This window comes from Somniosus microcephalus, chromosome 11 (genome assembly GCF_052327205.1).
Source record: "Somniosus microcephalus isolate GS21.2 chromosome 11, FLI_Smic_1.0, whole genome shotgun sequence".
Lineage (NCBI taxonomy): Eukaryota > Metazoa > Chordata > Chondrichthyes > Squaliformes > Somniosidae > Somniosus > Somniosus microcephalus.
In genome coordinates, this window is record NC_140997.1 from 21518933 (window position 1) to 21591021 (window position 72089).

The 72089-nt window shown below is 45.8% G+C and overlaps 1 protein-coding gene across 2 annotated transcripts; it reads right to left on the reverse strand.

Annotated features, from left to right (window-relative positions):
* Nucleotides 1-2268: 2268 nt before the first annotated feature.
* Nucleotides 2269-39098, reverse strand: LOC147110367 (actin-related protein 2/3 complex subunit 1A-B). Of its 2 annotated transcripts, none has more exons than XM_086000311.1 (10): nt 38887-39098; nt 31725-31826; nt 21711-21815; nt 20151-20373; nt 17621-17728; nt 12776-12988; nt 10899-10974; nt 9905-10098; nt 5854-5944; nt 2269-2679 (listed from the first exon to the last, which is right to left on the reverse strand). In XM_086000311.1, exons 2-10 carry the CDS (start codon nt 31786-31788, stop codon nt 2641-2643), a joined length of 1113 nt encoding a protein of 370 aa, XP_085856437.1. In that variant the 5' UTR covers nt 31789-31826; nt 38887-39098; the 3' UTR covers nt 2269-2640. The 2 variants fall into 2 exon arrangements, with proteins under 2 accessions (XP_085856437.1, XP_085856436.1); XM_086000310.1 differs by having other exon boundaries at nt 31725-31824; nt 38880-39098.
* Between the last annotated feature and the right edge of the window lie 32991 nt (nt 39099-72089).

Genomic DNA, 72089 nt, shown 5'->3' on the forward strand with positions numbered 1-72089 from the left:
TATGTTTTCTTTTGGGCCACAAGTGTCAGTGAAAAGTAATTCTTCATGCCCAAATTCACAAGATACTTGAGGATGAGGAAGTCCATTCGACCCATCTTAATTCATCCATCCATAACAATCCAACACTGCCCATCTTACTGTATCTAACTGTTTCTTATAGGATTTCAGGGTTTTCACCTCCATCACTCTGCTTTAAAGTCCATTCCAAGTGTTGATTATTCTCTATGAATAACTCCTGATATCCATCCTAAAGTTACCTTTTACGAGTGTGTGTGTCCCCTTGTCCTACTCCAACAAAGGGTCAAATATGATTTTTAAAGTCGTAGGTATACATTTCTGGAAAGAGGACTCTTAATTTGGGTATTAAGCACTTTTGCCTGTGTCATATTCATTAATCGCAACTATTTGATGAGGAGCCGTGAACATTGACCATTCATTAAGACTTTCACAATTTACTTTAGATCTCAATGTGTCAGTTCTCGGAGGTTTCTGACTGAATTCTATATTGTAGTTCCCCAATGAATCTCCAAGTGCACAGGCTACATATCCTTACAGAGTGAACAGTTTTGGGAGGGACACAATCATTTAAAAAGTGATCTCATTCTTACCAGTGTAAGAATATTTAACCATCATTCACCAGTAGTACAGAATGCAAATTGCGTTTTGAAAACTAGATTGTTTTGGGGTTCACTTATCCAATAGGATGGACAGCAAAGCCACTGCTCTCTGGTGACTGCTGCTGAAAAAAAAGCCTACACAGGCCAGATAGAAGAGTTATATAGCTTGCAAAATATGCTTAGAGAATGCTGCAGAGAGGCACAGTTTATATCAGTCTCCAATCACACCCAGACACTGATGCAATCTAGCCACAGAGCTCTATACCATTCATACCATTTCCTGAAGCTCTCTCATTACAAAAGAGAACACAACACATGGCCAAAAAGAGTGGAATACTTGAGAGGCACATCAGGAGGGGAGAACGACAGCCATGCTCATCAGTCAAGCGATTCAAATGGTTATCATTATATGGGTGTCTTGGACAAGAACTAATCTTGAGGTGTGAAGCTACAACTTTATAAAAGGTTAAATACAACCACTGGATTTATGGACCACAGCAGTCACAAGTTATCACCTCAAACATGCACTTCAATGTACCAAAGCATGTCCATTCATTCGATTTGCATGGTGTTACAAAGATGTAACACTTAGTCATTTTGAATGAGGCTCATCAAATCTGCTTCAAGTATTTAAAGGGGATGAGTCCTAGCGAGGGAACTTTCAATAAACTGGTAATGGGCTGGGGAATGAATGCTCCCCATCAGCATCTAGAAACAGAAAAACATTTTGATCCACAGTTTCGCTATTCAAGGGCAGGGGAAACAGCAGGGAAAATTGAATTAATGTAGGTAACTCCAATGCAATTTGGCCTGATCTAAAATACTGAATCTCTTTGGAAATATACCACAGTGCTACTGTTAATGAATTCTCCAAATAGGTTTTACTTTGCTTTGGCTAGCCCCATGTCTGACAAGAGTGGAAACCCATCACCATACGTCGAGTCTCCAAACCCAGCTACTGAAAGATCCACACGGGTATCATTTCTGTTTGCCTGATAATGGAATGCACACTCTTGCCCTGTAGAGAGACACCTCATTTGTGCAAGTTCAGTAAAGCTTAGGCACAGGTTGGCAACAGGCTTAGGGTATCCCAAGCTTGTTAACCATTTAATACCAAGCAGCTTACCAACATGGAGCACTGGAAAGCTTTCTGCTGTTTTTTTTAAGTCAGCATTGTGCTACCCATTAGGGCGCTAGCTTGAGAGTATATGAAGCATAGTGGAAGAAGACCAACTCCCAGCGACAGGTCTACCCCGAGGTCCCATTAATAAGCCAGACTGATAGACCAATCACCTACTGTGCCTTGGAGTACTGCAGACCTGCCTGTCTTAGATATTGGATTAGCAAATCTGTCACAGGAGATTGACTCAGTTCCCATCATTCATCACCAGGCATGTCATGTTTGAGAAGCTGTACCCCAAGGAGGATAGCAACTAGTTGGTCATAAGAGACTGTTAAAAACAAAAAGGTGGGCGGAGAGAGAAATATCTTGCATTGAAATACATTGCACTCTGCCCCTACAGTACTCATCTCCTTTAACATGCATCTGTACATCAGCTGGAAACAAGCACAACGCTTACTTAGATTGCTTTTTCTACAACTTATGCATTTGCAAAATCTAAAATGGACAATAAAGAGGCACATTAACAGCCAAGTTTTGTAGTGTTTATTTTCTAGCAGACACACTACATAAAAGTCCCCTTAAATTAGTGTACATTATTACCCTCTTTAGGGCATGTCCCTCAGAGTGCTGCAGAAACTGCTTTGAAGGCAGCTTTAGCTAAGAAAAAAAGGAAAAAAAAAAAAGAGAACCCACTTCAAACCAATTCCTTTAAAAACAAAACAAAAAAAAAATTCCCAGAATGATAAAGCAGTGGAGCGTTGATTTCAGTACTTTTCAGTGCCTTTCCTTGTTTTTCTTTTGAGGATTTGCTCGCCAGCCTCTGGTCAGCTGCGGCTAGTGGGGGCCGGGGCGCTTCTTTTCTCATGGCGTTTTGTCGTGCTAGATTGCAGGGATTCCTGTTCACATGATGCGCATGCCTTGGAGCGAGGATTCCAGAATCTGAAAACACACAGAAGTTCTAAATAAGTGCTTGGTGGCAGTGGTCAAGAATAAAGTTCCGGCAAACTGGATGAAAATGGTGGAAAGAAAACTTAGCACAAATTTTGCAGACTATGTTTCACACCCTGTGCTGAGGGAATCCTAATTGTGGTGGTGGGGGGGAAAGAAGTGAGTAAACAATACAGCGTGCATGTCAGAAATGTAACTGTTGAAGCAATGAAATGTAAAGCAAAAGCTTAATGATAATATATGCAACCTGAGATTTTTGCTGATTAGATGTTACTAGATTTCTGAATTGACACTTTAAAACCTAAATGAGTCCCTCCCTGTTACAGTCTCTTATCAATTGTATTTTTCTGTTTATCGAGTTGCATTGCTTACAGTCTGGCTAGGGGATCATTAGGTGATTTGCTCCACCAAGTCCAGTGACTTGTTTAAAAAGGGAGAAAAGGATAGACCGAGTAATTACAGGCCAGTCAGCCTAACCTCGGTGGTGGGAAAATTATTGGAAAGAATTCTGAAGGACAGGATAAATTTTCATTTAGAAAGACACGGATTAATCAAGGATAGTCAGCATGGATTTGTTAAGGGAAGGTCGTGTCGGACAAACTTGACTGAATTTTTTGAGGAGGTAACAAGGAGGGTAGTACATGTGATGTAGTGTTTATGGACTTTAGCAAGGCTTTTGATAAGGTTCCACATGGCAGACTGGTCACGAAGTTAAAAGCCCATGGGAGCCAAGGCAAAGTGTCAAGTTGAATGCAAAACTGGCTCAGAGGCAGGAAGCAGAGGGTAATAGTTTTTGGGTGTTTGTGTGACTGGAAGGCTGTTTCCAGTGGGGTTCCGCAGGGCTCGGTACTAGGTCCCTTGCTTTTTGTGGTATATATCAACGATCTTGACTTGAATATAGGGGGTATGATTAAGAAGTTTGCAGATGATACTAAAATCGGTTGTGTGGTTGATACTGAAGAAGGAAGCTGTAGACTGCAGGAAGATATCAATAAATTGGTCTGGTGGGCAGAACAGTGGCAAATGGAATTCAATCCGGAGAAGTGTGAGGTAATGCATTTGGGGAAGGCTAACAAGGAAAGGGAATACACATTAAATGGTAGGACACTGAGTAGTGTAAAGGAACAAAGGGACCTTGGAGTACATGTCCACAGATCCCTGAAGGTAGCAGGCCACGTAGATAAGGTGGTTAAGAAGGCATACGGAATGCTTGCCTTTATTAGCCGTGGCATAGAATACAAGAGCAGGGGGGTTATGCTTCAACTGTATAAAACACTAGTTAGGCCTCAGCTAGAATACTGCGTGCAGTTCTGGTCACATTACAGGAAAGATGTGATTGCACGAGAGAGGGTGCAGAGGAGATTTACAAGGATGTTGCCGGGAGTAGAGAATCATGGCTATGAGGAAAGACTGGATAGGCTGGGTTCGTTTTCCTTGGAACAGAGGAGGCTGAGGGGAAACCTTATTGAGGTGTATAAAATTATGAGGGGCATAAAGTGGATAGAAAGGACCTATTTCCCTTAGCAGAGGGGTCAAAAACCAGGGAGCACAGATTTAAAGTAATTGAGGGAAAGTTTAGAGGGGATTTGAGGGGAAATTTCTTCACTCAGGGTTGTGGGGGGTCTGGAACTCACTGCCTGAAAGGGTGGTAGAGGCAGGAACCCTAACCACATTTAAACAGTACTTGGATGTGCACTTGGGATGCTCTAACCTGCAGGGCTACGGACCAAGAGCTGGGAAGTGGGATTAGGCTGGATAGCTCTTTGTTGGCCGGCGCGGACACGATGGGCCAAAATGGCCTCCTTCCGTGCTGTAACTTTCTATGATTCTATGACACCCTCTAATACGCTCTCCCTGTGTTGGGAGCTCATTGCTTTTGTCCACCCAGCCCCAAAAATAGCAAGTTAACCAGTGTAGAGAACACAAAAAATCAGTCCTGTGAAGGGTCCCACTTAAAACATTCTCTCTTGCTCTTTCAGAAGTTGCTTGTGGATTTAGATGCTGACCAATCTGTGCATTTTATAGTACTTTTAAATGTAGCATTCGCACCAGAGTTAGGTGGTCAAATCCCACTCCAAGACTTGCGCACATAAACCAAACTGACTTCATTACAGTCCTGAGGGAGCAATGCTGCACCGCAGAGGGGCCATGTTTTGGTTGAGACATAAAAGATTCCACAGCACTTTTTTTTGTTAAAGATCAGCAGGTGGTGAAGGGGGGGGGGGGGGGGGGGGGGCGATGTCTCCTGGTCAACATTCATTCCTCAACCAATGTTACTAAAACAGATTAACTGGTTGTTCCGGTTATGATCTGGAATGCACTGCCTGAAAGGGCGGTGGAGGCAGATTCAATCATGGCATTCAAAAGGGAATTGGATAAGTACCTGAAGGAAAAAAAATTGCAGGGCTACGGGTAAAGGGCAGGGGAGTGGGACTAGCTGAGGTGCTCTTGCAGAGAGCCGGCACGGGCTCGACGGGCTGAATAGCCTCCTTCTGTGCTGTAACCATTCTAGGATTACGGTTTGTGGTACCTCTCTGTGTGCAAATCGATTTCCACATACAAAATAACAATGACAGCACTCAAAAGGAATGAATTGTCTGAAGTGTTTTGGGATGTTCTGAGGATGTAAAAGGTGCTACATAAATGCAAGGTTTTTTTTTCCTGTTCTTGCTTCAAAACCATTATTTGCACCATTCTACTCTCAGCTGTCCCCCTTTGAGCACTGAATATCCTTTCTGAATTGCTAAGTAGTTCTTTTCTATCTTTTAATTTGTAAATTTTGATTGCAGATTATAAAATCAGAATTAGAACAGCTGTTTTAGGACTTTGGATGCGAGAGATGAACAGAGACTTAATTGAAGTAACAACAATGTAACCTACATAAAGGCCGGATGCTTAACATGGCAAGGATGTAAACATGAACAATCTTACAGCTAATATCCAACATTTCTCAAATCAGTCTAAGTACTTAAAGTTCCTTTTAATTCTTAAGAAACTGATAAGCAGAGCATTTGGATTGGTTAATGGCTTTAATACCAACTCCATCTGCATAGAGTTTAATACATTGCACACAATAAGCTAAAAGTCTTAATTATAAACCTTTATAAAGTTTCCTTGTGTAGTTGGAACCTGTCAAAAAGCTCCCTAAAATAAATGTGACTTCACCTTCAAATCCCAAATTGTCATTGCGCCGTCAATACCAGTAGTGCAAAACTTCCGACAATCTCTTGTATCGCCTTCATATACAGAGACTTGGCTGGGGAGAGAAAAACAGAATATTTTTTAAAAAGTAAATTATTTTTTCAGTCCATTTGTTAACAGCTGTTTGCAAAATCCAGCTTGTTTTTAACTTCAGATATGAGGGGTTTGATATTACATTGAGTTTACAGCACAGAAACAGGCCATTTGGCCCAACTGGCCTATGCCGGCGTCAATGATCTACACGAGTAGCGGCTCCGCCCACCTTACTTCATCTAACCCTAATCAGCATATTATATAGTTGGAAAAGCTACTGTGGACTATTCAACACAGAACACTTACTATCAGGGGCTGAAAATTCCATTGGCCCTATCAGAAGGGGTCCAGTTCATCAGAAAGAATCCCTATATCATTTAACAAACTGGCTTAAACACCAGATTGTTTTATATTGTAGTCAATGTCTGCAATTGAATTCTAAGTGGCATTAACAGTCAGGTTCTACAGCAGTGCATTTCCAGGGTCCTGGACCAGCATGCTCGACAATAGAGGGAGTAAATCCATCCCTCTAAAACCCTTCAAGTCACAGTCAAAGTTAAAGTCCAAAACCAAAACAAATTCAGCAGTACTTCATTGGCTGTAAAGCATTTTGGGATGTCCAGTGGTCATGAAGGGCGCTACAGGAAACTTTGTGCTATCCGGAAGTTGAATGTCCGGCAACTTTGATTTAACGGCAGAAATCAGCAGCCGTTTTGGTTAGGTTTTTTTTCTGCTTTTCACAGGCAGGCTCTGGAAAGCGTTTTTGTCACTTAGCAACAGCTTCAGAGACGCTTCCAAGCCACGGGCCGAGTGTTTACAAGCTGTTGCTGAGCAAGTGTGTTTGTGATCAGATACTGCGATGAAAAGCTCCTATCTGATAACATTGACGCTGGTCTATCCGGAGCTTTTAAAAAAACAGCAATAGCTCGGTCCCATGGGTGCCGGATAGCACAAAGTTTCCTGTATATAAATGCAAGTCTTTTTTCTAGTAGAGCGTAATATTAGACCGATGCGGAGCTCTGGGGCTGGTGCCAGCCTCGAGGATCCAGAGCTCCCAATTGATTGCTTCTGGAAGGCATTGCTTGCATCAAACACTCCACATATTTCAAAGAAACAAGCACATACATTAGATGCATGTACTATTAGATTAGATATATTCTAGTGGTTGATAAATGGGCTAATATAGCTTGCATAAATCTGTAAATACTTCCATTTAAACAAGTTAAAATTCCAAGAGCAACAAAACCCATAATCTAATTGCAGTTAGAAAAACATTCATTCTTTAATAGGAAAGGACTGCAGCTTCATCCAGCACATTCCTGCCTTTCCAGTTCGGTCTCCACGGACCCACTCCCACCCAGTTCCTCATGGAAAAATATGATTTGATTACAAAATCTGAAGTGTCATTAGCTAATTCTAAAGAGTAGGTTACGAGTTTGAATGCCGTCTTTATACTGTACAGAATTGCTTCGAGTACAAAGGATTGTTTGCCTTGCCTGCTGGCATTTTGGAATACACCCCATTTATAATGTTGGGTGTGTTCCAGAGTATTGGTCGCAACACTAAACTTATCCTGGAATAGACGGAGGTGGAAAACCATACAAGCTGAGTACACAACCTTCCTGTGGCTTGGATCTGGTTATCCCTTACCAAAGACGTTAATCTTGCAAATTTTCACGGGTTCTCCACTTCAGTATTTTTTTTTTAAATGCTAAAAATTCTAATAGGTTTGAAACCATGAACACATACGTTTATATGGTTCTACATTTACAGTATTGACAATCATAGTTTGAAAGATACAACAACTTGTACTTATATAGCACCTTTAAGGCAGTAAAACGTCCCAAGACACTTCACAGGAGTATTATACGACAAAAAATGACACCGAGCCACATAAGGAGAAGTTAGGGCAGGTGACCAAAAGCTTGGTCAAAGAGGTAGGTTTTAAAGGAGCGTATTAAAGGAGAAAAGGGAGGTAGAGGGGCGGAGAGATTTAGGCAGGGAATTCCAGAGCTTAGGGCCTAGGCAACAGAAGGCACGGCCACCAATGGTTGAGCAATTATAATCAGGGATGCTCAAGAGGGCAGAATTAGAGGAGCGCAGATATCTCGGGGGGGGGGGGGGGCGTTGTGGGGCTGGAGAAGATTACAGAGATAGGGAGGGGTGAGGTCATGGAGAGATTTGAAATCAAGGATGAGAATTTTGAAATCGAGGTGTTGCTTAACCAGGAGCCAATGTAGGTCAGCAAGCACAGGGGTGATGGGTGAACGGGACTTGGTGCGAGTTAGGATACGGGCAGCAGAGTTTTGGATGATCTCAAGTTTATGTAATGTAGAATGTGGGAGGCCAGCCAGGAGTGCGTTGGAATAGTAAAGTCTAGAGGTAACAAAGGCATGGATGAGGGTTTCAGTAGCAGATGAGCTGAAGTGGAGACGGGCAATGTTACGGAGGTGGAAATAGGTGGTCTTAGTTATGTCATGGATGTGTGGTTGGAAGCTCATTTCAGGGTCAAATTTGACACCAATGTTGCGAACAGTGTGGTTCAGCCTCAGACAGATGTTAGGGAGAGGGATGGAGTCAGTGGCTAGGGAACGGAGTTTGTGGCGGGTCCGAAAACAATGGCTTCGGTCTTCCCAATATTTAATTGGAGAAAATTTCTGCTCATCCAGAACTGTATGTCAGACAAGCCATCTGACAATTTAGAGACTGTGGAGGGGTCGAGAGAAGTGTAGTGAGGTAGAGCTGGGTGTCGTCAGCGTACATGTGGAAACTGACGCTGTGTTTTCGGATGATGGTGCCAAGGGGCAGTGTATAGATGAGAAATATGAGGGGGCCAAGGATAAATCCTTGGGGGACACACCAGAGGTTACGATCCGGGAGCGGGAAGAGAAGCCATTGCAGGTGATTCTCTGGCTATGATTAGACAGATAAGAATGGAACCAGGTGAGAGCAGTCCCACCCAGCTGGGTGACGGTGGAGAGGCGTTGGAGAAGGATGGAGTGGTCAACCATGTCAAATGCTGCAGACAAGTCAAGAAGGACGAGGAGGGATAGTTTAACTTTGTCACCTTTGATGAGAGCCGTTTCGGTACTGTGGCAGGGGCAGAAACCTGATTGGAGGGATTCAAACATGGAGTTCCGGGAAAGACGGGCACGGATTTGGGAGGCGACACCACGTTGAAGGACTTGAGAGGAAAGGGAGGTTGGAGATGGGGCGGTAATTTGCAAGGATGGAGGAGTCAAGATACCAGATAAATCCACAATTCAAAGGTTTAAGCATGAAATAATTACCAGCTTTGATGCTCTTAAAACAAGTTACCAAATAATTTTTTTGTAACATTACCTGACCCCAAGTTTCAGTCATTTCCCCATTTGTCTTCCCCTCAAAACACATCACCTCCAGCAGCTGACAGATAAAAAGGGGTTTAAGTAACATTTTAAAACGAGCAATGCCAATCAATGTTCCCCCTAATTTTGTGGGGGGGGGGGGGGTTTGCGGTCCCTTTAAATGGGCTGCGTGGTCCAGTCAAAATTTCACATGTGCGAAATCGCCGATTTGAAAAGCTGGTCCCGGGCTGTGCGGGACCTCCAGGCAGCAGCACAGCCACGCAGCTTAAAGGGAACATCGATACCAACAATGCTCATGATTGTCAGGTACCAGCTCGACTTGTAGATGAACGAGAACGATAATGTATTTTGCTTGCTGCCCTCTCACGGGCTCGTGAGCTGAAGCGGTACTGGGAACAGGTGAAACTCAACAGGACTGAAGTGGGGTGATCTGACTGACAAGCAGCTGAGGATAGGAACTCATCAACGGTCAGTGTGGAGATCAAGCATTCTTAATCCATAAAACACCTGAACACGCCAATTAGATGAATCTTGACAAGGGATATCAACACACAAACCTAATCAAACATCATACAGCAACAGGGCCCGAGCTAGTGTGGCTGAAAACCTGCTGGCCTCAACTGTCTTACACTTACGTGATGCTGTTCTGGTGGAGGGTCTCAAGTGTGGTATTTCGATCCTCCGTGGTTGCCCTTCTATCCAGATTGTGGAAGCGCTGCATGGCAGACATGTTGCGCTGAATGCTCTGCTTTGGAATGTCTAGCTTGGATATGTAGGTCAAAGAACCACGATCATCGTACATGAACAGCATCGGACAGCAGTCATGGCCCTGCAGATACAGAGAAAGCTGTAGAATGGACTATCCAATTTAATGCTTATTCACGGATAGATATTGATAAGCGTGCACAATTTTAGTATCCAAAACCAGATCCTCTGTACTTTCATACAAATCTACTTCCAATCAATGTTCAGCAAGTATTTATTTATTTTCTGGAATATTAAGAAATAGCATTACCAACCTATTACACACTTAAACACTAATGTAACAATCAGGTTTTAACACAGTTCTTTTAAACAGAGCATTAGGAAGCAATACTTCTAGTGGGATCAGAGCAATTCATCCTTCTCCCCTCCCCCAGTTTCCTTCACCTTCAGTCCTGAAGGCTTTCACCCCTACTGGGGTATGGTACCACAGGTGCCTGCAGCCCTCTAGTTGCCACTAGTCAATGTGGAAGCCTAGACACCAACTGTCAGCAGACTAATTGTTCGTGGGTGGCATCACAGCCAAGCCCAAACCGGTCCCATCTGATATACGCGTTTCCTAGCAGAGGCCATTGAACAGCACACAAGGCTGACTCTCCCCCCCCACTGCCCCACCCTTCCACCCCCCCCCCCCTCCTCCTCTCTAGTCCAGCCCAGTGACGAGTTGCATATCCCAAGAGATCCAATTTTTCTTTGATTTACCCGTGTCAGATTGGTTTTGGAATATCAAAGTAGGAGTGAGGATCCAGTGAGCGACATTCTGCCGCATAGTGGTAAATAATATATTCAAGCAAGTGTGGACTATACAATACAGAAGCTTGAGTCGATCTAATAGACTTTTGTAACATGAAACCAAGTTGTACTCACTGCTGCCACTATGCTATTCTCAGAGACAAAAATCACACTCAACAGAGGGAGAAATTCGGTCTTCGTTTGAGAAACCCTAGAAAGAAAGATGACACTTTAATTCTAACCACTTATCTTTTAAACATCGTTAGCCACTATTTAATCACCTATTTCCCTTTTAAAAAAGGTAGAACTCCTACAGCTAGAAGGGTAGAAATGACCACAGACCTATTCAGTCGTCATTGTTAGCCCAATTTTCTTCCCATTTCTCCCATAAGGTGCAGGCCCTTATTGCAATCCGTGGGCACCAGCAGCCCTCTGACACCTTAGCCAAGTGATTATTCTTCACGAGTGCAGCTAGACAGCAAGTACGAGTAGACTGTTCAACTGTGGAAGGCATCACAGGAACTCCATTCTGATTTTTACCAGACATTCACACATGCATAGCTTCCAGTAGAGATCACCGGAGAGTGATCAGGAGCAGAAGTCCCAGCTGATTTCCACCCCCCCTCTAGTCAAGACAATTGTAAAAAGACCCCAACCACTGCCTCAGTGGCGATTAGCTAACCCAGCACAGACCAAGCACTTTCTAGTCTATATAGCTGTACTACCCTGGGCAGATAGAATAAAAGACCTGTTCACTAGTCAAATTGCCATTTCTTACATCTCGGCGTTGAACTAAACTAGACTACCAGCCACGTACTGAGAAACTGCCAATGTCATTCCTTTTGGTGTTCATAACAAGCACTACCATAGCGAAGGTGTAGGAAGAGTATATTTTATTCAAAGTACTCCTTGCTTGTATTGAAGAAAGTTATTCTCCTGTCAAATACTTTGATTTAAAAACAAAGTTAATTTTATCGCCACCATTGTACCACGGAGACCCTAGAGTAGGATCTCACTCCGCGTCCAACCGCTCGAGTGATGTCAATTACTGGGAGTGTTTCAGAGTGGCTCCATTGCAAACAGTAGGGGAAATTAGACTTCACAGTAGCCTTACAGCCCCTGGAATAAATACTAAAAGACTGGGGATGCCAATTTTCTAGCCTGCAGGAAGATTTTCTGAAGCATCCCTCAGTCTGGCCTGAAGTTGCACTCACTGCTGTTTGCAATGGAACAACTCTTGGACTTATGGGTAAGTCCGACATCATAGGAGCAGCCTTGTAGGGAGGAAGAGCCTACTCACGAGTCTACATGACAAAGATAAAATTGCTTAAAAAAATTAATGTCTGGCAACAGTATAATGTTCTTCCTATAAAAACAGGGAGTGCTTTGAACAAAATTATCCCCCCCCCCTACACTTTGCTCCCACTTTACGGATGTGCAGGGTTACATGGTTTCACACTGACACCATGTGGTGTGAACATGCATTACAGGTGAAGCGTCGTGTAAATTCAAAACAAATCCAAACACTTTACATTTGTTTGCATTTAAAGTGAATGGTGCAACTGAAGTGAATTTACTTTGTACAAACACAAATGGTCTCTTCATATCTGCTTAACAGATTTGTGATGGACTAATGTAAATCACCAAATTTGAATGCATGTGAATACTACAGCCTCAATTAACACACTTAACCTAAATCACAATTTACCGGTGTAAATGGAGCATTCAGTGGCAATAAATGAAGTGTCACTACCAAGGATGCCAAAGATCTATATTTCATGATACAATGACTGCAGAAGATATTCCCAAGCATCAATATATTGCAAAATTGCTATGCAAGTTTGAAATAAAAAGCATCAGAAAAGCTCTGATTCACAAATATGCTTAGATTCAAAAACATTTTTAAAAACCTTTCCATAGGATTTCCTTTAATATATTTTTTAAATTACATTTTTTTGGAGGCTAGCATGATCCTCCTTTCACCTGAAAATGAGAGAAGGAACAGTACTTACGTCATATTTTTACCAGCGTCAACAACAGATACAGTGCTGTCGTGGCTGACCCATGCCAGGCGGTTTCCTGTGGCAGAGAAAGAAACACTGTGGACCCAACCACCACTGCCGGCACCCCCAAACTCTGCCATCACCTGTCCGAAAGGCATTTTGGAACCCCAGGGTGTGGCAGAAGGCTTTGTGTCTACTTCTTTGATGTAAGCAGAAAATACTCTAAAGAAAATAGAAATTGAACTGTCAGAAGCTTGTGCTGAGGCAGGGTTAATGACATTCTGCCTGGTTAAATAAAGGTAACATGGCACCTCAAAGCTATTGATGCATTACAAAGTATTTGGTGCAAGACAGAAGTGCTGGTGAGGTAATGTGCTAATACTGTACTATGCGAGCATCTTACGGTTATACAACTTAGCCTTTCTGCTATTCGGTCAACAGGCAGAATTGAGACGGAAGTGAAGTGGATGTCTTCATGGTGCTTGTGTAAGGGTTTTTGATTTTAGTAGTTTTTTTTATTGCTAGCTTTACCTGCTAAAAATTCTTCCACTGAAAAGGCCTCAGAACCCACATAGGGGCAACTGAAAGCAAAATGCCTGAATAATAGAGGGAGTAGGGGATGAGAAACCCCAAGTTTAATTCCAAGCACTTTCTTTTAAACGTTTTTTTTACCACTACTATTTAACCTCTAAAGGTAATACTCCTCTTAAGGCTAGAAGGGATGAAGCATCAAGGGTCTAACTTCTATAACTGATAATATAGTAATTTTGTTATAATATGTTGTGCACTGCTTATTTGGGCATCACCATTTTGTCACAACTCCATGTGGCTTCTCAATAGGATTTTCCCCATGTTAGAGCTGTAACAGTCACACCTGCAGCTGCACAATTCTACCACTAGATCAAGCTTCATAAGCTCCAGATCCCCATACCAATACCATCACTAAATCACTGAAGAAAATTTGCTTTGCCCTGACCGTCTGTGGGCAACACCATGAGAAATCCACCTGTGTTGATTTAAGTATAAAGGGATTTTCCATCTGCATAGTTTGAAGTTTCCCCCAATTCTAATTTTCCTGAAAATCTCCCATTAAAAACAAAAACTATTAAAAAACATTTTTAATATTAACTTACAGCTCTCATTTGCTTGTGACAACTCAAAGTGTCTATGTTAGGACATTATGCACTAACTTTAGTAATAGATCACAAAATTCTACAATTTTGCCATTTAAATTACAAAACTAGTACCTCTGTTTAAATGCGATTGGTTTCCATTTCCCACACCAGTCATCTTTACGGTCTCTCAGCAACTGCCAATTTAATGCAGCTTTCTGGGCGGTTCTGGGTTTTTGATACATGCCTACCCAGAACCAGGTTCAGACTGTTTAAAATAACAGCTCCAGACTGAATGAGGCATCAGCTCAGAATATTTATTCACTGAATATATGTATGTTTATTGCTCACCCAATATAATCAAATATACACTTCAGTATTTGTATTGTAACCCAATGATCCAAGCAGGTGTCCAACCCTTGAAGCTCAGGCAACACAAGTCATATCAGTGCTTATATTTCTTAACCAATGGCTTGTCCTGTTTGAATTCGTGGGACTGGAGGTTTGGGAAGGGCTTTTTTTTTAATAAAAGCACCAACTTAATAAATTGCAAGTCAGAACATGAAAATCGGTTATTAGCACCAACTTGATGTATGCAAATTAACAAACACCGATTTAAACTTTGTATTTGGCCTCCTAGGCTCCATGGCACACACGTGTTCCAAGACAACAAAAGCCTGGTCACCCCTGCTTTTGAGGAACCAAATGGCCATGTCAAGTCTGTGACTGCTACAGCATGCTGCCTGTTGAGTTAACGATTCTTTCCTTACCATCTCTTAAGTCCCACAGTACTACACATTTTTGAACCAGCCACCAGTAAGCAAACACTAGAATGATCTGAGGCCACTTGCCCTCCAATTCACCTTCACACAATGTGGGTAAAGTACCTACTCTCAGCTTGACGCAGAATTTCAATGTCACTAAAGATATTGGTAACTGAGGAATGTTGGTCCCAAACAAGTCTCGTCACTCCCTGCCAGACTGTAGATGTGCTGACAATAAGTCTATATAATGAATTAATTGACACTGCTCCATTTTCAGCCATATTTGGTCATCATCCACCATTAAATGAACCACTAAATGATGTATAATTACAAAATACTGCGGATGCTGGAAATCTGAAATTACAACAGAAAATGCTGGAAACACTCAGCAGGCCAGGCAGCATCCGTGGAGAGAGAAACAGAGTTAACGTTTCAGGTCTGGGACCCTTCATCAGAACTGGAAAAAGCTGGAGATGTAACAGATATTAAGCAGGTGCAGAGACAGAAGGGGGGGGGGGGGGGGGAAAATAGAAAGAACATCCTGTACTTTTGTAAGAGGCAGGAAAGATAAAATGTTGCAAATGGAATGGCAAAAATCATACTGCATGAAAAATGGGGGCAGGGATAATTATCTGAAATTGTTAAACTCTATATTGAGTCCGGCAGGCTGCAAAGTGCCGAATCGAAAGATGAGGTGCTGTTCCTCGAGCTTACGCTGAGCTTCATTGGAACAATGCAATAGCCCGAGGACAGAGAGATCAGAGTGGGAGTGAAGCGGTGAATTAAAGTGACAGGCGACCGGAAGCTCAGGGTCACCCTTACGGACTGAACGGAGGTGTTCCGCAAAGCGGCCGCCCAATCTGCGTTTGGTCTCCCCAATGTAGAGGAGACCGCATCGTGAGCAGCGAATACAGTATATTAAATTGCAAGAAGTACAAGTAAATCGCTGTTTCACCTGGAAGGGGTGTTTGGGGCCCTGGACAGTGGGAAGGGAGGAGGTAAAAGGGGCATGTGTTGCATCTCCTGCGTTTGCACGGGAAGGTGCCAGGTGAAGGGAGACCAAACGCAGATTGGGCGACCGCTTTGCGGAACACCTCCGTTCAGTCCGTAAGGGTGACCCTGAGCTTCCGGTCGCCTGTCACTTTAATTCACCACTTCACTCCCACTCTGATCTCTCTGTCCTCGGGCTATTGCATTGTTCCAATGAAGCTCAAAGTAAGCCCCCCCCCCCTGTTGTCTCTGCACCTGATTAATATCTGTTACATCTCCAGCTTTTTCCAGTTCTGATGAAGGGTCCCAGACCCGAAACGTTAACTCTGTTTCTCTCCCCACGGATGCTGCCTGGCCTGCTGAGTATTTCCAGCATTTTCTGTTGTGATTTCACTAAATGATGTAGTCATGCCATCAAATGTTTGGAAATGGTGAAGTATCAGTGCATCTAAAGTGGTTTACATCATTTTAAATCGTGAGATCTGCTCATTTTTGCTGACGATTTATAAGGAGTCACTCTCTCTAAAGCTATCACTAAGTTATGAATGAATGCATGTAAAATCCCCTTATATCCGCCACTGTGACATAGAATAATGTAAATCATAAAATCAACGCATTCCAATTATTGGTCACAAGACAACTTTTATACCAGACATTTTCATTCGCAATATTGAGTTCATTAAATTCTAATGCTGACTTGGCAGTGAAATATAATATTTTTTCAAATATTCCAGGAGATTGTCAAGTGATGCACTACATTTTAGATCTGTGATAAGACTGAAAGCACTCTGTCCTTTGTGACTTATTTAATCTTCAAACATTGGAAACCTTCCACCGCAAATAAACAATATAGCAAGAAAACCAATTAAAACAAAGAGCTTAGATCAGTAATTCAACTTCAGAGTTCAGATATTTTTCTTCTGAGGCATAATGTAGATTATATGAAGCCATAGGCAGTGGGCAGATATGTGGAAAATTGAATTAAATGTAGAACAATGTGAAGTACATTTTGGGAAAATATCAAAGAATGGAACTGCAAGATTCTCAGTGGAGTGAAGGAAGCGAGAGATCTATGGATGCAGGATTATATTTTTGAAAACAGGATCACAGGTGGAAAGAAACAGAGCAAATGGGATTCTTGGTTTTATATACAGCAGCATTGAATACAATAGCTGGAAGTTAGTAATTGGTAGAAGACGCTGGTTATGCCACAGTTTTGGGCTCGCTTTTAGAGAAAGGATATCGGGGCCATAGAAAAGTTGTAATGTAGATTCACTAAGATTACAACAGGAATGAGATGATATAGTTTGGCGACTACGGCTGTATTCACTGGAGAAGAAAAGCTGAAGGGGATCTAATAGAAGTATTAAAAATATGAAGGGGTTTGAGAGAGTGAATAGTGGAAGATTATTTCCACTGCGATGAATTGGTACCAGGGGGGTATAAATGGGAACAAATGAGATCAAAAGGATACTATTCGTCCAAAGGGTGAAAAATACTTTACTAAAAATGGCTAGTGAAACAGTCAATGATATTTAAGAGGAAAGTAGATAGACACTTGGAACATACAGGGAAAGTGAATTGAAATGGGATTACAGTAAATAGCTGTAGAGAGCGCTACCTGCAGCACAGGCAACAGTTAGAGTGATGCTCGAATTACTACAATCCTCCTTTGAGCCCCATGGATTAGGGAGGGCAAAACAGGCCAGGTTTCCAGCACCTGAATGATCCTTTTCTTCTACACCAAAATTTGTATGACTACGATAATCTATCCGAGCTTCACTCCGGGAATCTAGGACATCATCTGAATCCTTAAATTGGATTGCTACCTAATCCACGTTGAAAGTTTTTCTAAGAAAATATATTTTTCTTGGACATAGGGAGGAGGTTGTATGAAATTAATTTGGATGTAGTATTTTATATGCATGACCAAATCCTAGCACCCGTAAGTCATTTTAAAACCGCTAACAGAAGCTGCAGTGCCTCACCTGCATTTGAAGTCACACGAGCCTGCTGCCAGTAAGACATTATTGGGATGCCAGTCAAGGCTAAGGATAGTAGAACGAATTGGCTTCTTGATGTGTTTACTCACCCACCTAGAACAGAGAACTACAGCTAATTATGTTAAAGCTCAACAGATGCGCTCTTCCATAAACAAGCAGAATATGAATTTCAACTAAAATGGAATTTATGATCTTGAAACTTCTATTCACCTGGTTCAAAGATCTCTCCCTCCCTGTTCCGCACCCCCTACCTTCACTGTTTTGGAGTACATCATTTCATGAGCAAGAGGGCAGATGGGCCCAGTTCCCAGCCAATGCTGCGCAAGTGGTGGACACTAGGTATAAAACAGCACTCGGGTCAATTTAACCTTAATTTTCTTTGCCCGTCTCAAAAAGGATAGCATCTCAGCATCTCCCTCTGAAGGCTTAGGCGAGAAAAACTCAACTGTGTGAACAATTGCAGATATAAACCTGCATCCCAGCATGATACAGTGCAGCAGTGCCATTTTACATGCTGCAAGTTAACTGAAAGGAAGGGTTGATGGGAAAATCTGCAGGAGAAACTGCTTGCAGATGATGTCAAATTTGGGGAGGGGGGGGGGTTCAAACAACAGAAGCAAAACAAACAAAGGGATCCGTATAGATTGAGAAGATGGGCTGATGACTGGCAAATGGCAATTATGCAGGCAAATGTCAGGTAATGAGATGAGAGAAGGGAAATAAACGGTGCAGATAGAAACTAAATGCCTCCAAGCTACAGTATATAACATTAATGGACAGCTCACTGAAATCAACAGTGCAGTGCTCGGCAGCAATAAGGAAAGCTAACCAAATCTTGGCGCAAAATCCAAGCGATAATAACAAGTCTGTACAAGGCACTGCAGTAGTTACACCTGAAAAATGGTCTAATTCCAGATGCTGTACTGCAGCAAGGATATCCCGGATTTGGAGGCAGCGCAGTAAAGGGTAACCAAACAGATACCTTGCATTGGAGCCATGAGGAAAGATGGAAGAGCTTGGGATACTATGCAGAAGGAAAGTCTCCATGGAGGTATTATTCAAGTATTCAACATTCTTAAGGCAATAGAGAAGTCAAACCCTGATAATATGCTCGAGATTCCCTGATTCTGGAGTTTGTGGCACATAGGCTTAAGCTTAAACGAGGGAACATGGACTGTCCAGGGAGGAAGATAATGTGGAAACATTCAAGGGGGAATTAGATATTTAAAAGGAATGGACGATTGAAAAGTATTCACTTTAGAGATCAGCCAGATGGACTGCAGCATCTTTTCCATTCCTGTACTTCCCCATGGTTCCTATAAAAATTAAATTAAGCATTAGGTAAATGTTGATCAACACTTCTTTAGATGGCACAGCTGGTTAAGGCCGTGAGCAGCTGAGCTGCATAGACCAGAAAGGTCCCAGATTTGATCCGCAGTCTTTGTTGAGTTAGCAGAAGGCTGCTAGGAGTGCGATAATTGTCCATAGTGCCCATGCCTTTGGCAAGGAGAGGGGCAAAAGTTGGCCAGGGTTCTTGTACTGGGTGACAATCCATCAGCTCCTGCTGCAAAGTGCATGCATGTGAATGAAGAGGAGGCTCAGCTGTGATGCACCCAGTGGTAGAATAATCAGCAGACAGACAGTCACTATTCAAGGTTATACAAGAAGAATGGAGTAATGGAGGGCACCTAATACCTACAAAACTAGCCAAGCAAGGAGTCAACACTTTCAGATGAGATGAGATGGGGAGGTCAGAACAATGATTGGAAAAGAAAACCAAAATAAAGCATATTAACAAAATGTCAAGACTGCTGCTGTATTTAGAAAGATCTTTCGATTCTATAAATTTTAAAAACTAAGGAAACATACTGTTTAAACAGTTTAAAATGTCATTGTTCTAATTAGCCGGAGGTTAAAACCAACCTGCACAAATCAAAAAACGAATAATATAACTTCACAGCTAAAAATACATTTGTCACTGAAACAATGTCACCCATCTTCTGCAGAACATGATCTGAATAAGTGCGTTAAATGTGCACACTGTAAGCCTGCCCATAATTGCTAGCACAAAGAAAAAAAGACTGTGATCCAATTTTCTCCCATCTATTAATATATTTAGCAGTCCCTCTGAGGAATGCAGAGCAAGGTTTGAAAATAAAGTGTCAGTATATTCTAATACTATGAATTAGTAAAAATGCGACACGGATTCAGTCTAAATGAACATAAGTCGGATTTACGGGCAGAGTCTCAAACCATGTTTTCAAAACTTTAATGCTTCTCAAGGGTTTATTTATGTCGACACATCTCATTAAACAACAATCCCATCTAATTTCACATTCAAAGGAATGTTCCTATGGCTATTACGTACCTGACTACAGGAAAAAGATATAAATAACTGACAAAATTGCTGGCATACCAGACCAGTAACAAAACCGTGCCAGTGGCTGAAAAACCCAATTCCTTAGAAGGCACACAACACTGGAGGCACTCTTGATTTTACCACGTACTCACTCACCAATCATTTTCTCCTTCAAAGTAGCACACTGAGATCAGCCGAGCACCACTACCGACAGCAAACTTATTTTCCTGAGGAGACCACTTCACAAACGTCGCAGCGCGGTTAATTCTTAGAATGACCAACGTTGGCTTCCACACACCGTCTTTCTGACTCCACACGTAAGCATTACGGTCAGCGCCACAGGTTACAATGCGATCACTCTGGGGAGCCCAGTCAATGCCTGTACAGAAAATATAGCAACCGATTAAGTGTAAATTATTTAGGAACCCAACAACCAGAACTTGTCACAGCAGCACAGGGAAGGTAAATCTCAGAGAGTGCGTGAGTGTTCAATTTAAATCTGCATTCCAAAAATGTCACACACGAGTTGAAGAAAATAGCTAAAAGAGAAAACAGAACAACGCCTCAAAGGTAGTCCAAAGTTGATGTACCTCCAAATATGGTTTGTAATTGAGACCTGGATACACTTTAAAAAAGAGAAACGCCCAACTTCAGCACTTAAGAAAACAGATTTGGTTTGTCCAATTGAATGATTTTATGTAAATGGTGACTGCTAATTGCATTAGGTAAATTAGATAGTTAACAAGTCCAAAAGAGCAGAACTAATGGGATGTGCTGCCACTAAAAGATATTTGGTGAACATTTACACTTGTCTTATTCATGCAATATGAAGGTCTTTCAGTCATAACGTCCATTAAAAAAAAAGATAAAAGCGGACATGCCCACAGAAACCTTATTGCAAAAGTTTGCTCTGGAGGAGACACTGCCTCTGCTGTAGTATTACCTCTGCTGGGCTTCACATGGCAGCTCCAAAATGGAATTGTCAGGCAAGCTGTTCCAGGAAAACAGCCGGTCTAAAAAGTCCCCCAAAAAAAGCAACAACGGTTCTTTAATTTGTATATATTCATTAAGACAAGGTGCTTCAGTAATTTAAGAATTTATTCGTAGTTGCAAACAGGAGCATCCTCATTTTAACTTTATCTTTTCAATGTCAGGAGTAAATCATATCAACACCACTTGGAATATGGACAAGACAGATGAGGGAAGTGCACAGAGCCAATGTTTTTCTGCCTTTTGTTTCACGCATAGAACTTTGCACCTCTGGTCACTCTGTGCCTTCCATTTACTGCACAGCTTCAATTTCTGTAATACAGGAAAGTGCCATACCATTTTACTTTGAGGAAATACTCAGGTTGTGGGCTCATTTGGTGATATCATAGGCATAAACTTGGCTTTCTGCCACTCTCCTGTTGCAGCATTCGTTACAATTAAAACAAAATAGAAATGGTTTGAAAATCTGCTCGATTTTTAGGCTAAATGATTCTTCCTTAATATCATATGGCAAGAAAAACATTACATGGTCATCTGCCTTTATTAGGACTGATATTTAGTAGCACCTTTGAATGAAGACACTATTAGGCTTAAGAAGCTGATGTATTTTGACCTGGAATATCAAAAATGAGCAACAGCTTCACTACATTAGATGGCAATCCCAATTCTGCAGATGAATTTAAGTATTAATATCTGGATCCAGAAGTACTCGAGCTGTTTTTGTACCTGTTATTCGACCATTATGCTCCTTCAATTCGTGATTCTTGATCCACTGGTTTCCACTTTTCTTATAAATATGAACCTCATGGTTATTGGGGCTAAGTGCTATCTCTGTAGAAACCAGAAAAACAACTAGTAAAAATTCACAGATTAGAAATCACCAATTAAATATTAAGTGTCAGATATTAATAAGGGTCACTGAACTTTAAATTCAAGGTTTCTAAAGATAATTTTACTAGACTGGTATACAGTCAGGCCAAACAGATCCTTGTATTTCAAAGAACTGTTTGATTCACTACACAAGTTTCCTGGTCAGTGGCAGGTTTATCCTAAGAGATGATGATACAGTTATAAGCATCTGGTGACTTTCCAATAATGTCAACCAGTATCTGAACTCTAAACACTTTGCTTTCCTTACGAGCAGTCTAGATAATCACAAGCTTAATATGCCAAACTTTAGTTCTACAGACCCATGATGGTTCATCTGGGACCGTACTGGCATTATTCCTATTGGAGTAGTACCGTGAAATGCTTAACAATTCATAACCTACTCTATGCCTTCTTTATGTGGTAGGATATCAGGTTTGTAGAATAAATTCTGTGCTTCAAGGTAGACGGATCTAAGGCCACCATCCCTGCTTTTACTTACACCCTTGAATGCTCTAAACCGGTATTTCACATAGTTAAGAGTGGATTATACTACTTTCAACTCCTCTCCCATTTGATCTCTTTTAGTGCTTTAGTTTCATAGAATCATAGAAACGTACAGCACAGAAGGCGGCCATTCGGCCTGTCCTGCTTATGCTGGCTCTTTGAAAGAGCAGTCGTGTTTAGTCTCACATCCCTGCTTTTCGTCCGTAATCATGCAAGTTTCTTATCCTCAAGTCCCTGTCCTACTCCCTTTTAAAATTATTTATGGGATCAGCTTCCACCCTCTTTTCAGGTAGAGCGTTCCACATCCCGACAACTTGGAGTGAAAACATTTCTCCTCATCTCCCCTCTAGATCGTTTGCCAATGATTTTGAATGTATGACCTCTAGTTAATAACCCATTCGCCAGAGGGAATAAGTTTTCTCCATCTACTCTATCAAAACCTCTAGTTTGATTCAGGAAAGAAATCAAATTTTCTCGTAAAATCTAGAGCCTTTATACTAGATTCTTAAAGTAAATCTGTGACCTAATGAAATAATTCAAAAATATTTCTGTTAGCTACAAGTTATAAATCTTAAATCTGCATCTTACGTTTTATTAACAAACATTATTCTGCACCTCTATTTTTATATGAAATGTTTCACTGGATGTCTCGCATTGAACATATAATGTAAAAGAGCAATGCAGATGCTCAATTTACAGAATAGTTTGTACCAGAATGGGGAAAGTTGTATAATTTACCAATAAAATTTAAGGACACAAAGGGAAGTAACTTAAGTTGACATAAAATGAAAGGTGAATAGCCAGGACTTGAAACATAATTTCTGTACGGGATCTAGCTGTCGGAGAGAAAGAACGAACGAACGGACGGAAGAAACTTGCATTTATACAAAGCCTTTCGAGGCATTCAAAAGCACTCCTCAGCCAATGAATTATGTTGAACTGCAGTTACTGTTGTTAGGTAAGCAAATGTGGCAGCCAATTTCCACACTGAAAAGTTTGACAAACAGAAAATTAAATGAATGACCAGATAATCTGCTTTTGGTGCCATTGATTGAAAGGAATGTTGGCAAGGACATCAGGAGAAATCTCTGCTCTTCACTGAGGGAATCCATTAATTATAATAAAATAATTTGAAAACACACAATACTGAATTGAAGCTTGCCAAATGAAGCTGTATTCCTTACTTTTTCACTGGGTGTGATACAATCAGGACTATTTCAATTCTACCACTGACCACCTCCAAATAAAGCACTACGGTAATTTAAAAAAAAAACCAACTGGAATTGCGTTTCTGGTACTCTCTTACAGGTGCCATTTTGCACACAGGCAGGCTGAACAAAATGTACAGGAAACTTTGGTTTATCCGGAGGTTAACTGTCCGGAATGCTCGAGCCACCAGCAAAAATCAGGAGTCGTTTTGTTAGGTTTTTTTTTCTTTTCGTTGCTTATTTTCCCACCAGTCAGGCTCTGCAAGGTCTCGCTGAAGCTGTTGCTAAGCTAGAGACGCTTGCAAGGTACGGCCGACTGTTTAGAAGCTGTTGCTAAGCAACAGGGTTTGTTGCCAGATACGAAGCTCAAAATCTCCGTATGTTTCAACATTAGCGCTGGTTTGTCTGGCAGTTTTGATGGGACGGCAACAGCTCGGTCCCGTCGGTGCCGGATAGCAAAGTTTCCTGTACCTGCACATTCCGACACACCCAAAGCCTCCCGGGTAAGCAACGCCTCGATTTTAAAATTCTTATGCTCGTTTTCAAATCCCTCCTTGACCTCGCCCCTCCCCATCTGTAATCTCCTCCAGCCCAACAACCCTCCGAGATATCTGCACTCCTCTAACTCTGGTGTCTTGAGCATCCCCAACTTTAAATCGCTCCACCATTGGCGGCCATGCCTTCAGCTGCCAAGGCCCTAATCTTTGGAATTCCCTCCCTAAACCTCTCCGTCTCTCTAGCTCTCTTTCCTCCTTTTAGGATGCTCCTTAAAACCTACCTCTTTGACCAAGCTTTTGGTTACCTGCCCTAATATTTCCTTATGTGGCTCGGTGTCAAATTTTGTTTGATAACGCTGTGAAACGCCTTGGGACGATTTACTACGTTAAAGGCACTATATAAATGCAAGTTTGTTGTTGTTGATCTTGTATCCAAAGCAGCTTGTGGAAAACTAGTGTTGGTTACTTCAATTGATGCAGACCCAGGGTAGGGGATGAATGACTGGCTGGATTACTGGATCTATTTTCTAACTGCAGTATGCAATACATAAATAATGAAAGTACATAAAAATTAGAAACAAGCCATACACTTGTTTAAAACGGCATCATAATGTTCTAAATGGGGTTTTACCTGTCATGCATGCAAGTTAAATGGAGTCTTCATCCTGAAGTAGACACTTAAAAATCCTCAAGTAGCAAGTCCTAATCCATGTTAAGATTTGTAGCTCAAACTCTTGGGCACCCGATCCTTAGTCTGTTACATGTGCTCAACATTTGGGGGTGGTGGGAGGGGGTGCCGCAATTTGTAAACTGGCACCATCTTTAAATGTTGTTTTCTTCAATGTGAGAAGTGCTGAGGAACTGAACCACCATCATAAATCAGTGCTGACTTATGGACAATGTTGTCCCAACCTACATGAACAGCTAATATAACGGCTGGTAGTTCTTTGCTCACTTGCATGCATGTATTGGATACCATTCTGCACCCAAATTTCTATGCACTATACTGTGCCTGCATTAAAATCCTATCTAACACTACTCTCCGATTGAACTCCTATGTTGCTGCTGTTCAGACTCAAGTCATCTGGGCAGGCCATGATAAATTTCAGGAGGGTGATGGATACATTTTCAAAGGCAGGGCTATTGACAGGTATGAAGTCTTTGATTTTTTTTTGTGATTTGATCGTAGCCAGAAAAAATCACCTGCAACGGCTTCTCTTCCCAATCCGGCATCGTTACCTCTGGGGTCCCCCGAGGATCTATCCTTGGCCCCCAACTTATTTCTCATCTATACGCTGCCCCTTGGCGACATCATCACAGCGTCAGTTTCCACATGTACGCTGACGACACCCAGCTCTACCTCACCACCACTTCTCTCGATCCCTCCACGGTCTCTAAATTGACACACTGCTTGTCCGACCTCCCGTACTGGATGAGCAGAAATTTTCTCCAATTAAATATTAGGAAGACCGAAGCCATCGTCTTCGAGCCCCGCCACAAACTCCGTTCCCTAACTACTGACTCCCTCCCTCTCCCTAACATCTGTCTGAGGCTGAACCACACTGTTCGCAACCTTGGTGTCATATTCGACCCTGTAATGAGCTTCCGACCACATATATCTGGCATAACGAAGACCGCCTATTTCCACCTCCGTAAATCACCCGTCTCTGCCCTTGCCTCAGCTCATCCACTGCTGAAACCCTCATCCATGCCTTTGTTACCTCTAGACTTGACTATTCCAACGCACTCCTGGCTGGCCTCCCACATTCTACCCTATGTAAACTTGAGGGCATCCAAAACTCGGCTGCCCGTGTCCTAACTCGCACCAAGTCCCGTTTACCCATCACTCCTGCGCTCGCTGGCCTATATTGGCTCCCGGTTAAACAGCGCCTTAATTTCAAAATTCTCATCCTGGTTTTCAAATTACTCCATGGCCTCGCCCCTCCCCATCTCTAATCTCCTTCTGCCCCACAACCCCCCCCCACCTCATATCGGTGCTCCTCAAATTCTGCCCTCTTGAGCATCTCTGATTATAATCGCTCAACCATCGGTGGCCGTGCCTTCAGCTGCCTAGGCCCTAAGCTCTGGAACTCCCTCCCTAAATCTCTCTGCCTCGCTTTCCTCCTTTAAGACACTCCTTAAAACCTACTTGTCATCTGCCCTAATCGCTTACGTGGTTCGATGTCAATTTTCTATCTTATAATATTCCTGTGAAGCGCCTTGGGACGTTTTACTACATTAAAAGGTGCTATATAAATACAAGTTGTTGTTGTTGTTTTGGGACTGGCCTGATGGATAGAAATGGTATTTTCCGTCTAATGTGCCTATAGACATTTCAGGGAGGGGGCACATTAGTTAAGTGCATCATGGTAACTGCGGTCTAATTGCCTGAGCGAGTTGGGAGGAATGTTCCAGAGTTATTTCTGTAGTTGGCCATAGGCTTTTTTTCCTGTCTCTTTTATTTGCTTCCCCAAGAGTTAAGAATATTGATTGAGGTAAATAGCATAGATGCATTTAAGGAGAAGCTAGATAAGTACATGAGGGAGAAAGTAATAGAAGGATATGTAGATAGGGTGAGGGTGAGATGAAGTAAGGTTGGAGGAGGCTTGTGTGGAGCATAAACACCGGCATAGACCCGTTGGGCCGAATGGCCTGTTTCTGTGCTGTAAATTCTCCAAGCACCAAGTTGATTATAAACACTTGCAAATCAAAGAGTACTTTCCAAAAAATGACGACCGCCACCGCTGAAGATATTTACGTAGAAATACACAGAAGTTACACACAAACAGGCCATTCAGCTCAACTAGTCTATGCTGTTCACATAACATAAGAAATAGGAGCAGGAATAGGCCACTTGAGCCCGCTCCGTCATTCAATAAGATCATAGCTGATCTTGGGCTCAAAGCCACTTCCCTGCCCGCTCCCCATAACCCTTCACTCCCTTATCTTGCAAAAATCTGTTTATCTCCATCTTAAATGTATTTAATGACCCAGCCTCCACGGCTCTCTGGGGCAGAGAATTCCACAGATTTACAACCCTCTGAGAGAAGAAATTCCTCATCTCAGTTCTAAAAGGGCGACCCTTTATTTTAAAACTGTGCCCCCGCGTTCTAGATTTCCCCACAAGGGTAAACATCCTCTCTGCATCTACCTTGTCAAGCCCCCTCAGTATCTTATATGTTTCAATAAGATCACCTCTCATTCTTCTAAATTCCAATGAGTATAGGCCCAACCTGCTCAACTTTTCTTCATAAGTCAACCCCCTCATCTCAGGAATCAACCATGTGAATCGTCTCTGAACTGCCTCCAATGCAAGTATATCCTTCCTTAAATAAGGAGACCAAAACTGTACGCAGTACTCAAGGTGTGGTCTCACCAATACCTTGTACAGTTGTAGCAGGATTCCCTGCTTTTATACTCCAACCCCCTTGCAATAAAGGCCAACATTCCATTTGCCGTTTTGATTACTTGCTGCACCTGTATGTTAACTTTTTGTGTTTCATGCACAAGGACCCCCAGGTCCCTCTGAACTGTAGCATTTTGTAATCTCTCTCCATTTAAATAATAATTTGCTTTTTTATTCTTCCTGTCAAAGTGGATAACCTTGCACTTTCCCACATTATACTCCATCTGTCAAATGTTTGCCCACTCACTTAGCCTGTCTATATCCCTTTGCAGATTCTTTGAGTCCTCTGCACAACTAGCTTTCCCACCCACACAGAAACCACACAGTGCAGATAGAGGCCATTTCGGCCCATCGAGCCTGCACCGACACATATCCCACCCGATCCCCGTAACCCCTACACCAACACATATTCCACCCTATCCCCGTAACCCCACGTATTTAATCCCCCTAACACTAAGGGTCAATTTATCATAGCCAATCAACCTAACCCACACATCTTTGGACTGTGGGAGGAAACCGGAGCAAACCCACGCAAACACGGGGAGAATGTGCAAACTCCACACAGACAGTCGCCCGAGGCTGGATTCGAACCCGGGTCCCTGGCGCTGTGAGGCAACAGTGCTAACCACTATGCCACCGTGCTGCATCTTTGTATCATCCGCAAACTTGGCTACATTACACTTGGTCCCTTCATCCAAGTCATTAATGTAGATTGTAAATAGTTGAGGCCCCAGCACCGATCCCTGTGGCACCCCACTAGTTACCGTTTGCCAACTGGAAAATGACCCATTTATCCCGACTCTCTGCTTTCTGTTAGTTAGCCAATTCTCTATCCATGCTAATATATTATCCCCAACTCCGTGAGCTCTTATCATATGCAGTAACCTTTTATGTGGCGCCTTATCGAATGCCTTGTGGAAATCCAAATACACCACATTCACTGGCTCACCTTTGTCCAACCAGCTCGTTACATCCTCAAAGAACTCCAGCAAATGTTAAAAATGATTTCCCTTTCATAAAACCATGCTGACTCTGCTTGACTGGATTATGATTTTCCAAATGCCCTGCTATGGCTTCCTTAATGAAGGACTCCAGCATTTTCCCAACGACAGATGTTAGGCTAACTGCTTTCTGTCTCCTTTTCTTAAATAGGGGTGTTACATTTGCGGTTTTCCAATCCGCTGGGACCTCACCAAAGTCCAGGGAATTTTGGTATATTACAACCAATGCATCCACTATCTCTGCAGCCATTTCTTTTAAGACCCTGGGATGCAGGTCATCTGGCCCAGGGGACTTGTCGTCTTTTCGTCCCATTATTTTACCAAGTACTTTTTCCTTAGTGATAGTCTTTAGTTCCCCCTCCTATGGCCCCTTGATTGTCCATTATTGGGATGTTGTTAGTGTCTTCCACCGTGAAGACAGATACAAAATATTTGTTCAGAGTCTCTGCCATTTTCCTGTTCCCCATTATTAATTCCCCAGTCTCATCCTCTAAGGGACCAACGTTTACTTTAGCTACTCTCTTCCTTTTTATATACTTGTAGAAGCTCTTACTATCTGTTTTAATATTTCTTGCCAGTTTACTCTCATAATTCATCTCGCTTATTATTTTAGTCATCCTCTGCTGGTTTTTAAAAATTTCCCAATCCTCTGGTCTCCCACCAATCTTGGCAACATTGTATGCCTTCGTTTTCAATTTGATACCATCTTTTACTTCCTTAGTTCGCCACGGATGGTGCTCCCTTCTCTTAAAGTTTTCTTTCTCACTGGAATATATTTTTGTTGAGAGATATGAAATATCTCCTTAAATGTCCGCCACTGCATTTCAACTGTCTTGCCCTTTAATTTATTTTTCCAGTCCACTTTAGCCAGTTCTGCCCTCATGCCACTGTAATTGCCTTTGTTTAAGATCAGGACACTGGTTTGAGATACAACTTTCTCACCCTCCAACTGAATTTGAAATTCAACCATGCTATGATCACTCTTTCCTAGAGGATTCTTTACTAGGAGATAATTTATTAATTCTGTCTCATTACACAGTACCAGATCCAAGATAGCCTGCTCCCTGGTTGGTTCCATTACATACTGTTCTAGGAAACCATCCCGGATACACTCTACGAACTCAAGGCTACCATGGTCAATTTGATTTGTCCAATCAATATGGAGATTAAAATCACCCATGATTATTACCGTACCTTTTTTACAGGCCTCCATTATTTGTTGATTTATACTCTGTCCAACAGTATTGCTACTGTTCGGGAGCCTGTAGACTACGCCCACCAGAGACTTTTTCCCCCTATTATTTTTTATTTCCACGCAAACCAATTCTATATCTTGATCTTCTGAGCCAATATCACTTCTCACCACTGCACTGATCCAATCCTTTACCAACAAAGCTATCCCACCTCCCTTTCCTTTCTGTCTATCCTTCCGAATTGTCAAATACCCTGGAGTATTCAGTTCCCAGCCCTGGTCACCTTGCAACCACGTCTCTGTAATGGCGGCGATCAGATCATACCCATTTGTATCTATTTGTGCCGTCAACTCATCTATCTTGTTACGAATGCTGTGTGCATTCAGATATAGAGCTTTTAACTTTGTCTTTATATTTCTCCTGGTTTTGGCCCCATTTTCTGTTGCAGTCTTATTTTTAAACATTCTGTCCCTTCCCGTCACACTCTGGTTATTAGTTCCCCCATCTCTATCCTGCTCTATGGTTTCTCATTTCCCATTGACTTTTTTAATTCCCACTAACCTGGACCACCCCCCCTCTCTCTACAGCCCTAGTTATTCGATTCGCCAGGACACTGGTCCCAGCATGGCTCATGTGAAGCCCGTCCAAACGGAACAGCTCCCTCTTATCCCAGTACTGGTGTCAGTGCCCACAAATCGAAACCCATTTCTCCCACACCAATCTTTGAGCCACTCGCTCATTTCTCTGATCTGATTTACCCTATGCAAATTCACTCGTGGCTCAGGTAGTAATCAAGAGGTTATTACCTTTGTGGTTCTGCTTTTTAATTTAGCCCCTAGCTGCTCACTCTCTCAGCAGAACCTCTTTCTTTGTCCTACCTATGTCATTGGTACCTACGTGGACAATGACAACTAGACCTTCCCCCTCCCACTCCAAGTTCCTCTCCAGCCCAGAGGAGATGTCCTTAACCCTGGCACCGGACAGGCAACACAGCCTTCGGGACTCACGCTCTCGGCTGTAGAGAACAGTATCTATCCCCCTAACTATACTGTCCCCCATCACTACACCATTTCTTTTTACTCCCCCCACTTGAATGGCTCCCTGTACCACGGTGCTGTGGTCAGATTGCTCATCCTCCCTGCAGTCCCTACCCTCGTCCACACAGGGAGCAAGAATCTCATACCTGTTGGACAAGGCCAAGGGCTGAGGCTCCTCCATCACTTATTTTTTCATATTCTCTTGTTTTTTAAAAAATTCTTATAGTCCTTCTTCCTCAATTTTAATTGGTTTCTAACCTCTTTATCCATGGTGTCCTAAAACTACCAGTAGTTTAGTGAACTGCTGAACCCAGGGGCAACAGAAACTATATACAGAGAAGATATTGTGCCAGCAATGGTATATGACAGGAGTGACTGACAGTTTCTCTCATAATTTAAAGGCTATGCTCGTTGGACCACATTAATAATAAGGTTTTACTTTGAAATGTGCCATCTCATGCAAATGTAACTACAGAGTTTTCTCAAGGGTAATTGATCACATTCCTGGGCAGTGAAGATATCCCTAACATGCGATTAGCCAACCAGTCACTAGCCGCACCCTAAACAAATTAAAGGTTAGTGTGAAGAACTTCTCATTAAGTAGAGCCTTTTAAAATTCCCAGCGGGTCTTTTACACAGGTTCAATTAAGTTGTCAATTGTGCAAGTTTTTTTGAATGCGGTTATTTGAGTGGAATTTCCACACTTCAGGGTATGAACTGGCATTTTTACAGTATGGAACATGGGAGATTCATGCACTGGCTGTGTATTTACATGGCTAAATTATCTTCTATCTCAACAGTAAATTTGGTGGGTCTACTATTCTACCACTGGGATCTGAGATTTAGCAGTGTAAACACGAGGAGTCAGCACAAAGACACCAGCCTCCTGTGAACAAGAGTCAGTGTAAAATTGCCTTCAATGTAAAAACACAGAACTATTAGCATAATCAACAATACTTCCAGTTTTCCCCAAAGGACTGATTATTCATGCCCGTTTAGAGGAATATCTGAAAATATAACTTACGTGTCCGATCTTGATTCCAGGCATGGCATGTGATTGGCTCAAAGAAGAATTGATGGCGAGACATTCTAGTGTCAAGGCTTCTTTATGACCGGCACTGAACCTGTAGGATTTTATAAAGGGTGAAATAGCATTTCAAATCAAATCAGTGTTTTCAACACATATCTATTCAAATATACTAATGCTTCCCATGTTAAAAATCTTATTAAAACACCACTGACTAGTATTATCTTCAGTAATTTATTCAAAATTACTGAAAGGAAGAGGGCGGCCACATTTTCTGTACAAGATGCGACCTAGGTTCAACACAGCAACAGCACCTAAACAGTATTGACTCAAAGGACAGGCTTTTAAAAAATAAATTAAATGGACAACTGTTATCACAGTACTTCACAATACATGATTACCCTAGTTTTACCCTTTTGTCTGAATACATAAGGCACTAGTTGTGGTTTTTTTGGTGGAGGCAATCTTTGACCTTTAAGATTTTCTCATGAAATACATTATTCCTACATTACAACAGTGGCTACACTTCAAAAGTACTTCATTAGCTGTAAAGTGCTTTGGGGTGTCCCGAGGTTGTGAACGGTGCTATATAAATGCAAGTCTTTCTTTCTATGCTCCAGCTGAAATAGCAGGGAACTGATCTGCTCTAATGTCTCTAAATAGCCAAAGGCGAGCAAGAGATATTCTTTAGAGAGGCGCACCTAGCCTATACACTGCATCTTACCAAGATGCCAAAAGCAAGTTTGGGATCACATCACTGAGGAAAGTGCAGGCACGAACCTGTGCTCTAATCATTGTGTTCAAAGGGTGAGTGCTCTGGAATGGTTAGAATCTGTACTTTACTTGTCCCAGAGCAGCCATCCACAAACACCTTTACAACCTGAAGATACCAATGAATCACAAAGAATTGAATCAGTTTTTTTTTTAAAACACTAAAATGTCTTTGATCACTGGGTGCCAACAGTTACACAGAATAGGAATGTAGGAGGCTGGAAAAGACCTTTGTAATCCATCTGGATGGTCCCAAAGTTCAAAAAAATAGCTCTACTTATATTCCTCAACTACCTCTTTCACCAAAAACATAATCCAGCTCCCTCTCAAACTGACCAACACTATGTGTCGCCACTGTCTCTGCAGGTAGTCTGTTCCACACATTATGAACCAGTGTGTGGAACAAGAAATCAGCATCAGAAACTGTCCCTATTCTGTGCCTTCCGACCTTGTGGACCAATCTCCTGTACGGCTGACTGAGGGACAAGCAGAGTTTAATGAAGGTCATTGAACACCATTATAATGGAACGGAGAGGAAACACTACATTCTTCCAGTCACCATGGGGGCAGAATAATAACTACAGTGCATCACTTGGCTTACAAAAGCAAAATATACATTTGTAACTGAAATGAAACCTTACATGACAAATTTAATTTCTTTAATAATTTCCTTCCTAAACAAACAATCTCCTGCAAAAGCGAGGATGATGACCTCAATCATTAAACCTATGCACAACTTGCCTAGACAGTGCACGTGCTCAATATTAAATATAGTTAGGCAGCTGTATTTAGCAACATTTTGCTCTCCAAATCAGAGCTCATGTTTTGTCCTCAATTTTGATCATCAAGAATTTCTATTCTACTTGTACTGCTTAGTTGTAACTGGAAAATATTTTAATCCAAAGCAGCGAGAGACTGATTGTTCCACTTTTAAGCAAATATTGGTACTGATTTTTCCTGTATTTGTCAGAAAAGGTCTAATACAGAGGAAGTCTGCACAGTGGAGAACAAACTATCACAGCAGTAACAACCAGAGTGCAGCAGAATTGTCAGAAGTAAAATTTAAGAATTAAACTTCTTGCCAAGTGAAAACTGTGGCAGCAAGGTTAAGGATTTATTTACAGAAGCAACACATTATTAATAGCTATAAAGGACACGATTCAGCCAAATATTTGTAAAAACAGTGTCTTAGCAATGTTAATTACAACAGAATGTGCAGCAGGTTTCCTGTAGCACATAAATCCGGTGCCTAATTCCTCAATTAAGTCACCTTTCAAAATTTTCAAAGTAAAATAAATTTGCATGAGGTACTTGGCATTAAGGCTGATTTTGTGAAATTCCACCCAAGCACTAAGCTCATAGAAAACACTTTCAAAATCAGAGAAATAGACTTTTTATCCCATATTATTAATAATGACAGACTGTGCAGAAGATTTAAGGTTGCCTGGGTAACACAGCATCTTCCATTTGAGAATGCCAAATTCAAGCAACTGCTTTGGTGATGCAAGTGCACTCTGACTCTCATAAATGTTACTGCCAATTGTTATAAACCATGACTAGGTCTTTCGTAACCAATCATTACAGCACATTCAAGAATGAGGAACAATGGGCATTCTTCGCTGTAGAACAGCCTGCACAACAGTCACCAAAGTTAATTCTCACCTACAGCATCAGAACAGGTTAGGATTGTTGACGACAAATCGAATCTCGGCACTAGGATAGACACACATTTGGCAGTGAACCTCATTTAAAAAAAAGGTGACTGAAATGCTGATTACCAAACAAAAACAAAAAAAATCCCACATTCTGCCAGCTAGCTAGGATTAACACTTTTACTCACAGGAATTTCAAGAATTTACTTATAGACAACTGAAGCTGGATTACCATTTTGTGCCTATAGAGAAACGATTAATTGAAGCACTCATAATACATTCATGCAGAAACAACTTTAAAAATGACATTTCCAGATTTTAAAGCCACAGGACTGACAACACTACATCACAAATAAAACCCACTCAATTCCTTCTTCCTACTCCAGTTAATGAGCCACAATAACACATCAGTAACAGATGAATAAAAACCTTCAGCGTTGTCACTGGTGTAATCATTTAGTGCAGTCGATATTTGTGTGTGCAGTTTGTGTTCTTGATAAAAGGCCTGTGAAATCACTAAGTTTCACATGAAATGCTTTTACATATAGTCTACTGACAATTCAGTTGTTCTTTGCACAAAACATTTTTTGAACTGAAATAAACTGAATTTTTCAATAATTTCAATAATATAGCACGGCGGAATTCTGTGCTAAAAATTCAACATCAGATAATCTGAAAAAAAAGCAGACTACATATATTTGTATGTGTATTTATTTCCATTGTTCTATAATGCAAAAGCTTAATTCCTATCATAATTTAAGAAATTACTTTGCGAGGCACTTTACAGGAAGCACTGTCAAACACCAATCAAATCACGCATAAAACCACTGAATGGGCATTGCTGTTGTACTATGTGGTTTTATTGCTGGTGAATGCGCCCTGGTTTTAACCGCCATACATTGATACGAAGCATGCAATCTCTCACTTTTACGTAGACTTGGATTGCCGTGGAGCACAGGTAACAGTAAAAGGCTGAAGAGCGTCACTGGAAATTAGTGCCGTTCCGAGCGGGAATGCGATGGTACCATTTCTAGTTGAATTGCAGTCAGCAATTTTATATTATAATAATGCTGGCGCTGCTTTGAATGTGCAGTCAGCAAGATTTAAATATTGATCCAACACAAGTTAGTTTGCGCACAATTGTGCATTCTGCTCGCTGTCCCTTTCGATCAGCGCTACAATATTTTATTTGTAAAAGTTTTCACTTTGAAAATCTGTGAAACATTGTGTGGCTTGAAGGGAGAGTTAATGGATTAGCTGTGTTGAGGTTTTGATGGGTCCAACAGACTTTTCTCATCTCTCACTTGTGTTATGTGCACTATGGCCTGTAACATATTTAGTACACTAATATAAATAGGCGATGGAAAAAAAAAGCCAGTACATTTTTATATTGAGCGATAAGCTGCATGTGTGTTGTACTTAATTCATTCACCTTAAAGTGCTCCCACACTACCACAAAAAGTACTTCAAGTGTTCTATAGTTCAAAATGCTCTCAACAAGCACTATTCAAGTATGGTAGTACAAAAATCTATCATTTTACTGCTGGGTGCTTTTCACAGTCCAAGGAGACACAGTATGAAAATTTCACATACCCATTACATTTTGCTGATAATTGAAAACAGAGCTAAACCTAGCATCCCGATATAGGATCTGACATTGCAAGGTGCAGTGTTGTTCTTTCCACCCAAGGTACCTATTTTATGATATTCTTAATTAGATATTACATTCCAACCTTTTGTTGCTAAACTATTATCCTTTACCTAAAAGAATTCCACAAAGTTGTGGAACTTGTCCAGCATCACGTCATTACACATGACATCAACCACGACTACCTAAGGCTGATGACATATTTTAGGATATTGTTGCACAGAATCATGTTTATGTAATTGTACAACAGGACTTGAATGGTGTGATCAAATGTATAAAAAAGGACTTCGTCAATGGGTTGGTGACAGGATAATTCGAATCAACTACTGTCGTTTTCTGCTGATTAAAAATCCTTATGCAGGCACTTGATAAACGAAAACATTATTTTTATCTGAGCACATACACAAGAGTGAGAAAGAAGGAATTTGCATTTATACAGTGCTTTTCGCACCCTCCGGATGTTCCAAAGTGCTCACAGCCAATGAATTACTTCTAAAGTGTAGTCAGTGTTATTTTAGTCGACAAAGGTAGCAGCCAGTTTGCAAGCTACAAGATCCTACAAACAGCAGTGAGATGAAAGACTGGTTAATCTATTTTAGTGGTGTTTGAGGGATGAACGTTGGCCAGGCTACCAATAGAACTTTCAGTTCTTCAAATATGGCCATGGGATCTTTTATGTCCACCTGAAGCAGGAGCACTGGGCCTTGGTGTAACATCGCAACTAATGCAACACTCCCTCAGTACTGCACTGAACCGGCGGTTTAAATTCAGTGACCAAGGTGTGTACAGACATGTAAAATGCATAGCAGTTGACTAGAGTAAACTAAACAACTCAACTTCAAACGTGATTTTCCTAGTTCTTGGAGCAAGCATGAAAACTGTAAACTGCTATCACTGAATATTTTCGAAACTTCAAGAAAATAATTTTGCAAAAGCTTTATGGCTTGCAGTCACAATCAACTCATTTCTGCTGTGATTCTCATCTTCGACAACACTTTACATTCCATCGCTCTTATCTTATTGTTCCCCACCCTATTCAGACTTCAACCTAATGACTCAAGTTTCATTACACTGAAGACATGCGAGACTGGTACAATCCAACCTTAAACTCACAAAACAAACATGCATTCTAAAACCAAGGTAAAGTACAACCTTCTGTAGCAATAGGCATTTCAGGGCACAGATACAGCGACTAACCCCAACTCCATATGCTAAAAAAAAAATCTGACTCCTCCGTGGAAGGAGTCTCCATTCACTAGTGTTTTTTTTTGTTGCAGTGTGTGCATTGTGGAAATCTCTCTAAAATAAGCACTGTTGCAATCTTATTTATATATAATTGCAAAGTTTCCTGAACCCACAGAAAAATGCAGTAATGATTTAAAAATCTGTCAGCTTGGCTCAGTGGTAATACTCTCACCTGTCAGGAGGTCCTGGGTTCAAGCTCCACTCCAGGGACTTGAGCACAGAACTACTGAGGGAGTACTCCATTGTTCGTAGTGCTGCCTTTCAGGTAAGATATTAAACCGAGACCCCGCCTGCCTATTCAGGTGGATCTAAAAGACATGGCACTTTTAAAAGAGGAAAAGGGACATTCTCCCAGTGTCCTGGCCAACATGTATCCCGCAACCAATACAATCAGAACTGGTCATTTATCTTACTGCTGTTTGTGGAACCTTGCTATGCTTGCCTACAGAGCAACAATGACTTCACTTCAAAATAATTAATTGGCTGTGAAGCACTTTGGAGCATCCCAAGAATGTGAAAAGGTGCTACAGTATATAAATGCAAGTTCTTTCTTTCTAACAGTTAAACCGTGCCACAATTAGTTCTCCGCAACTGACCATCAATATTTAAATTGTTACTTAGCCTTCTCTTTGTGTATTATGCATTTAGCATAAAAGCCTATAACCAATTATTGCCACTAGGCTTATTGGTACAAACATGCTACAGGAAAATTGCCTGTCCACCATGCCAGTTTCCTTCCATCACAATCACCACCACTGACTAACCCATAACTGCTTCACTCCAGTACTACAAGGCTCAACATTCTCTTTCTGAACACAACCTAAATCTGAAAGGGTATATACATGAATGAAAATTTCACATGCCCATTATGCTTTATTGAAACCACTGTGGCAAAACATCATACACCAAATATGCATGATTTTACACAAGATTAAAAGTTTTCATATAAATTCCTTCCCAAGCTTTACATACGATTAGACAACACAAAATAAGACAGAACGTTGCTTCCTTGCTGACAAAGGATAGATACCTAATGGCTTTCGGAGGAGCATCACCAATCTGATCAAATCCTTTGCCAGGTATGCAAACAGGATTTCCTGGATCACATGCCTGAAATTCCTAACATCTTAGGCTTTCTCTCCCTCTAAATTAAAAACTCTGGAATCTACAAACCGACCCCCACACCCCATAATTATTGCATCTGTGGGGGTAGATACAGAAAAGCACAACACAAACATATTGCTTTTCATTCTTTCGAATAGAGAATTACTGCAGCATACTAAATAGAGAATTGCTGAAACACTTGAGCTCCAGATTGGGCCAGAATGGTAAACGGACTTTGGTGAACTCCAGTGGAAAATGTGAGTGTTTCTGACCGCCGGGCGCTGCAGTAACTCTATGAAGCGAACTGTGCCGGTCGGTCACTGTCTTTTTATTCACTGGCCCCACACACACACCCCCTCTCCTCGGTTATGTTGGCAGCCCCCGGGTATTGCCGCAGCCTGGGGTCGGTCCCGCGTCCCCCAGGGGGCGGGGGAGGCAGGTCATGAGGAGGGGGGGAAGCAAGCTTTTTTCTCCTTCCTGGGTCTCAGCGGTCATTTCCGAGCCGGGGTTCAAGCGGAGTGCAAGCGGCAGACCGGGCTCTCCCCCTTCTCTCTCTCTGTCGGTCGGTCGGTTGCCGGCTCTTTCCCGGCCTAGGCCTCAACGGCTTCTTTTCCCACTTGGGGCCCGGCGTCCTTGTCTCGATCCCCCCCGCCGCCCCAAACACCGTCCCCTCACACACATACACCCCACACCCACCCCGCCTCCGCGGGACCTCCCCTTCCCGGCCGTTACCTGGCGCGGCGCGGCGTGTCGGTGTCGCGGTTGAATTCGCGGACTCTGGTCAGTCGACACGAATTCGGTCGCCAGGCGGAGACGGGACTAGTCGGCGATCCGGGAGCGGCACCCGCGGGGACGCGCACGTACGCGGGGCGCACCGGGTGCGTGGACGCGCGCGCGTACCGGACGCTGAATCCGGTGGCGCGCCCGCAAGCGGTTGCTAGGGGGCGCGCCCTTCAGGTCGTGCCAGTTTGCCTGGTAACGCTTTCTTAATTAAAAGAAAGACTTGTATTTATATAGCGCCTTTCACGACCACCGGACGTCTCAAAGCGCTTTACAGCCAATGAAGTACTTTTTTTTGAAGTGCGGTCACTGTTTTAATGTAGGAAACCGGGCAGCCAAATTGCGCACAGCAAGCTCCCACAAACAGCAATTTGATCATGACCACATTGTAGGAACGGAGGTTCCTAACGAAAAGACTGAGTTCGACTCAGGCAATTAAAACAACGAACTTTAATGGAACAAAACAGGTTTTAACTGGAAACTGCTGGAATACATCGAATACAGGTCTGTTCTCTCTGAAGGCTCCAAAAGGACTGCTGGGCTGGTCCGATGGCTAACATCATGACGTCATAACTTTCTTCCCGCCATTGGGGATCACGTGACGAACGGCATGACGTCATCACGTTAAAACCGCGCTGTAAAGGTAACTAGACATAGTACAGTTAAACAGTGTAATTATAGGTACAGACACAGGCTGTAACTACATTGCTGTTAAAGGAATTATGTACAACTGCTCTGAGTCCTTTGGTGGCTCCGCCACATGCGCCCCCCTAGAATTGTCTTTAACAGAAAAAGTGAGACGAGGCGGAGGTCTGACATGTCTGTCTGAACGACTTCGATAACCTGGCAGAGGAAGTTGATGACCGGTGGTCGAGCTAGCGGGCGACTGTGGCTGAGCTGGTGCGGCGGGTGTAGTCGAACTGGCGGGCGGCTGTGGTTGAACCGGCACGGCAGCTGCGGGCGGAAGGCCACGCTTCGGTGGCTGAGCGATGATGACTGGGCTATCCAAGTCCAAATGAGCCGGCTTCAAGCGGTCCACCGAAATGTGACCCGGCTTCCCTCCGACGTCGACGGCAAAGGATTTGTCTCCTGGTTCGATGACTCGGAAAGGACCAGTGTAAGGAGGCTTGAGTGGGTCCCGGTGAGCATCATGACAGATGAAGACGTACTCGGCGCTCTTCAGCTCAACCGGTACGTGGGAGCTCTGCAGGCTGTGGTTGGATGTAGGCACCGGGACAAAACACTTGGCTGCTTCCTGGTGGCTGACGAGCTGCTGGGAGGCAGACCATGGCTCCGTGGGAGAAGGGAGGAAATCACCAGGAACTCGGAGTGGCTGGCCGTAAACAAGCTCTGCTGAAGAAGATTGCAGGTCGTCCTTGGGCGCCGTGCGAAGACCCAAGGGAGCCCGTCCACCTAGCCCGCACCTTGAAGATTGGCCCGTAAAGCGGCTTTAAGCGACTTGTGGAATCGCTCGCACAGGCTGTTCGCCTGTGGATGATAGGTGGTGGTGCGATGCAGTTTGGTGCCGAGCCCCTGAGCTACAGCGTTCCAAAGCTCCGAGGTAAATTGTGGCCCACGATCGGAGGAGATGTCTGCTGGCACTCCGAAATGAGCCACCCAACAGGAGATGAAGGCCCTAGCGACGTCTGCTGAAGTGGTGGAAACCAAAGGAATTGCCTCTGGCCACCTGGTGGTGCGGTCCACCACGGTGAGGAGATGAGTAAAACCACGGGAAGGTGGTAGTGGTCCCACAAGGTCCACATGTACGTGGTCAAAACGACGCTCCGGAACAACGAACGGAGCTACTGGTGCTTTGACATGTTGCTGGACCTTGGCCTTCTGGCAGACCACGCAGGTGTTGGCCCAGTCCCGGACATACCCTTCCAGATGAACTTCGTCGACATTAGACATTGTGAAGTCCGCATACCAGGGTGCGACAATCCGTGTATTGCGTCGAAAACCTTCCGGCGCCACGCGGCTGGCACAATAGGTCGGGGAACGCCCATGGAGACGTCGCAAAGGAGCGTGGTGCCCGTGGCCCGGAAGCTTACGTCAGCCGGTTGGAAACTCGACGGGACGGTTCTGTATGATTGAACCTCTGGGTCCGAAATCTGATCCTCAGCCATGCGAGCGTAATCAATTCCAAGATGAACCGCATGGACCGTCGTGCGGGAGAGGCAATCTGCCACCAGGTTGTCTTTACCAGACACATGTTGAATGTCCGTAGTGAACTCCAAAATGAACGTCAGGTGACGTTGCTGACGAGCCGACCACGGTTCTGTGGTCTTTGACATGGCGAAGGTAAGCGGCTTGTGGTCGACAAAAGCCGTGAAGGGACGTCCTTCTAACAAAAACCTGAAATGGCGGACGGCCAGGAAAAGGGCCAGGAGCTCCCGATCGAAGGTGCTGTATTTTCTTTAATTTTTTCTCAGCTGACGGCTGAAAAACGCCAGCGGTTGCCACGAGCCATTGACCCATTGCTCTTGTACTGCACCTATGGCGTAGTCAGACGCGTCCGTAGTAAGGGCGATGGTGGCGCCTGGAAGAGGGTGTGCTAACATGGTTGCATCAGCCAAGGTGCTCTTGGTGTTCCCGAATGCCTGGTCCATCTCGGCCGTCCAGCCGATTGGGTCTTTGCCAGCTTTGCCCTTGAGGGCCTCGTACAAAGGCTGCATAAGCAGAGCCGCCTTGGGGACGAAGCGGTGGTAGAAATTTACCATCCCCAGGAACTCTTGGAGGGCCCTGACGGTCCGCGGACGCGGGAAAGAAGTGACGCCTTCCACCTTCGTTGCTAGGGGGACGGCGCCATCCGAGGTGATACAGTGTCCCAGAAAATCGATGATTTGCAGGCCAAACTGGCACTTGGCCAGGTTGATGATTAACCCATGCTGGCGAAGGCGTGTGAAAAGAGCACGCAGATGACCGATGTGCTCTTCCTCGCTAGCACTGGCGATGAGGATGTCATCGAGATAGACGAAAATGAAAGGCAGATCACGGAGCACAGAGTCCATTAGTCGCTGGAAAGCCTGTGCTGCGTTCTTTAAACCGAACGGCATTCGCAGGAACTCGAAAAGCCTGAATGGTGTGATAACAGCGGTTTTTGGAACGTCCTGCGGATGAACGGGAACCTGGTGATACCCGCGGACGAGATCGACCTTAGAAAAGATGGAATTTCCCGCCAAATGGGCCGAAAAATCTTGAATATGTGGGATCGGGTACCGATCAGGAGTAGTGGCATCGTTCAGGCGTCGGTAGTCGCCGCATGGCCGCCAGCCGCCACCAGGTTTCGGAACGATGTGGAGAGGCGAAGACCAGGGACTATTTGACCGTCGAATAATTCCCAGCTGTTCCATTGTGTCAAACTCTGCCTTCGCAGCCGCGAGCTTGCCAGGTTCCAGCCTTTGAGCCCATGCATAAACCGAGGAGCCCGTCGTGGTGATGTGGTGCTCCACACCATGCTTTGTGACCGAGGAAGAGAAGGTGGGCCTGGTCAGCTCCAGGAACTCCCCGAGGAGACGAGTGAATCCATCCGGCGATGGGTACGCGCAGGCAACAGACCACGGCATGGCGGTGCTGCGGTGGCAGGGGATCCAATGGAAAGTGGCCGCGTTGCTCAACCGGCAGTGCCGGACATCGACGAGGAACCCGTTCGCACACAGAAAATCTGCTCCTAGGATGGCCTGCGAGACCTTGGCCGTGACGAACTCTCAGCAGAAGCGTTGACTGCCGAAGCACAGTTGGACCCGCCGCTTCCCGAAGGTACAAATGGCCGCGCCATTAGCTGCCTCAAGGGGAAGGCCGTGGCCCCCAGTTTGGAGATCAAGCCTCGACGCAGGCAAGATACTACACTGCGAACCGGTGTCACAAAGAAAACGGCGACCCGATAGGGAGTCTGTGATGTAAAGAAGCTTTCCTGAAGATCTGATGGACATCGCAGCCACGGTGCGCCCTTTAGACCTGGTCCTCCTTCGCGAAAAACGCTGCGGGAGCTTTGTTGGTTTTTTTTGGGCGAAAAACTGCAGGGAGGATGGCAGCGTCTGGCTTTCGCGCCAAAACGGGCGTGGTAGCAGCACCAGCCCGCCGCCTGAGGAGCTGGAGTCGCGTCTGTGGGGGCTGGGTGCCTCGTGGCCGTGCAGCACTGTTGGGCTACCGTGAATATCTTACCCGCTTCTGCCGCGAGTTCAGCACAGTCTGTGATCGCAGAGCTGGCTAAGGCAGTTTGCACTGGTTCTGGAAGCTGGCAGAGGAACAAGTCCCTAAAAAGGAAGCATTCCGGTTTGGCACCCAAGAGCGTGAGCATTTGGCTCATGAGCTCGGACGGTTTGGAGTCCCTGAGGCCGGGCATAGCGAGAAGTCTGCAAGCGCGCTCTGACTTCGAGAGGCCGAAGACCTGGAGCAAACGCGCCTTTAAAGTATCGTACTTGCCGTCATCCGGTGGGCTACCAAGGAGGCTGACGATCCGCGAGGCTGTGGCGCTGTCGAGGGCGGAGACCACGTAGTAGTAACGGGTCGAATCCGCGACAATGTTCCAGATGGCAAATTGAGCTTCAGCCTGGATAAACCACGTGGCTGGTTGTTGCTCCCAGAATTGTGGCAGTTTCAGTGTCACGGCGTTCGTATCCATGATAAATATCTTCCACAAAAACTGTTCGTAGAAGTCGGGGTCACCAATGTAGGAACGGAGGTTCCTAACGAAAAGACTGAGTTCGACTCAGGCAATTAAAACATCGAACTTTAATGGAACAAAACAGGTTTTAACTGGAAACTGCTGGAATACATTGAATACAGGTCTGTTCTCTCTGAAGGCTCCACGAGGACTGCTGGGCTGGTCCGATGGCTGACGTCATCACGTTCTTCCTGCCATTGGGGGATCACGTGATGAACGGCATGGGGGGATCACGTGATGAACGGCATGACGTCATCACGCTAAAACCATGCTGTAAAGGTAACTAGACATAGTACAGTTAAACAGTAATTAAAGGTACAGACACAGGCTGTAACTACATTGCTGTTAAAGGAATTATGTGCAACCGCTCTGAGTCCTTTGGTGGCTCTGCCACAACATAATTTTTTTTTGTGATGTTAGTTGAGGGATAAATATTGGATAACTCCCCTGCTCTTCTTCGAAATAGTGTCGTGGGATCTTTTACGCTCACCTGAGCAGGCAGACGGGGCCTCGGTTTAACGTCTCTACCAAAAAAACAGCACCTCTGACAGTGCAGCACTCCCTCAGTACAGCACTGGAGTGTTAGCTTGGATTTTTGTGCTCAAGTCTCTCGAGTGGGACTATGAATTCACAACCTTATGACTGAGAAGCGAGAGTGCTACCCACTGAGCCACAGCTGACCATAAGGAGACATTGGGTTGCCCCAGTGTCATCAAACCAAAGAAAATCTAACAAATGTGCCCCCCTTTTTAGAGCAGCACAGCTAGTAGAAACCCAAATCAAAAAAAAAGGAAACAACTTTGCGTCAGCAATGGCTCACTGGGTAGTATTCTCACCTCTGAGTCCAGAAGAATGGTTGTGGGTCAAGTCCCACTCCAGAGACTTGAGCACATAAATCCAAGCTGACACTCCGGTGCAGTACTGAGGGAGTGCTGCACTATTGGAGGTACTATCTTTCTGATGCGACGTCAAACTGAGGCCCCGTTTGCTCTCTCAGGTGGACATAAAAGATCCCATGGCACTATTTTGATGAAGAGCAGGTGTCTTGGCCAATATTTATTCTTCAATCAATATTACTAAAAGAACAGATTATCTGGTCATTTTCACATTGCTGTTTTTAGGAGCTTGCTGTGTGCAAATTGGCTGCCACGTTTCCTACATTACAACAGTGACTACACTTAAAAAAGTACTTAATTGGCTATGAAGCGCTTTGGGACATCTGGTGGTCGTGAAAGGCACTATATCAATGCAAATCTTTCTTTTTTAACAAATTAAATCATCTTTGCACAGATGCTGCCTGACCTGCTGAGTATTTCCAGCATTTTCTGTTTTTATTTCAGATTTCCAGCACCCGCAGTGTTTTGCTTTTCTAGTAATGTTGCCACCTGTGTCGTCTACACCCGCAAGTCCCTGCGGTGCCCACCAGTCGCGAAAGGCCTCAAGCATACCAGCAAACATCCCGTGCTCCTTCTCCAGGGTCACCCGGGCACGGACAAAGCCGTGGAAGGAATGTAGGCAGCCAGAGCGACCACCCCCACGGACCGCGTCCAACCTGGACCGGTGGATGGTTTTACCTCGTAAGTGACACTAATTTGTTTTTTGGGGTTTAAAAATGTAACCTGTTTTGATGTATAACTTAAAGACAGTACCATATAGTGACATCAACATTTTACGGTATTGATTCCCTTTCAGCTGTTGGCCTACCTGCTGCAAGTTTCCAACTGTCACAGATTTGGGATTCAGTGTCAAAACAACAACTTGCATTTATATAGAGCCCTTACCGTAAATATTAGGACAGATGGCCAAAAGCTTGGTCAAAGAGGTAGGTTTTAAGGAGCCTCTTAAACTTCTCTGCCTCTCTACTCCTCTCTCCTTCTTTAAGGTGGGAGTTCCAGAGGCAGCTGAAGGCACGGGCGCCAATGGTGGAGTGATGAAAATCAGGGATGCGCAAAAGAGACCAGAGTTGGAGGTGTGCAGAGATCTTAAAGTTGTGGGGCTGGAGGAGGTTACAGATATGGGGAGGAGCGAGACCATTCAGGGATTTGAACACAACACTATAGCTCAATATTCATTTTACAGTCCATTCTCCTCAATGTGGATCACACGATGTTCAGCAGCTTAACCCTCCAATGTACAAGGGATCTCGGAGGGTTCCTTCATCGCCGCTGGGTCAAAGTCCTGGAACTCCCTCCCTAACAGCACCGTGGGAGTACCTTCACCACATGGACTGCAGCAGTTCAAGAAAGCGGCTCACCACCACCTTCTCGAGGGCAATTAGGGATGGGCAATAAATACTGGCCTTGCCAGCGATGCCCACATCCCACGAATGAATTAAAAAAACGCTAACTCAAATAACCTATCCACAGGGACCATAAGAAACAGGAGCAGGACCAGGCCATTTGGCCCCTTGAGCCTGCTCTGACATTCAATAAGATCATGGCTGATATTCTACTTTAACACTTTCCTGCACTATCCCTATCCCTATCCCTTGATTCCCTTAATATCCAAAAATCTATCGATCTCTGTCTTGAATACACTCAACGACTGAGCCTCCACAGCCCTCTGGGGTAGAGAATTCCAAAGATTCAACACCCTCTGAGTGAAGAAATTTCTCCTCATCTCAGTCCTAAATGGCCGACCCCTTATTCTAAGACTGTGACCCCTGGTTCTAGACTCCCCAGCCAGGGAAAACATCCTCCCTGCATCTGCCCTGATAAGCCCTGTAAGAATTTTGTATGTTTCAATGAGATCACCTCTCATTCTTCTAAACTCTAGAGAATATATTCTCACCATTTAAAAAATACTCTGCTTTTCTATTTTTCCTACCAAAGTGGATAACTTCACATTTCTCCACATTATATGTAATTTTCCACGTTCTTGCCCACTCACTTAACTTGTCTATATCCCCTTGAAGCCTCTTTGCATCCTCCTCGCAACTTACGTTCCCACTCAGCTTTGTGTCATCAGCAAACTTGGATATATTACATTTGGTCCCCTCATCCAAATCATTGATATAGATTGTGAATAGCTGAGGCCCAAGCACTGATCCTTGCGGTATCCCACTAGTTACAGCCTGCCAACCCGAAAATTACCCGTTTATTCCTACTCTCTGTTTTCTGTCCGTTAACCAATCCTCAATTACCCCCAATCCCATGAGCCCTAATTTTCTTTAATAGCCTCTTGTGTGGCACCTTATCGAATGCCTTCTAAAAATCCAAATACACCACATCCACTGGTCCCCCTTAGCTATTCTGCTAGTTACAACCTCAAAAAACTCATAGATTCGTCAAACACGATTTCCCTTTCATAAATCCGTGTTGACTCTTCCCAATCCTATTATTATTTTCTAAGTACCCTGTTACCACGTCCTTAATAATAGATTCTAGCATTTTCCCTACTACTGATGTCAGGCTAACTGGTCTGTAGTTCCCCGTTTTCTCTCTCCCTCCTTTCTTAAATAGTGGGGTTACATTTGCTACCTTCTAATCCGCGGAAACCATTCTAGAATCTATGGAATTTTGGAAAATGACAACCAATGCATCCACTATCTCTATAGCCACCTCTTTCAAAAACCTAGGATGTAGGCCATCAGGTCCAGGGGATTTATCAACTTTCAGTCCCATTAATTTCTCCAGTACTTTTTTACTAATACTAATTTCTTTCAGTTCCTCATTCTCGCTAGACCTTTGGTTTTCCACTATTTCTGGAAAGTTTTTTGCGTCTTCTTCCGTGAAGACAGACACAAAGGGCTGGATTTTGCCAGCGCTCAGAGTGCGGGTTTGGAGGTGAGTCCGCTGCCAAAAAAGCAAAGATTGACAGCGGGTAGGAAACCTGCTGTCAACCCGCCTCCACGCGAGTCTCCCAGGTGTTGGGTTTGTCTGCGCAGAACTGACCCGACACCAAGCGGCGGGGGAGACAATTTAGATCATTAAATGGCTTGTTAACAGCCTACCTTGTAATTCTACGTGATCCCCCATGGGTTACCCGCTGCTCGGGGAACACACCAGCTCACTCTGTTGTGAGTTGAGTCTGCTTTGATTTATCTGATAACCTGAAAGCTGCAGAAGTGGTATAAAGGATATCATGATGCAGCTGCTCCGTTTCAGAGCTCAGAAACTGTTGGTTACTGCATTTGTAAGACATATAGAGATTGCTTTAGCTTGCAAGTGTTTAGCGCCAACTGTATATCCAGTGACACCTCATTGGAACAACCTCTCACCATTGACAGATCGCTTCTGTCATCTCAACTGCAACTGCCATTTATTCCAGCAACATCGGTGCCCTTGAAAAAAATCACACCTTAGTCCTCTGAATCCTTCCACGATCAGCCCCAACACCAATATCACCAACAACAACAACAACACCACCACCAACCTTCTCCGCCATCACCTGATGCTGCACAGGACACAGGGCATCAGCCCCTGACAACATTGCTGCCCAGGAGGCCAGCGATGGCATCACCATGTCCACATTTACTTCACTTGACGCTGTACACTCTGGCTGCCACATGATGCGCCAGGTTAACACCATCCCACACCAGCACCATAAAGCATCCCTTTAATGTCCTAGCCATTCCTTTCACACTCCTCACAATAGCAGAGGGGGAGTGGTTGGGGGCGGGGGGGGGGGGGGGAGAGTTATGTCCCAAATATTCACTGGAACTCACTAAGACACTTCTCAAGGTGCGCACAGATCTGTCCAATAAGGTAAAGTGCTGAAAATATAGGGCTAGATTTTCAGTTTAGGCAGTTTTGGGGCGCTAGCTTTAGCGCCCGCCCGAAGTTAGCGCCCGCCCCAAAGTAGCGCCCCGTTGCCGGGAATTCAGTGGCTTCGCCCTAAGAGGTTGGTGGAGCGCTAAAAGAGGCGTTCCACTACTCTCTTTAGGCGCTAAGCCGGCGGTCCAGAGGGATAGCGCCCAGGCGGGGCGCAGCACGGGTGCGGTCATTTTTGCACTGACAGCAGACCCCGTGGTGCCGACCAGCTCTTAAAGGGGGAAGGGACGAATTAGTCTGCTGCCACGCCCTGCACACTGCAGCCTTGCAAAGAGGCCTCAACACTACTGCTCAGCCCCAGGGAGTCATGGCAACGCCAGAGAAGGCCCGTCAGCGTGCCCTGCGCTTCTCAGAGGGTGATCTGGACATCATGCTCACAGCTCTGGAGGTGAGGCGCAAGATCTTGTTTCCAGACAGTGGGAGGAATCCAACCCACCACGACTACACCAAAGCCTGGAAGCAGATCGCCCAGAGGGTGACATTCACCGGCGAGGCCCCCAGGACCCACACACAATGCCGTAAGAAGTACAACGATCTGACCAGGATTGTGAGGGTGAGTAGCCTTTCCAGTCTCCTCCTCATTCTTGCATGTACACCTGACATGATGGGCAAAGGGACCTGAAAGTCCTTTTGGCCAGCCCTCAGCCAGCAGCATTGGGACAGTCATGAGCATCAAATGGCCATTCGGCACTCTACACTTTGGCCAAGCTATTCCACCATGGGAGGCAGTGCACACTACATCAGGGCTTCACTCTGTCCAAGCTATTCCACCATGGGAGGCAGTGCACACTACATCAGGGCTTCACTCTGTCCAAGCTATTCCACCATGGGAGGCAGTGCACACTACATCAGGGCTTCACTCTGTCCAAGCTATTCCACCATGGGAGGCAGTGCACACTACATCAGGGCTTCACTGCGCCCTTACAGCCCGTCCTTTCTCTTGCAGGCTAAAGTAGCGTTTAATCGCCAGGCCCGTGCCAGGGGTGGCCGCGCCAAGCTGCAGAAGCTCACTCGGCTGGAGGAGCGCGTGTGTGTGCTCATGGGAGCACGTGTGATTGTCCCCACAGCGTGCGGTGTATCCGACCCTCCACTGCCCGGCAATGGTAAGGACCTCGCCTTTTGGCCCTCTCGCGTCGCACTGGCCCATCCGAGCTACCTCCTTTGCCACTGTCCCACCAATGCGCTGAATCCCACCAGTCCTAACTCCCTCGCTGACGCCGTCTCCTCACTCTGAAGCTACTCTTGTGCATTCCTGCTTTCAGCTGGTGACGACCAGGACCCTGAGGCTGCCAGTGACAGCACCTCCAACCAGGAGGAGGAGGAGGAGCAAGCCGGACCTTCGGGGGAACAGTCACGTCCCGCAGGAGAGGAGGAAATGCTCGACACCTCCTCACTGGACGAGTGCCTGGAGGAACTGTCGCAGGGCAATGCAGCTTCTGGGACCAGTGGCGTCCAGCCACCCAGCAGCCGTGCGCGTGGCCCGCGGCCTTCCCCCCAAAGGGGGGAAGGATCAGAGGGGAGTGCTGCTGCTCGGCACACTCGCCGTCACCAACGCGGCAAGGGTCCCCTAGTTCGGCCCCCTCCTCCCCAGCGGGAGAGTCGCGACTCCAGTCCGGACACCTTCACTTCGGAGGAGGTGCGGAAGCTCGATCAGATGGCCGACGACTCGGACCGGCGCCACACGGAGCTCATGAGCGTGGTGGGGCGCATGCCTGAGGCCATCGAGTCGCTGGCGACCAGTGTGCGCGAGTTCGGGGCAGCAACTGCCGCGACTGGCCGCATGCTAACTGATGCCGTCAAGACCCTGGCGGATGTGATGCGCGCGCACACCAGGACCAGAGGGCCACTCACTGCTGCCACACGCGCTGTCTCAGGCAGGCATCGCCAGGGCAGGCGCCGCGCTGGACCATCCCAGCAAGCCGGCCGTCGGCTGATTGCTGCGGATCCTGCAGTGCGGGCCCGGCCGAGTGCCACCGCGCCACAGCACCAGCCAGCGCATCCCAGACGCCAGCTGGCCCACATTGCACCATCCGTCGCCGCCATTCCCCCTCTGGGGCGTCAAGGGCAAGCGGCTGCAGCTGATGGTGGCCAGGCTCAGGCGCGCCACTCAGGAGACGGCCCCTCGAGGCCCAAACGCCGTGTAGGCCGCCCCCCAGCGGCATCTGGCGGAAGGGCATCTGAGCCTCAGGCGCCTTCCCCCAGCCTCGCAGCAGCCACTGGGCAGAGCTTGCGAAGGAGCAGCAGGCAGGGCAGGGGAGGCAAAATGCTGGCCAAGGTCTCGCCCTCGCGGGCCACTCAGTAGAGGGTGTGGCCAGCTTTCCTTTAATATGGCGGTGGCCATCTTTATTTTGCCCATGGTTGTGCTTTTGGAGGGCTTTTTTTTTGCGTTAGGCCGACGTTGAGGCCCGGTTTCAATAAAGGTGGAGTGGCTCCTCCCCAGTTTGTGGGAGTGAGTCGTTTGTTGGGCTTTTTGTGGGGCCCGTTTATTGTTTTTGGGGATTCATGTGGGAAGGGCTTTTCATTTTTGTTTAATAAAAAATTATCTTTATTCATGCAGTCTCCATGGTTGTTCTTCTTAGTGTTTGTTGGCTTCGCCGGCTGAGGGCTTGCGGAGCGGCTGCATTCATCTTCCCTCATGGCCCCTGGCCATTCCCTGACAGGGGGCTTAGAAGTACCGTGTAATAAGGTGGCGTCGTGCGGCCCTTGGCCCTGGTCGCTCCCTCCTGGGAACGTACTCCTGCTCCTCCTCCTCCTCCTCCTCCTCCTCCTCATGCTCCTCCTGCTCCTCCTCCTGAGGTGCTGGTCCAACGTCAGGTGGCAGTGCCTGAGTCCTGCGGATAGCCAGGTTGTGTAGCATGCAGCAAACCACCACAAATTGGGAGACCCGGTCCGGCGAATACTGGAGAGCTCCTCCGGAGCGATCAAGGCAGCGGAACCGCTGCTTGAGGACCCCAATAGTTAGCTCGATGATGTTGCGGGTGGTTTGATGGCTCTCGTTGTAGGCCTCTTCAGCAGCGGTCCTGGGCGCGCGGAGCGGGGTCATGAGCCAGGTGCACAAAGGATAGCCTTTGTCCCCGAGTAGCCATCCTCTTGGGGGAGGCTGTGCCTGGAACATGTCATGCACAGTACTCTGCCGCAGGATAAAGGCATCGTGGCTGCTGCCTGGGAAGCTGGCATTGACTGCCATGATGCGCTGCTTGTGGTCACAGACCAGCTGCACATTCAGAGAATGGTAGCCCTTCCTGTTGCGATACTGCTCACCATGCTCCAGAGGGGCCCGCAAAGCCACATGCGTACAGTCAATGGCGCCCTGCACCAAGGGGAATTCCCCGAGTCTGGAAAATCCCAATGCGCGCTGATGCTGGCTCTCCAGGGCCATGGGGAAGGAGATGAATTGGCTTCTCCTTCTGAACAGTGCTTCGGTCACCTGGTGGATGCAGCGATGCGCGCCGTACTGGGAGATGTTTGCTATGTCCCCAGCAGCGTATTGGAAGGAGCCGGTGGCATAGAAGTTCAATGCCACTGTCACCTTCACTTCCACCGACAGAGACGTCCTGCACCTGAGCTTTGGCCGCAGATCTCGGCGAAGCAGGTGGCAGATCTCTGCAATCACCCCCTTCCGGAATCGGAGCCTTTTAACACATCGCGCGGCACTCATGTTTAGGTAGGAGCGCTGCTGGCGGTATAGCCTGACTGGGTAAGGCCTACGTGGCCGACGCCTGTAGCCCCCTCTGCCTCTAGCCAGGGCTGCCCCTCTCACAATACGTCTGCGAGCCCTACGGACATGGAGCTGCAGCTCCGCGTTGGCACCCCATGCAACCCCCATCAAATCCTGGCAAACACTCTAATTTCCAAATGGCCACTTGCAGCGCTGTTGCCTGAGTCCAAAAATACCTGGCTCTTGCTGCTTGAAACCAGTTAGCTATCCTCCTTGTTGTGTCTCCAGAAATGCGTTGCACAAGACTGTTTTCTGAAATAATGGATGGCCTTTATACTGGAGAGGACGTTCCCTTTAATTAGCGCCCCCCGGGGCCCGCGCTGGTTGTGTTGCGTTCCTTTTTCCAAACGCTCCGGCCGCCCGCCGCACAATGGGGCGGTCCGACTGAAGTTTGCAATCGGGGCGGCCAAAGGGCGTTGCACGAGGATGTGACGTCATTTTCTGCGCGCGCATCCGGGCGGGCGCTAAACTTTGCGCCGGCGCTAACGGGCAACTTAATTTGGGGCGGGGCGCAAACTGCGCTGCGCCCGGGCGCTACACGCATAGCGCCCGGAAATCACTTCTCTTAAGGCGCTAACTGCTGGCGCAAGCAACTGAAAATCTAGCCCATAGAGTTTAATGGATGACAACACATTAACAGAAATTTCACATGAACAATGGCTAAACCTCTCAAGTGCCTACCCTTGTGTGTTGTTAGTTGGTATGCTTACAGTAGGATGAGGGTGAGTTTGAGGGGTGGCTAGTGAGATGGGGAAGTGCTAATGTAGATAGAGAGGGATGGGTGGAGGTGCAAGGTAAGTTCGTGTGAGTAAGGGTGTGCAGGAGTTGGGTATGGAAGGCAGAGTGATGGGAATGTGATGAGTGGCACAGCAGGGTGAGTTTGAGTGTGGCTTTGCAGTAGCATTTCGTGATCTACTGAGATCATTGAAAGGTTAGCGCCACTGCAGCCTGGTCCTCCTGACCACATCCCTGCTTGTGTCCTCCTGTGCAATGTGCAACCAGGCTGCGTTGATCTCCTGGGGAGGTCTCTTCCGCCCATTGGAAGGGAAGAGAAGCTCCCTGCGTGCTGTGACTCCCTCCATAAGCATATGGATGGAGTCATGTGTGAGCCTGGGTGCAGACCTGCACCTTTGTGCAGAGCTTGTCAGTGTTTGCAGCACCTCAATGCTGCAGAACACTGACGAGCACAACTGTCAAAATTAATGTAGCCGTGGTCACTTTAAGGAAACCAGCTGATGATGCAGCGTCAAATGACGTCATCAGACCCGCTTCCTGTTAATTGGCCAGGAACCCCGCAGGGCGGGATTAACAAGGCCAATCTACGGAACATCATTTTCAGAGCGCGGCTTCAGAAGGGACCGGGACTGAACCCGCCAACCAGCTCTCCCGACGCCATCCCACCTCCGCAGGGAAAATCCAGCCCAAAGTATTTGTTTAATTTCTCTGCCATTTCCTTATTCTCCATTATAATTTCTCCTGTCTCAGCCTGTATGGGACCCACATTTACTTTCGCTAATCTTTTCCTTTTTACAATACCTATAGAAGCTTTTACAGTCTGTTTTTATATCTCTCGCTAGTTTACTCTCCTATTTTCCATTTCTTTATCAATTTCTCGGTCCTCCTTTGCTGAATTCTAAAATTCTCCCTATCCTCAGGTTTACTACTCTTTTTGGCAACATTATAAGCCTCTTCCTTTGATCTAGTACTTTCTTTAACTTTTCGTTTGCCACGGTTGGACCACTTTTCCTGTAGGGCTTTTTGCCTTAAAAGGAATGTATATTTGTTGTAAATTATGTTTTAATTCTTTAAATGCTAGCCATTGCTTCTCTACCGTCATACCTTTTAATATAGTTTCCCAATCTACCTTAGCCAACTTTCCCCTCATACCTACGTACAGGAAACTTTCTGCTATCCGGCACTGACGGGACTGAGTTGGTGTCGTCCCATCAAAAGTGCCGGAGAAACCAGCGCTAATGTTAAAACATACGGAGCTTTTCAGCTCCGTGTGAATCAACAAACCCTGTTGCTTAGCAACAGCTTCAAAACAGTCGGCCGCAGCTTAAAAGCGTCTCTGTAGCTAAGCAACAGCTTCAGCTAGACCTTGCAGAGCCTGACTGGAAAAAAAAAGCAACGAGAAGTAAAAAAACTTATAGGAAACGGCTCCTGAATTTTGCCGGTAGATCGAGCTTTCCAGACATTTTGAAAGTTTCCTGTAGTTTGCTTTGTTTAGATTTAAGACCCTAGTTTCGGATTTAACTAAATCACTTTCAAACTCAATATAAAATTCTATCATATGGTCACTCTTCCCTAAAGGCCCCTTTACTAAAAAGAAAAAAAAAGGTTACTACAAGGTTATTAATTAACCCTTTCTCATTGCACAGTATTAGATCTAAAATAGCCTGTTCCCTATTTGGTTCCTCAACATACTGATCTAGAAAACTATCTTGCATACATTTCATGTAGTCCTTCAGACTATTACTGCAAATTTGGTTTGCCCAGTCTATATGTAGATTAAAGTCCTCCATGATTACTGTATTACCCTTAAAACATGCGCCTCTAGTTTCCCAATTTATACTCTGCCCTACATTACAACTATTGTTTGGGGGCCTATAAACAAGCCCCTTGCTGTTTCTTAGCTCCATCCAAACTGATTCTACTTCTTGATTTTCGGAGCTAAGATCCTTTCTCTCTACTGTCTTTATCCCATCCATTATTATCAAGGCTACCCCCTCCTCCTTTTCCATTTTGCCTATCTCTTCTAAAAGTTAAGTATCCTGGGATATTTCGTTCCCAACCTTGGCCACATTGCAGCCACTTCTCTGTAATGGCTATTAGATCAAACCTATTCATTTCTATCTGCGCTATTAATTCATCTATTTTGTTGTGAATGCTTCACGCATTCAGACATAGTGGGCTCGAATTTCCCAGGGCCGTGGAGGCGGGAATGGAGGCGTGTGGGGTGTTAAAATTGCAGAATCGGGGGGCACGAACCCTTCCTGCCCCCAACCCACCTCCATGCCCGTTTCCCAGGAGGCGGGTACCCGACCTGTGCTGGGAGCCACCTCCCCAAGGCGGGAAGGGGATTAGTGCCAATTAACTGCCTGTTAACAGATAGTTAACAGGCAGTTTTTAGCCTAATCCCTATTTTTATCCCTGAAGTGTGGACTTCCCGACGGCTCCAAACCACGCCAAGTTAGCGAGGCGGACTGTCGGGCTGAAGGGCTTGGAGGGTTCGAGATGTCCAGTGTTCAGGTGAGTGATGGGTGCATGAGTGCAGAGGTAAGTGTGTTTGGTGTGTGTAAAGTGTTTAAATAAGTTTTACTTACCTTTACAGCCTTCCTTCCTTCAGGTCTCGGGAGTCTCTCATCTCACCGGCACAGAAAGCAGAATGGCCGTGAGCTGTCAAAAGTTGCAGCATTCAGCTTTCTGTTCTGGTGAGATTTCTAACAGAGTCTGTGGAGAAGGACTCAAGTTAGAAGTCAGATTGTCAGTGTTTGTTAGATTCACAGAGCTGTCAAACGCTGATATTTCATCTGTCAAAAGCTCCTGACAGATGAAATGTCAATCCCTGACGTCACCTGTAACTGGGTGTCCCTTAATTGGCCTGCTGAGCCCGCTGGGTGTACTCAACAAGGTCAATCAAGGGAAAATCGCAGGGGTTGGCCACAAATCGATGGAGGCGGGACTACAACCCAAAAAGTGGGAGTCCTGCCTCCCATCATGTTCCCATTGACAAAATCCAGCCCAGTGCCTTTAGATTTGACTCATTTCTATTTTTCCCTGATGTCACCTTAGTCACTGGTGCCTTATTACCTTTGTTACTCTCTCTGTCCCTTCCTGACCCACTCTGCTTATTTTTACCCAAAACTCTGCTCTGCTCTAGAGCCTTGACATTTCTCTCGCTGCTTTTAAATTTACTCTTTCCTGAATCTTCCCACTCCCCCTTCATTAATTTAAAGCCCTACTGCCCTAGCTATTCGGTTCGCCAGGACACTGGTCCCAGCCTGGTGTAAGTGGAGCCCGTCCCAACGGAACAGCTCCCTCTTTCCCAGTACTGGTGCCAGTACCCCATGAACTGAAACCCCTTCCTCCCACACCACTCTTTGAGCCATGCCTTTAAACCTCTAATCTGTTTGTCCCTATGCCTAATTGCCAATCTGTTTGAATCTAATCCTTTCATTATTTGTAAAGACCTCAATCAAATCTCCTTGAAGTCTATGCTTTTCAATAGCAAAACACCCCAGCTCTCTAAGCCTATCGTGATATTTAAGCCCTTTTAAACTAGATATCAATCTAGTGGCCCCTTTTTAAACCTTTTTCAGGGCCTCTATATCATTCACTATGTGAGGCGACCAAAACTGGTCACAATTTTCTAAATGATGCCTAAACAAAGCCTTATACAAAGACAGTATCGTGATTTTTGTTTTGTATTTATGAAATGTTTTTGCTGAATCTCTTTAGAGCGCAGTAATGAATACCAAGTACAGCCCGCTCACTTTTATAATTTTGCAGCCGCAGTCCTTCAAATTCGCTACCATTTACTGAAGCAAAAAACAATCTACCGTCTTTGATAAATGCTAACCAAATTTCACAAATGAAAACAAGGAAGAAAATCACTTAATAGATATTTCATGAAATAAAAAAAGTGTGAGAATAAATTGCAGTGATAGGAAAGAGGTTGTTTCTCTAGTTGGTCTTGGTTTTGTGTGTGGAACCACATAGACGCTTTCAATGCCCTCCTGGTCATTTGATATTCCCTATGTAACTCATCCCTCTTATATTTTTCTAATATAGTATCTGCAGAGGAGGTTTACTTGTTCTCAAGCAGAAAGCCGAGAGCCTTACAGAGGTTAACAGCTAGCTTGTGAGGGCAGGCAATGGATTATGTGATGTTCGAAAAGAAAAATTGCAGCAATGTCAGAGATATAAAATATCTAATTCTGAAATACTAGTATTAATTGATAGTTTATACTACATGGCAGGTTGGTGTGACAAAAGAAAATTTGTAATTTTATTACAATGAATTATTCGGCCAGATTTTGCTGTAGCATGGCATCCAACGGCATCTGCCATTAGTAAGACTTGCCCCTGCACCCTGCAGCTCAAAAGGATTTTGCCACTAAATTGCTGAAAGTGCGAGCTGATCACGGCGTAGCGAGGGAAACAGGGCATCTGGGACCTGAGTGCACAGTGCAACCAACAGGGTATCTTCTGAACCCATCTGGGACCTGAGTGCACAGTGCAACCAACAGGGTATCTTCTGAACCAATGAGATTTACGGATTGGGAAATAAATAGCAGAAGGTCTAAGAAGGATGGTGAATTAAAGGGGGTGAATTCAATGTCAAATCAAGTACAGACAGTTAAATAAAGAAAGGGAAAGAAAGATTGGATTAAGAAACAGAGAGAGAAAAGAGACAGAAAGGAAAAGTAAGAAAAAAATGTAAATTTAAAATTTGACATTTTAAAAATCTCCTAAAACAATTCACAACCTGAAGGAATAAGACTCCACACTTATAATAGTTAATTTTCAGTGCTAGAGAGGTTGATTGGCAGTCATTAATATTTATCATGTTGTTAAAAGGGTACTTAACACTTGTAATTACTAGCCCTAAATATCTGCGGCGAGTTTAGTTCGTATCTATTGTGCAAATGCTGTGTGATATATGTGGGTAGAACAAATGAAGGACAGAGACACGATGAATTGCTCGTCAATGTGCTTGTTTACTAGGCAAGAGTGAACTGAGCATGCTCATACTAAACCATCTGACAAACCATGTGATAATACATTACACTGCTTTCCCCTTTAAAAAAAACTGTACATATTCCCCTCTCAAATACAACAACACTGGTCCTGTGGTGTACCGATCACAGAAAGGACACAATCCGCTTTCCGGTCCGTAGACTATAAATCAGGCGTCATGCCTTTAAGAAGGATCACACCTTTAAGAAACTCGATCTGCAACATAGTTAAGCCCAGAGCGGGGGAGGAGCAGTCGAAGCTGTGCACTGATGAAAGGCAGTCGTACTTTGTGTAATCTCTGACTCCATTTTGTGTTCAGCATGCAGCCTCAACAATTAAACCTTTTCTGTTGAACCTCTCCGAGTTCAGTATTTTTTGCTAGGAGTACGTAGACTCCTACATTGGTGACCCCGACGCTCAGGACGACTCCTAAGCGTAACCATGGCTGACACAAACGCAGTTTCTGTGAAGCTGCCGGAGTTCTGGGAGAACCTGGCCACCGCCTGGTTCCTTCAAGCCGAATCGCAATTCCGACTCCGCGGCATCACCGCCGACGCAACGATGTACGACTACCTCCTCGCCTCCCTGGGCAGCTCCACAATCACAAAAGTCTGGACAACACTACAAAACCCTCCGGAGGAAGGCAAGTACGCACATCTCAAGGCCGCGCTCATTAAAAAATTCACAGCCTCCCAATTCTTGCGCAACTGCCACCTCCTCGACCTCCCAGGCCTCGGTGACTCCACGCCGTCAGACTTGCTCTCACACATGCTTGCTCTGACCGACGAGAAACCGCCCGGCTCCCTCTTCCGCATGCTCTTTATCCGCCAACTACCTCCCAGCATCCGCCCGGCGATCGTGGCGTCCAGCCTCACGGACCTCGAGGCCCTGGCCGACGAAGCCGATAAGCTCCTGTCCGCCAGCTCCAACCATGCCGTCACCCCCGACCTGGCCTCCGCAGCGTCGGCGCGCAGTCCACCCTCTATCGCGCGGCCACACAGCTCGGCCACGAGGCCCCCCAGGCCCCCACGTCCCCCAAGCCCTCCGACCCAGGGCTACTGCTACTTCCATACCCGGTTCGGCGCATGGGCACGCCACTGCAGCCATCCCTGCGCGTTTCCAACCGCCCCCACACCGGCCTACACGATGGCCGTGGGGCAAGCAGGCGCGCTGCTGTACGTTACGGACAGCGCCTCCGGACGCCGTTTCCTATGCGACACGGGCGCGCAGCACAGCATCATCCCTGCGTCCGCCCTCGAGATCCAGCGAGGCGGCCGCGGCCCTGCGCTGGCTGCCGCCAACGGCACCGACATCCGGACATACGGCACCCGCACCGTCACCATCGACCTCGCAGGCCGCCGCTACCACTGGGAGTTTATCATGGCCAAGGTGCTCTCCCTGCTCCTCGGTGCGGATTTCCTGTGCGCCCACGGCCTGTTGGTCGACATGCCTCGGCGCCGCCTCATGGACATGAACACCATGTCACCTATCCTGGGCGCCATGGCCTCCCCCCAACCCGCCGAAATGGCGTGGCAGTGCCGCGCCCGCTCAACGGACGACTACTCAGCACTCCTGGCTGAGTTCCCAGCCCTCACCAACCCGACCTTCTCCGCGAAGGTTGCTAAGCACGGGGTAGAACACTTCATCCCCACCACAGGCCCACTGGTGTATGCCCACGCCCGCAGGCTGGACCCGGCCAAGCTGGAGATCGCGTGGGCCGAGTTCGCCACAATGGAACAGCTCGGCATCATCCGCCACTCCAACAGCCCCTGGGCCTCCCCACTCCACATCGTCACCAAACCCGACGGGGGATGGCGCCCCTGCGGGACTACCGGCGCCTAAACGACGCCACCACGCCGGATCGGTACCCCATACCGCACATTCAAGATTTCTCGGCTAGACTGCCGGCCGCTCAGTCTTCTCCAAAGTCGACCTGGTGCGCGGTTACCATCAGGTGCCAGTCCACCCCACGGACGTTCCCAAGATGGCCATAATCACCCCTTTTGGGCTATTCGAGTTCCTCCGAATGCCCTTCGGCCTCAAAAACGCGGCCCAGGCCTTCCAGCGGCTCATGGACTCGGTCCTCCGGGACCTGAAGTTCCTCTTTGTCTACCTGGATGACATCCTGGTAGCTAGTTCCTCCAAGCAGGAACACATCGAGCACCTCCGCACCCTGTTCCAGCGGTTCAGTGAGCACGGGCTCATCATCAGCCCAGCCAAGTGCCAATTCGGCCTCAGCAGGATCGAATTCCTCGGCCACCACATCACGCAGGACGGAGCCATTCCCCTGCCCGCCAAGGTGCAAGCCGTCCAGCAGTTCCCCCGGCCTACCACCATCAAAGGCCTCCAGGAGTTCTTGGGGTTGATCAACTTTTACAACCGCTTCATTCCCGGAGCGGCCTCCCTCATGCGGCCCCTATACGAAGCCCTCCGGGGTAAGAAAGACAGAATGACGATCGAGTGGTCGGCGGACATGTTGACCGCTTTCGACTCGACCAAAAAGGCGCTTGCCGACGCCACCATGCTCGCTCACCCACAGCCCAACGCCAGGGTGGCCCTCACCACGGACGCCTCCGACCACGCGGTCGGTGCCGTGTACGAACAGTGGGTCGACGGGGCCTGGCAACCGCTGGCCTTTTTCAGCCGCCAACTGCGCCCCCCAGAGGCCAAATACAGCGCATTTGACCGCGAGCTCCTCGCACTGTACCTGGCAGTCCGCCATTTTAGATTTCTTCTGGAGGGCCGCCTCTTCACCGCGTTTGTCGACCACAAACCCCTGGCATTCGCGATGGCGAAATCTGCGGACCCGTGGTCAGCCAGGCAACAATGCCAGCTCGCCGCGGTGTCCGAATTCACCACGGACATCCGGCACGTCTCCGGTCGAGACAACATGGTGGCCGACTGCCTATCCCGCCCAGGCCCGTCCGCCGTCACAGTCAAATGCGACACCTCCTTGGCGCAACCCCGCCCCGTAGTCCCGGCGTCCTGGCGAAAACGGGTGTTCGACATCGTCCACGGCCTCTCACACCCCGGCACCCGTGCGTCCATTAGACTGGTGGCCAACCGATTTGTCTGGCGCGGCCTGCGCAAAGATGTGCACGTCTGGTCCAGATCCTGCATAGCTTGCCAGCGTGACAAAATCCACCAGCACGTCAAAGCCCCACTCGAGGAGTTCACCGTGCCAGAAAGAAGGTTCGACCACGTCCACATCGACCTCGTCGGCCCCCTGCCGCCATCACAAGGTCACACGCACCTGCTGACAATCGTGGACCATACCACCCGCTGGCCCAAGGCCATTCCACTGACGTCCACCACCACCACCGACATCGCGAGGGCGTTCATCGGTACCTGGGTCGCTCGGTTCGGCGTCCCCTCCGACATGACGTCGGATAGAGGCCCGCAGTTCACCTCTGATCTGTGGGCCGCCATCGCCCGAAACCTCGGGGTGGCCGTTCACCGCACCACAGCTTACCACCCCCAAGCCAACGGACTATGCGAGCGATTCCACAGGTCCATGAAGGCGTCCCTCTGCGCCAGCCTCGAGGACGAGGCTTGGATCGACCGCCTCCCGTGGGTGCTACTCGGCCTACGCTCCGCGGTCAAGGAAGACCTGCAAGCCTCGGCGGCGGAACTCGTGTACGGCCAGCCGCTGCGCGTACCCGGAGAGTTCCTGCCCACCGCCACGACCCCCTGGTCGGCAGACCAGCAACGCCGCGCTTTCGCCAACCGAGCACAACAGTTCGCTCCGGTACCCACCGGCCGGCACAGCGAACCAGCAACCCGCGTACCACCTAGCCTGCACATGGCCAAATTTGTTTTCGTGCGCCATGACGGCCACCGAGGACCTCTACGGCCCCCATACGACGGACCCTACAAGGTACTCCAGACGGGGAACAAGTTCTTCCTCCTCGAAGTGGGCGGCAGAACTGACAAGGTGTCGGTCGACCGGCTCAAGCTGGCGCACCTAGAGCCCGACGAACCCGTTCAAGTGGGCCAACCCCCACCGCGGGGCAGACCGCCTAAGAGCCCGACGCGTCCGACCGCCCCGCACCCGACACCAACTGCCAAGAGCCGTTCCGGCCGTGCCATCAAGCCGCCACGCCGGTTCGTACACTCCCTACTAGCGGATTCTGGGGGGTGCTGTGTGGCGTACCGATCACAGAAAGGACACAATCCGCTTTCCGGTCCGTAGACTATAAATCAGGTGTCATGCCTTTAAGAAGGATCACACCTTTAAGAAACTCGATATGCAACATAGTTAAGCCCAGAGCAGGGGAGGAGCAGTCGAAGCTGTGCACTGATGAAAGGCAGTCGTATTTTGTGTAGTCTCTGACTCCATTTTGTGTTCAGCATGCAGCCTCAACAATTAAACCTTTTCTGTTGAACCTCTCCGAGTTCAGTATTTTTTGCTAGGAGTACGTAGACTCCTACAGTCCCACCTTTCCCAGCATTACATGTACCACATAACAAAAACTCCTGGCTTTTTTCTTTTAAATCAACTACAAATGCTACAAATGAACTACAAATCCAGTTGAAGAACAGGTTTGCGGAGCCTTCCTGATCTCCTTACAAAAGGTTTTCGTGTTGAACCAATTTTCAGGCTGTTTTGTTCTGGTTCTGAACTCAAAGATGATCCTGTTTCTATCTCAGATTTGTTTGAACCTGGTACTTCAGTTTCTGAAGTCTGAACGGAGTCAAAGTCATGTATGTGTTCATGATCAAGTGGTTCAAGCTCACATCTTGGTTCATCTTTAGCAGAGATCATTTGATCTACATGAACACTTTGGATGTTGTCACCAATTTCAACCAAATATCTCTTGGTTCCACCAATCACTACTATGGTTCCTATATCCCACTTTTGTGAACTCGACTTGCCAGGGGGACTGAGAGCACAAAACACTTGTTTTGTCTGAAACTGCGTTCTTTTTGATTGCTGTCATAATAACGTTTCTGACTCAACTGTTTCTGTTCAACTCTTGAGGCCAAATTTGGTTGAACAAGACTCAATTGTATTCTCAATCTCTTCTTCATCAAGAGTTCTGCTGGGGTATATCCAGTTGTAGTGTGCGGAGTAGATCTGTACTTCAGCAAGAAATTTGCCAAACGTTGCTTCATGCTGAGTCCCAAACAACGCTGCAACACTTGCTTTTTGAGAGCTTCTTTTACTATTCTGACTGACCTTTTGTCTGCTCCGTTTGAAGCTGGATGATATGGTGCAATGAGAGTGTGTTTGATACCGTTCCATTTCATGAACTCTTGGAATAGAGCAGAACGGAACTGTGGGCCATTGTCAGAAACAACCTCTTCAGGTAAGCCATGACATGCGAAGATAAACCTCAACTCATCTATGGTACGTTCAGTTGTAGTATTGGAACCCATGTGTTTCACTTCAATTCACTTTGAGTGACTATCTACAAGTACCAGGAAATAATCATTTGCTTTCTCACAGAAGTCTGCATGTACTCTCTGAAAAAGTCTACTTGGCCATGACCAGGGTTGTAGTGGAGTTTTGGGTGGTTTGTTTCTGCAATTTTGGCAAATGCTGCATTTGCTGACAAGTAATTCAAGATCACTGACCAATCCAAGCCAGTAAACAAAGCTTCTTGCAATTGATTTCATACTGACGATCCCTGGATGTTCAGTATGAAGTTCGGCCAGAATTCTATTTCTCAAAGAAGTAGGTACCTGTAGTGTATGTACTTTGCAGAAGGAACTATATTCTGCAGCCCCTGTATACTGCAGTACCAGTAGTGACCACCCCTGTATATAAGCCTGTGTAGTAACTTTGCATAGTAGTTCCAGTTTTGTCTCCACTCAGTAAACACCTGTTGTAACCTACTCCTGCAGTCCGTGTCTCAATTACACACGGACATAATACTGGCGACGAGCAGATCCAAACTTACCTACAGTTCTGCACCACCTCATGGGGATCCATCCCTGAAGCGAAGTTGTTGGAGGGCGAGGCCAGAAAGAAGAAAGAAAAAAAAACAAACAGAAGAAACGGGCGTCGACCGTGGACAACCGCCTCTGATTCATCGGAGTTGAAGATTTGCAGGAGAGGCTGTCGAGAGCGGGGCTTGGTTATCCTGTCTATGGTGTTCCAGCTAATCGGGCTGGTGGCAGGTAGTACACTGATCCTTCCTGGGCTGCGGCGGGCTAGAGCTCGATCGGGTGGCTTTTCAACGGGGCCGAGCAGCGTTGTCGGGAAGAGGAGAGAGAGAGAGGGTGGAGCACACAGGGCGCGGCCGGTGCTATGAAGCTGGGCAGCGTACAGACCCGAGAAGAGGGAGGAAAGTGTCCCGGAGGGTTTGCTCTGACGACGGGAAAATAAAAGAAATTAGAAGCGCAGAAAACCGCGAGAAGCTGCAGTTTGCCACGGGGACCGCGGAGAGTGGCGTTAGCAGCAGCGCGGGGGGGGGGAAGTGTGCGAAGACCACAGGGCGTCGCCAACAAGGCATAAAAATGCCAGTAACAGCGCTAGCAGCAGCGGAGAAGACAGAAAGCGCGGGATGCGCCATCTTAATCCAATCGGGGAAGAAGGCAAAGCGCAGGAGGCGCCATCTTAGATTTCCAAGATGCCGAAGACTGGCAATATCACTGCCTTCGATAATGCAATAGAAGACTGGACCACGTATGTGGAAAGAGTCGAAGTATATTGCAAGGCAAATGAAGTAGCCGATGAGAAAAAGGCATCGGTACTACTAAACTTAATGGGCGCAAGAACGTACGGCCTATTGCGGAACCTGATCACTCCAGCCAAACTGATGGCGAAGAGTTTTAACGAAATTGTTGATATCCTACAGGAACACCTAAATCCTACACCGCTGCTGATAGCAGAAAGATTTAAATTCCACAAGAGAAATCAGCATAAAGAGGAGAGCAATGCTGATTACCTTACGGAACTATGCAAGCTATCAAAGCACTGCCAGTTCGGAGCAGGACTGGCAGATACCCTATGGGACAAATTTGTCTGTGGACTCCTGAGTGAAGGAACCCAGAAGAGGTTACTCTCAGAGAAAGAGCTGACACTAGATAAGGCTTTCAGCGTGGCAGTATCGTACGAAGCAGCAGCAAGGGGAGCTGCGGAAATACAGCAAAAGCCACAAGAATACGGCACCCATGAAATGACACAGGGATTTGAAAAATGTTATCGCTGCGGCAGAACAACCCATGACCAGAAGGACTGCTGGTCCAAGGACAAAATATGCAGGCAATGTGGAAAGATGGGACACATTGCATGAGTTTGCAGGTCTGGAAAGAAGACTAACGACAACAAAAAGGCTACTAAGGAACAGTACAGGACAGTACAAAAGATGACGGACAGTAGTTCCGAAGACCAGAAGAGCGATAGTGAATCCGGGAACAAGAGACTAAGCTGTCTCAAACTTCACAACGTAATCGCAAAAGAGGATCACCGAACCATTTGGGTCACCCTCACGATTGCAGGGTCCCATCAAAATGGAATTGGATACAGGATCAGCTCTGACCGTCATGAATCGACGAGACTACGAGCGGCTATTCTCAAACATACCCTTGAAAGAGACATCCATTGTCTTGAAGACGTATACGGGGCAGAAAGTATACCCCAGAGGAAAAATAAGGGTGCCTGTCGAATACAACGGCAAGGAAATACAGAAATTGTATCTGTACATACTGCAAGATGGTGGACCACCGTTATTGGGACGTGAATGGATCAGAAAGATAAGTTTAAACTGGCACTCCATTCAGGCACTGACTGTGGCTTGTAAAAAGGATGACGACATCACACCTGGACGATTGGCAAAAATCTTAGCTAACGCCAAAGAGGTATTTCAACAAGAACTGGGAACTCTTAAAGGCGTAACCGCCTCGATAAAAATAGAGGAGAATGCAATTCCCAAGTTTTTCAAAGCAAGACCGGTACCATATGCAATTCGCCCAGCCGTCGAGGCAGAGCTGGAGAATCTGGAGAATGCAGGCGTGTTATCTAAGGTAGACTGGAGCGAGTGGGCGACACCCATCGTTCCTGTCATGAAGAAAACGTTAAATAATAAGCCTGAGGAGCCAAGGAAGGTCCGCATCTGTGGGAACTTCAAGGTGACGGTGAACCCAGTTCTTCACACAGTGCAGTATCCTCTCCCGCGGATAGAAGATATTTTCGCCTCACTATCTGGAGGGAAGCGTTTTACAAAAATTGACCTAGCACAAGCATATTTGCAGATGGAGGTTGAAGAATCCTCTAGCAAGTATCTCACGATAAACACTCACAAAGGTCTTTACCAGTATAATCGACTGGTATTCGGAGTAGCATCAGCTCCAGCGATATGGCAAAGAGCGATGGAACAAGTCCTGCAAGGGATTCCGGGGACTCAGTGTTACTTGGACGACATCCTAGTGACAGGTGAAGATGACAGTGAACACCTTGCCAACCTAGAGCAGGTGCTCACTAGACTAAGAGAACATGGGCTATGAGCCAATCGCCCCAAGTGCAAGTTTTTTAAGAAACAGATATCGTATTGTGGCCACGTGATTGATGAAGAGGGGTTACATAAGTCCCCTGACAAAATTGAAGCGGTAGTTAAGGCTCCAGCGCCTGAAAATGTGTCGCAACTGAGGTCATTCCTCGGATTGGTGAATTACTACCATATGTTTTTGCCGAATTTGTCGACAATTCTGCACCCACTGAACGCCCTACTACAAACTGGAGTAGCATGGAAATGGAGCGATGAATGTAAGCGGGCCTTTCAGAAGAGTAAAGACCTAATCACTTCAAGAGAAGTATTGGCTCACTACAACCCATCACTACCGATAAGACTGGCGTGTGATGCATCTCCCTACGGCATTGGAGCGGTACTGTCACATAAATTCCTTGATGGTTCAGAGAGGCCGATAGCTTTTGCGTCACGCTCGTTAACTTCAGCCGAGCGTAACTACGCCCAGATTGACAGAGAGGCCCTCAGCCTGGTGTGGGGGGTGAAGAAGTTCAATCACTACCTGCACGGTCAGAAATTTACTCTACTAACTGATCATCAACCTCTTGTCTCCATTTTCAACCCTCAGAAGGGCGTCCCGATAATGACAGCACAACGGCTACAGAGGTGGTCCCTTTTCCTAGGGGCACACCAATATGACATCGAGTACAAAGGAACTAAACAGCATGGGAATGCTGATGGATTGTCGCGCCTACCGTTGCCGACGGTGGAAGAAACACCTGCAGTGGATCCTGTGGAGATATTCCACTCGAACATAGTCGAATGTCTACCTGTGACGAATGCAAACATAGAAAAGGAAACACAAAATGACCCGACACTCTCCAGGGTCTATGATTTAACAGTGAAGGGATGGCCAGCACATGGCGAACCACTGTTGCCAGCATTCTCGCCGAGAAGAGAACAGCTGTCAGTGTGCAGAGGAACCTTGATGTGTGGATCCAGAGTAGTAATTCCACCCAAATTGAAGGATAGAGTGCTCAATGAGCTTCACGAGGGCCATCTGGGAGGAGTAAAAATGAAGAACTTAGCCAGAGCGTTTGTGTGGTGGCCGGGAATCGATAGAGAAATCGAAGAGATGACCAAGAGCTGTACAGGATGCCAGAAGGTCCAAAACGCCCCACCACAAGCCCCTCTACATCCATGGGAGTGGCCCTCATCTCCACGGCAAAGGGTACACATTGATTTTGCTGGTCCATTTATGGACTCGATGTTTCTAATTGTGGTGGATGCACATTCAAAGTGGCCAGAGGTAATAAAAATGTCCTCAACCACCACAGAAAAAACTATCACAGTCTTACGAACCATATTCCCCAGAAGTGGGCTGCCTGAACAGATTTGCTCCGACAATGGACCACAGTTTGTGTCTGAAGAGTTCCGGAGGTTCTTAAAGAACAATGGTGTTAAGCATTACACATCCGCCCCATATCATCCAGCCACCAATGGATTGGCTGAGAGGTTCGTTCAAACATTCAAGAAGGCTATCAAGGCAATGTGTAATGAAGACATACCCCTACAACACAAGGTGGATAACTCCTTGTTTGCCTACCGGGATGCGACACATGCGGTTACCAACCAAACTCCAGCCATGATGTTCTTCAATTGAAGACTACGATGCCGCTTGGATTTGGTTAAGCCAAACATCAGAAGAGATGTGGAGAACAGGCAGTTTCAGAATATGAATGAAAGGCCGACCAGGAGTTTTAAGATAGGTCAACCAGTTTTGGCCCGGGACTACCGCACAGAAAATGGCAGCCAGGAACGATCTGCACACGGCAAGGACCTCTAATGTATACCGTGGACGTTGGAGAGAGCATTGTAAGACGCCATGCTGACCAGATTCTAGAGTCACTGGAAAACGTCAATTCCACACCACAATCCGATACACCTGGTGATGAAACCGAAATACCAATTGCATCTACCCCAGAATCGGTGATATTGGAAGCAGACGAACCAAACAACGACGTTGATCCCGAATCAACTTTGCCAGAAGAACCTGATACCCCAAAGAGGCGTTATCCAGACAGAATCAGGAAGCCTCCTCAAAGACTGAACTTATAATTGCTTAACTTCAGCTAATGTATCTAGCAAGTGTAATTGTAAATATGTTATTTAATTATTAATCGAATGTTATGTACTGTTTAGCTAAAAGGGGAGGAATTGTAGTGTATGTACTTTGCAGAAGGAACTATATTCTGCAGCCCCTGTATACTGCAGTACCAGTAGTGACCACCCCTGTATATAAGCCTGTGTAGTAACTTTGCATAGTAGTTCCAGTTTTGTCTCCACTCAGTAAACACCTGTTGTAACCTACTCCTGCAGTCCGTGTCTCAATTACACGGACATAATAGTACCACCACTCTGTTTCCCCACTTGATGCAACCTTGCTCACAAGACAATTCAGTACGACAGTTATGGAATGGTTTTAACTCTGTGTCCAGACATTGATCAGTCCATCCATTCAAGGTGTTTTCATACACTCTTTTCAGTACTGAGTCCTTTTGAGTCTCATTTGCAATCTCAGCTACATTCACAGGAAAGTCAACTGCACCTAGCGTGAAAATCTCACCTTCACTCCCGTCATGAGTCTTCATGCGGCAACCTGGCCAAGGCATCTGCGATTGCGTTTTGCTTTGAAGTGCGATATTCAATCATATTGTGACAGCAACACTGCCCAATGTGGCATTCTTGATGCGGCCATCGCAGGGATGGCAGATCAAGGCCCCAATATTGCTAGGAGCGGTTTGTGATCAGTTATCAGGGTGAACTTTCTGCCGATCAGAAACTGTTGGAATTTCTTGATTCCAAACACGATGGTGAGTGGTTCTTTTTCAATTTGTGCGTAGTTTCTTTCGCTCTTTGTGAGGGTTCGCAATGCAACGCAATTGGTTTCTCTTGGCCATCATCCATTACGTGGCTTATGACAGCTCCCATACCATAGCTAGAAGCATCACATGTTAACTTAAGCTCACGCTCTGTGTCATAGTGCACAAGTAGAGCATTGCTAGAGAGACTTCCCTTACAAGCATCGTAAGCTTCCTGTTGCGCTTTTGTCCACTTCCACTGGAAATCCTTCTTGAGGAGCTTGTGCAATGGAGCTAACATGGTCGTTAACTCAGGTAAGAAACGTGCGTAGTACTGGACCATTCCAAGGAAAGATCTTAACTCAGACATGTTCTGTGGCTTTGGAGCATTGATGACAGCATCAACCTTTTCCTTAACTAGTTGCACAGCATTTGCATCAACTTTCAGACCAAGGTATACAACCTCGGGCTGCACAAAAGCACATTTTCAATTTGACATTGTGGGAATTCCACCTTTGAAGCACTAAATCTAACTCTTCTAGATTTTCTTCCTAACTGCTTGTTGCGATCAGCACATTGTCTTGATTGCATAAGTAATTTGGAATTCCTTGCAAAATCTTATCCATCGCAGCCTGGAAGATTTGGAGGGAGGACTTTACACCATATGGCAGCTTGGCATAGGAGTACAATCCCTTGTGTGTGTTGATAGTGATACTGTTGATGTTGACTCTCTTTGTCAACATTCAGCTGAGCATAAGCGTGCACCAGGTCAAGCTTAGAGAAAACCTTTGACCGAGAGTGCTGCATACAAATCTTGCGATGCAGGTAACGGGTACTGCTCATCATCAACTGCTTGGTTGATAGTAACTTTGTTGTCACCACACAAGCGTACAGTTTTGTCTGCTTTGGGCACTTTTGTCAGTTTTTACTAGCATTCCGTTCCCTCTCAGTTTCTGTAGCTCTTCCTCCACCTGACTTTTCAACGCATAGGGATCCGGCATTGCCTTCACGTTGGACAGACTTCACGTTGGACTTGATGCGGATATGCGCATCATACCCAGTGATGCCTTGCTTCTGGCAATGAAAACACTTCGCATTTCTGTATTGGCAGGACTGTGGTGAGTGATTTCCATTGCAGTGATAACTGCTCTCACCGACATGCTTTTGACTTGGTCTCACAACTCTAGGTTTGGCGGTGGCTTTGTGACTGTATTCTTCAGCTGCACTAATCACTTGAGTTGGATGGAGCTCCCTAGCATTCTTAGACACCATCTCCATAGATAAGGCAATTTTGCATGCTATGTCAAACATTAGGTTTGGAGTGTTCAGTGATTTGGACAGTGTGTGCTCATCCACCAGTTCACACACAAACTTATCTCGCAACGCATGATTCAAAATGTGCCAAAGTTACAATGCAAAGACAGGTTTTTAAGAGCTACAATGTACTCTGATGGTTTCACTTTGTTTTTGGTTTCTGGTACCAAACTTATAGCTCGTTGCTATTTCTAATGGATTTGGGTCGAAATGGTCCTCGAGTTTCTCGACAATGTCTTCAAACGACACATCCTTCACTTTCCCTGGCGCAAGTAGGTTTGTCAACGTTCCGTAGACATCTGGCCCAATCTCCTTTAGAAAAATTGCTTTCTTCCATTCACTAATTATTTTATTTTGAGCTTGAACATTCTCATCTGCACCTTCAGTCTCAATAATGTTATTGGCCCTAAAAAAATTTCCACCCACTCAATGTAAGAACTGAATGGTTCGCGAGCTCGCTCATACAGGCCGAGGCTTCTGATGAATCCCGTAGACACAGCCATGATTGTCCCGTTCCCGTTGAACAATGACTCAGCACACTACCTATGTACCTGTGAGAATCAACGCTGCTGTTGCTGTGTATACATACATGTGAAGTCGAAGCACAGACAATTCTGCATCAGCATTAACAGTAAAACATAGTAAAAAATTCAGTGTAGATGTCACAAATTCATTTTAAACTTTTCCACTCGAAGGTTGAACACTGTGGCCTTCCATGATCCCTAAAAATGGCTTTGGGATCCCATTCTCGTCGCCAAAAATGTAATATACAGTATGTGGGTAGAACAAATGAAGGGCAGAGACACGATGACTTGCTAGTCAAGGTGCTTATTTATTAGGCCACAGCAAACTGAGCATGCTCATACTAAACCATGTGACAAACCATGTGATAAAACATTACATGCTGCAACTTCACAACATTCAATGCATATCAATGGTGAAGCAGATAGCGAAATGCTGTTTTTGCGAAGTTAATGGCAGCACCGCACAACTCGGACAGAAACTTTTGGATATTCGCATTTAACTGCGCATCTGCCCCTCACCTGAAGTTGCTGTACCATTTATGCATAAATAATGGAGTGCGCCATTAGCCTCATGGTTATTTTGACAGCAAAATCTGCCCCATTATGTCAGGAGCCCATAAACCAAATACATGATAACAGATATCTGGCAGTGAGTTACAGGCTGTAGTTTAATCAGTAGGTTGTAGCAACGTAATAAACTCCAAAATCCATGCCATCTATGACTGTCAGCAGAATTATAGAATAGAACCACAGCCTTACATTCACTGCAGGTATTTGCTATTGTAAGCATTGTGTTGTAAGCAAGTTTCTATATTTCTTAAGGCTAAAGGGATCAAGGGATATGGGGAGAAGGCAGGGACAGGGTACTGAGTTTGGATGATCAGCCATGATCTCATTGAATGGTGGAGCAGGCTCGAGGGGCCGAATGGCCTACTCCTGCTCCTATCTTCTATGTTTCTATGTTGAAAAATATTGAATCGTAGGACGTGACAGCACAGAAAAAGGCCACTTGGCCCACCAATCCTGTACCAGTGTTTCTCTCCATATGAGCCATCCAACCTAATCCCGCTCTCCTGCTTGCTCCCCACACCTCGTAATGTTCCTCTTTTTTAAGCAACTGTCTAATTTCCTTTTAAAAGAATTTATAGACTTTA

Excerpts from the sequence above, each read along its gene's own strand:
- LOC147110367 (XM_086000311.1), bottom strand. The coding sequence starts at position 31,788 with ATGTCTCGCCATCAATTCTTCTTTGAGCCAATCACATGCCATGCCTGG. Across the intron at positions 12,989-17,620 it reads TCGTGTGACTTCAAATGCAG|AGTATTTTCTGCTTACATCA; the intron begins GTGAGGCACTGC and ends TATTTTCTTTAG. Across the intron at positions 2,680-5,853 it reads TGACAATTTGGGATTTGAAG|ATTCTGGAATCCTCGCTCCA; the intron begins GTGAAGTCACAT and ends GTGTGTTTTCAG.